A 72089-nucleotide genomic window follows, 5' to 3' on the forward strand; every position below is an offset into this window, starting at 1 on the left:
ACTTCTGAGGCTGGGCAGGCCACTAGCAAGCTCCCAGCATCTGCTGAGAGCCTTCTCCCTGCCTCGTCCCATGACAGAAAGCAAGAGGATCCAAAGGGCACACGTGCACAAGAGAAGGAACCAAACTCACTTTTACAGCAAATCCACCCATGAGATAATTGCATCAATCCCTTTTTCAGCACATAGCCCTCACAACCTAATTACCTCCTCTCAGTCCCGCCACTCCACATGATTACTTGGAAATCAGTTTCCAACACACCAATTTTCAGGACACACCATGGCATTTGGGTAGGTGGCTGTGGAAGTCATTGCGCGCATGTCCCCGAGATTCTAAGGTGTTGCGGGAATGAGAAAGAGATGAGTCTGAAGAAATTCAGACAATGAGAAACAAGCCCTTACTTTCTCCACAGAAACAGCCAATTTCTCTAAGCTCCAGCCCTCACCGCCTCACGCCAGCTGCAACTCCATAGTTTCCTAAGCTTCCCAGTCCGTACCTTATTCTTTAAAAACATCCTAGAAATATTCTCAGCACAGGACATAACACAGCAGTGCTTTTTTTTCCCCCCAGCTGGGGCAAGGTTTGTTATTTTGAGAGCAAGATAAACATCTTATAGTCATTTCTCTCCCGTAGGCAAAAAAGCAAGCAAGGACAAAACTCACCTCTTTTCTTGTCTTGGGTAATTGCTGGTTTTCTTTTTGCCAGACAAATTCAGGGATTATTTGAACGCTGGAATGAATTGGCAGTCAGGATGTCTGTCTCTCCCCCCTGTTTAGGAAACCAGGCTTGTCCTGCTTTATTTTCCCTCTTTGGAACAGTAGGTAATTTTGAAAAGTTTTTTCTTGAATCTGCCTAGAGCCCAGGCGTGGATTCTGCAATACAGAGAAAATAGCATGGTTACAACAAAAGTCAAACTGTGATATGAAAAGGAAGTAAAGTTACAAGTGTAGAGGAGGAACCTGTATTTTACATACAGTAAGCCGAAGGTTACGATTTTCTTTGTCATTGTTGTTTAAAGCAAATGTCTTGTTGGCGTCCAGATCTGTAAAATTCAGTAAGAAATCAGGGAGAAGCTGCTTCCGGCTTTTGGAAGGAGGGGGCTCTGACTCACCCAGCCCCTCCCAGCTGGGTTCCCCGTGTGCTCCCTGGTTGGCTCATTCCTTCAGGAGCAGCAGGTGGAAGTGGCTCTTGTTGGGTAGCAGGAGCACCTGGGGAGAACCCTGGCAAACTGGGGGCAAAATGAGTTCAACATCAGGGCAAACGCGGAAGAGACGTAACCCCCTACTCCCTGATTGGGAGCATGTTCAATCATTAGACATGAAGAGATTTCATTAATTTATGGAACAGGTACTACATATATCTGACAATGAGCTAAAAATGGGACTGGATGGAAGAATAAGACAGCGCCAGCAGATGAAAAATCACCTTCTCATAAGATAAGAGCTGTAGTGGAGAGAGAGTGCAGAGAAGATGGGGGATGTCTGAACCAGGATCATGTGACTGTGTGAGGTGGATAGGGCTGTTACAAGTCCATCAGGCTAGATACAAAACCCATTATCTCCCTCTGTGACCTTGGAAAGTCATTTAAACTCCCTGCACCCCTACTTATTCACTGTATTATAAAAAGGATGCCCACGTCATGAAGATATTGTGATTGTTCGATCAAATCTTCCAGATGCGTCATGTGGAGCAGTGCCTGGCCCGCGGCGAATCCCTGGTGATCGTAGTGTGGGGGTGGTATGTAGGGCCAAGTCGCATTTCACTATTTCAGTAGAGAAATGGAGCTGTGGGCATAGAAGATGACTCAGAGCTCCTGGGTGGACAACTGAGTGGATACTGCGGATAAGCCTGATGAGGATTGGAGAAAGGAGGAGAAAAACGAGAATGGTTTGGAGTCCGTTGGAGCTGCAATACCTGTGGGACGTGGGGTAGGAATGGGGGCACAGGAAGGAGGCCCACATTGCTGACTGCACCAAAGCAACTCTTGAGCCATCAGGACAGCTCAGCATCTCCTCTGCTTCCATCCTGCAAGTCCTATTAGTCAAGCAGGGAACCCAGTTTCTCCGGTGACTCAGACCTTATTCTGCCTCATCCACTATTTCAGGACAGTTCCAGTCCTTACTGGACTCATTAGCTTAACCAATCATTTCTTTTCCATTCAATAGCTACCTGAGGTGTTTATTTTATGCCCAACACTGACTTAGAATCCAGAGGAAAAAAAAACATTGAATAGACTACTTGAGTCTCTTTTTCAATAAGCTTAAGTGTACTTCCATGTACTTAAATGCTGGCATCTCCACACTCCTCCCTACTCCCTGGCAGTTTAATATTCATGGAGAAAGATGTTTTCCCTCCAACATCAACTCTGGATGACATTGTAGCAAAAAGAGAAGAAAAAAAATGATCTCAGAAATCATTTAGTTCAGTCTCCTCAGCTGGATAAGTAGTCATTGAATGTGTATACCACGCAGGCACTCTTGGGCTTTCAGATGGGGACAGAAGTCCTCAGGGACGTGTTAGGGACTGAATGTTTGTGCCCTTCCAAAATTCGTATGTGGAAAACCTGGATCCTCGGTGTGACTGCATTTGAAAACTGTTCCTCTAAGGAAGTAACTAATATTAACTGAGGCCATGGGTTTAAGATTTATTTATATTTATTTGAAAGGCACTGAAACAGAGTAAGGGAGGTAGGGAGAAAGGGAGAGAGAGAGAGAAGGAGAGGGAGGGAGGATGGGGGGAGGGGGAGGGGGAGAGAGGGAGAGAGAGAGAGAGAGAGAGAGAGAGAGAGAGAGAGATTTCCACCATGTGCTGGTTCACTCCCCCAGATGGCCACAATAGCTAGCACTGGGCCGGGCCAAAGCCAGGAGCCAAGAACTTCTTCCAGTTCTCCCATGAGGGTGCAGAGGCCTAAGGACTTAGCCCATCTTCCACTACTTTCCCAGGTGCATTAACAGGGAGCTAGACTGGAAGTGGAGCAGCCAGGACTCAAACCAGCACTCACTAGCATTGCAGATGGTGGCATAGCCCCTTATGGCACAATGCTGACCCCAGGGGTGGGGTTTTGAGATGTTAGGATTATTGTCCTTGTGAGACACTAGGCAGACTGCTCAGTGGCACTCTCCCACTTCTCTGTCTCTCCACTCCCACCCCAAGAGGAAAGATGCTGCGAGCACAGAGGCCAGAGGACAGCCAGCCATCTGAAAACCAGAGAATCCTCACTAGGAACCATACTGGCTGGCCACTTGATCTTGGCCTTCCAGCCTCTACAACTGTGAGAAATCAACCCCAGTCTGTGGTATGTTCATCCACACTAAGATGAAAATACTGGTATACCAGTTGGCTATTGCTATTTTAGAGGTTTTCAAAAAGTTCATTGGAAATGCATTATGAAAAAATTGTGCATAAATTTTCAAATTTTTGCACCAAAATAAACACATTTTTAATTCTATTTTCCCTAGAACTTCTTGTAGAAGTACCACTCCACAGCTTAGCCCCTTAAGCACTAGTTACTTGTGATTTCTAACACATCTGCTGCTGTGTCAGGGATCGGTTTCCAGGCTGGCTTCTGCTGAGGGTAACTTTCTTCTGTGAGTCTTTCATCCTTCATGCTGCAATCAAGAGGAAAATTTCCTTCCATGGCCACTATCCAGGTAAAAGAACAAGTGGAACAGGAACATGGTCTTGGAGCTGGTACCTGGGCATTTCTGTCTCATTCTGTTGGAAATAAGTCTTGGAACTGAAACATGATTACCTGCACCTTGTTCTACTGGCTAACTAAAAGATCAAAGAGACGAGCTCTGGATCAACAAGATAAGTTGCAAAGGTTCATCACAACCAGTGTGAGTACAGGGAAGGGCCTGAAATTAGTCGTTAAGATAAACTAACACATCCGGAATTCAAATCCAGGCCTCTGTAGGCCTTGTTTATGGGCATGGTGACTTTTTAGTTTTAACACTAAAATTAATGCACATGAACCCAGGCATCTTTGCTGTTTGCTGTCTGTAGGACTGAACCTCAGTGAAGTCATAAGTGAGGTGGGAGACTGATTTTGGTCAACGTGTAAAGGGTTCTAATCCCTGTAATCCCACTCATAGCCTCGTGGTGTTCATTCCCTATGCCTCTTTTATACCATGATAAGAACCATCCTTTGTTTTCGAATATGGGGTCCTGGGTTTCTCTTTCCTTTCTTTCTACTAAATCAAAAACTGCTCTCGGGAGGCTTTGCCATAACAACCACAAAATTGATCACTGCATTCTGATGACCTTGGTTCATTGAAAATAATCGTTACTGAGTTTTTAATCTCTATGTGGCTTTGAGCCTGGTGTTAGGTGTTGGTCTCAGTGAAATCACAGAACCCATTCTCAAGGGGCTTACCCTCCTGTAAGGGAAATCATACATGCACACGATTAAGTTTGTTCAATCCCTGGGCAAAAAATATTGACTATAGCACCAGCAATGCCCTAGAAAGCTGTAATCCAATGATGAAGAAAGCAAGCCCACAACCCCTGGATCTGCAGAGCGTGGAGTGCACTCAGACCAGAATACATCAGTGCCTATGCACTATCAGGAACAAGGTAGCTCTTCTGTGAGTTGAGGGGAGCCAGGTGAGAGATCAAGACAGGATAGGGGCTGGCGCCGCGGCTCACTAGGCTAATCCTCCACCTAGCAGCACCAGCACACCGGGTTCTAGTCCCGGTCGGGGCACCGGATTCTGTCCCGGTTGCCCCTCTTCCAGGCCAGCTCTCTGCTGTGGCCAGGGAGTGCAGTGGAGGATGGCCCAAGTACTTGGGCCCTGCACCCCATGGGAGACCAGGTTAAGCACCTGGCTCCTGCCATCAGATCAGCGTGGTGTGCCGGCTGCAGTGGCCATTGAAGGGTGAACCAACAGCAAAGGAAGACCTTTCTCTCTGTCTCTCTCTCTCACTGTCCACTCTGCCTGTCAAAAAATAAAAAAAAAGACAGGATAGGGTGAATGGTAACAAGATGCATAGCGTGGAGTGGGGTGTTTATAAACAATGCTGTTTCCTCTAAGAATGTAGACTAGAATGGTCTCTGGGTTCATGGTCTGCTGTTGATCCTTGGGCTAATTTTCAAGGAGGTGGCCAGGAGTGACTGACTTGAGCAGTAACTCAGCAGTTGTTACAGGTGGTTTCCCTGTTTCTCCAATCCACCAAGTACCAGGTCAAACTACACTCCCTCTATGACAACGTTCCTCAGAACTGCAGCTGGGCAGATCACCCCCACTTTCTGCCTTCCCATAGCAGGAATTTGACTGTCAGGAGGCCAGGAGCCAAGTCTGTACTCACTTGTGTTTTTCCTAACTGTTTTATGTGAAAATGTTTTATCATTGTGACAGGAAAACACATGCCTTGAGAAAAAAAAAAGCAATATGTCTTCTCTTTATTTTGCCCCTAATGATGGTTTATATATCTAGGGAGTGCACAGAAAATAAAGGCTTATCCAGGCAGTATCACCTCGGTTCATGCTGCACTATACAGGTAGAGACAAACAGGACACAATTTCAATCTTAAAAAATCTGAGACTCTCCTGAGAAATACAGATATTCAAAGAAATAGAGTAGATTTCTATGGGAGGATACATTTGTGCTCCTCACTTCATCAAGGAAGGTGTCAGGAAACAGCACACTTTTGCTGAGGTCCGTGAGTTAGAGAGCAGAGACTCTCACATTCAGAAGTAGAGAGGGGTAACAGCAGTGCAATCTGAGGTCACCGCAGGTGCTCTTCCTTACAAGGGATGGGGTCTCTGTCCATCCTCAGGAGGGCATCTGACTCTGTGTACTGAGGTTCTAACATAAAACCCACTAGATCCAGAGATGAGAACTAAGTGGACCTTCATCCTGATGCCCTGACTTGATGTCAACCCAGAACTGACTTTTTCCTTTGAATGTGGTTGCTGCATGGGTAGATTATAGGACATTGTTTCCAAGTCCATGACTGTATCCAGAATGAATAGCACAGTTTCAGACACTGTGTCCCAGTCCTGCCTTCAAGGGCTTCCAGTCAGCTTCTACTTCTCTGTACCAGATGCCACACATAAGCCCCAACCTGCTCCTTAGACACAACCCACCATGGCTGGCTTCTCACTGCCTGCATCTGCCCCAGGGAGCAGAGGAGAAGGAAGGGGCCACCCTGGACTCCCTCTGAGATGCTCTGTCGTTAAATGGGGCATCCTTGTCATCCCTCCAGGGATGAGTGTGCTGAAGGAGGTTACCGGTAGGAACATGTGGGAGATTTGAATCTCCACAGAGTGAGGCTAATATGGGAGGCATGAGTTACATGCCACCACCCACCCCAAACTGTACACGATGTTGGAAAGAACATCAGGGGACTTCAAAAAAGATTGTAGAAAATGGAATTAAAAGATCAGATTACTTTGGTGCAAAAAAAAAAAATTGTAAAAGGCATGTGTATGAGCACCTGGTAACAGAGGATTAGAATTGTCAGCCAAATGTGTTCACATAGAATATAAATAAGGAAGACATCACGTACAAATGAATGCATCCATTTTCAGCAAGCACTCTGAAATATTTTGACATATGTATATGCCCATGTAAACAGTATCCCAATCAAGGCATAGAACATTACCATCATCCCAAAAAGCTTCCTCTGGACTTTCCCCCAATAAGCTCCTCTTCTTCCCAGCCCAGGTAACCACTGATCTGATTCCTATTGCCGCAGTCTAGTTTTGCCTACCCTGGAAGTACACATCAGTGCAATTATACTGCACATGCTCTTTGGTCGTGGCCTCTTCAGCCCACTGAGATTGTTTCCAATGTTGTACTAACAATTTTCAAAAATGCAAAAAAAGTTAAAAGAACTTTATGGTGAATTCCGGCCTACTCACCGCCTAGATTCTACCATTAACATTTGACTTGGCTTGCTCTATATGTCCATCAATCGATCTTATTTCCTGATGCATTTCAAAGCATACTGAAGACATCATTAGACATCCTCCTCAATACTTCAGGACATATTACCAATCCACCTGTAATATTTGCTCACACTTGAGGGGCCTTAAAAAAGCTCATGAAGAATGAGAAGAATCTTTGAATTCTATTTTTCCACAAACTATTTGAAGCCTCCTAGTATTTTCTTTGAGGGTAAAATTAGCATGCAATAAAACAGACAAATGGTTGGCATGCAATTTCTGAGTTTTAACAAACATTTATTTCTTTGTTACCCAAACCCCTTTCAAAATATAAAGCAGTACATCACTCCAGAAATCTCTCATGCCTTTTCCTGGAAACAACCTCTATTCCCACTACCAAGGCATTTTCTATGCTGATTTTTTCCACTATAAGTTAGTTTTGTCTGTTCCAGGACTTCACAAAATGCAATAACACATTATGTACTCTTTCGTGTAAGGCTCCTCTCACTTAGCAGGAGGCCTTCAAACTTCCCCATATCTGTGTTTTCATCAGCATTTCTCTATTTTTATTGTTGAATCATATTCTATAGCATCCACATACCACAGTGTGTTTATCCATTCTCTTTGTTTTTTTTAATTTTAACTTTTATTTAATGAATATAAATTTCCAAAGTACAGCTTATAGATTACAATGGCTTCCCCCCATAACGTCCCTCTCACCCGCAACCCTCCCCTTTCCTGCTCCCTCTCCCCTTCCATTCACATCAAGATTCATTTTCAATTCTCTTTATATACAGAAGATCAGTTTAGCATACATTAAGTAAAGATTTCAACAGTTTGCTCCCACACAGAAACATAAAGTGAAAAATACTGTTTGAGTACTATTATAGCATTAAATCTCAATGTACAGCACACTAAGGACAGAGATCCTACATGAGGAGTAAGTGCACAGTGACTCCTGTTGTTGACTTAACAAATTGACACTCTTGTTTATGGCATCAGTAATCACCCTAGGCTCTTGTCATGAGCTGCCAAGGCTATGGAAGCCCCCTGAGTTCACCGACTCTGATCATATTTAGACAAGGCCATGGTCAAAGTCGAAGTTCTCTTCTCCCTTCAGAGAAAGGCACCTCCTTCTTTGATGACCCGTTCTTTCCACTGGGATCTCACTTGCAGAGATCTTTCATTTAGGTTTTTTTTTTTTTTTCCAGAGTGTCTTGGCTTTCCATGCCTGAAATACTCTCATGGGCTTTTCAGCCAGATCCGCATGCCTTAAGGGCTGATTCTGAGGCCAGAGTGCTGTTTAGGACATCTGCCATTCTATGAGTCTGCTGTGTATCTCGCTTACCATGTTGGATTGTTCTCTCCCTTTTTTATTTTAAGATGTAGGAATGAACATTTTGATTTCTATATTTGGATTTTAAAAAATTGTACACTTCCTATTTCCTCTTCTGTCTATTAATTTGCATATTTCTAAAAGAATGAACATTTCATTGAGGTTATAAATGCATTGGAATACTGTCATTTGTAATGCTTTTATTATCATCAGATGTCTGTATGAGTTGGACCGGTTCTTGAGATAGGACACCAGCATATCCAATCTATCGTGAGATATGCTATGTTAGGAGAAGTGTAGAGTGAATGTGGAAGAAGAAAGGAAATTCTCTCTTAAGGTGGCATTTAAGTTTAGATGTTAAAGATGAGTGGGAGTTATCCAGCAGGAAGAAATAGAGGGGGGAGACAGGGGATTGCATCACAAACAGCAGCGACAAGGGGAAGCCAGGTCTGTCAAAGCACTCTGAGCAGTCATGTAGAGGGTTACGGAGAAGATGATGCAGACAGTGAGAGAAAGAAACAGTGCCTTAAGGACCTGTCACACAAATTTTCTCAGATCCCCATTTATTGAATACTTTATTTATTATAATTACCCTATCACAGGAATATTAGTCCCATATTAGCAAGTTCCTTGTCACTTTTTAACCATTGGATCCTTAGGACCTAAAAGATCCCCTGATGCACTGCAGGAACTCAATAAATATTTATAGACTCAATCAATTGATCAATCAATCAATGTCCACTTTGTCCCCCTTCAATATCTTTTCTATTAAGATCTTAAAAAGAGCAAAGCCGAGTTGAGATGAGAGGGGAAGGAGGTATCCAGGCTCACCACCAGCTGATTGCCTAGCCCGCCAGTACCCACCCAACAGCCTGAGTGACTCACATCAGCAGGACTGTTATGAAGTCGTCTTACTGGGCAGTGGTGTGTCCAGGCTGCTCCATCTGCAGTATAGGGAAAGGCAGTTGAGCACAACCTGCTCCTCTGAGTGAAACACGGTAATGGGCAAGGCACGAGGGAAGAGCTTGGGAGTTAAGGAACAGATTTAGAATTAATATTTTTCTACTTTTTCCCACCATCCAGTGGAATAAAAGAAAGTCCATGGCTGTGGAGCCTGCACTCTCTAATCAGCTGTGACTCACAACATAATAGCGCCTCACCATCATTCAGCTTGGTGGTCAAGGCATTGCTCCTCATCTTACCCACGGGGAAACTGAGCCTCAGAAAGACAAAACCTTGCCCAACCACTAGCTGCCACACACTCGTTGTCTAGTGGTTGTCACACAACCACTAGAATAAGGAAGGGATGGCTTTCAGGGTCCTGGTTCATGCTCCAGTAAGAAACACTGCAAGCAATTCCTTTCTCATGATCTTCTCTTTGCTCCATGCCGGAATTTTTCACTTCCCTCTTTGTGTCTGTTTTCCACTCAGAAGTCAATGAGCATTTACACCACTTTTATTTATAAGCCTGTCTTCTCATGGTCATAGTCAGGAAGAGCATTCCCCAAGCCTCACCTAATGCCTGGCTTACAGAACATGCTTGGTCTGGTCACCATGTATCAGAGGTCAAGGTTGCAGGCATCAGAGAAAGCTGGGGTTGACCCAACCCCCATGTTACTGGGCACTAGGTAACCTCAGTTTTCTCATTTGTCTAGCCACTCCCACTGAAACCCAATACAAAGTAAGTGCTCATTGTTAGCTGTTACTAATATTAATGACAAATATTTGTTAACTCTCATCTTCAGGCAAATTTACTAATTCCCAAAAGACACAGTCATTTGGTGATCCTGACTTGGACCCAGAGTCCTAGATGGACCCTTGCTGCAATGAGTTTGGAGGAAAAAAGAATACTGAACTCTTTGTGCCAGCGTGTGGGGGGCAGAGATAATTCAGCCTTCTGCAAAGGAAAATTAATCATCCTGGCTTTGCTCAGCAGGCAGAGAGCAAGAAAGCCAGTTGTTCCTTCCCTGCCACTCACAGAATTGTTCAGGAAATGAAGAAAGAAGCTGGGATTGTAGGAGGCAGCGGCCCCACGGACTACATCCTCCACATCAGATATGAGCATTATCTGCTTCCTCTCGGTCCCTCTGTCCCCGCTTACTTAGCCCCCTAGAGTGACAGGCTCCCAGCACAACAGCCTCCTGCTTCTCGCATTGTTATGCCTTAGATTAATCTGGTCTCAATACATTCCAACAATACATACTTTATCTCTGACTGCTGAAAAAGACTATCTGCTACAACGATTTGAATTGAGTCTAAAATATTGGGTGCATATGCTAAAATTGCCTACCGCAGAGATAAACACACAATATGTGACTCCTTGGTACCTCAGAAAACATTTTCCAAATGGATGGTGGCCCATGTCCTGAGCCCTCTCAAAATTACCACTGAACCACTGCAATACTGTCTATGTAGACAAATCTGTTTACTTTCTGTCTTGAACACTTTGTGATGTGTCTTCTACAATGATGCTAATGGTAATTGTGTGACTTCAGTGGGATCCATGTTGCTATGCTGAGCTTTTACATAAAGCAAAATTGAGACATGGAGTCTGTTTCTAACATGGCTACTAACAATTAATGTCATGGCTTCCTGTATTTAAGATCCACAATTCTTCCATAGTAATGTGGTAGACATCATTCCCTACCCAAAGTTCATTATCTCTTTCTTCACATTATGAGAACAACAACATGTCCAGTTAATAATACTCTCCTCTTCATATTTTTCTGAAGCTAAGTGTGGCCATGGGGGCCTGCATTGATCATGCGAAGTGTTTGGAAAGTGATTTTAGCAAGTATAGACTCTGCATGGCCCTTTCTCACCACTTTGCCTATAATGCAAACATCAGAGTCTGGAAGTGTCGCAGCCATCTTGGGACTAGGAGACCACAAATAGAACAAAACACTAAGAATGGAAAGAGAGAGGCGATGAAAAAAGCCTGGTATCCTTACAGCCTTGTGGAGCCACCAACACTGACATTGGATTGCTTATCTCTGCCTGCTTCTAAATAATTCATTATTTGTTGAATTTGTTGTTGCTGAAAAACATGAGTCCTAATCAACCAGACACATCATTTCTTTGATTTTCTGGTCAGACAAGAAAACTCCTGTTCTTTTAAATCTCTGCCTAACTGCTCCCACATAAGTAAAATCTTCCCTGAACTTTCCAGGGTAATTTAAGGACTTCTTTCTCTGGACTTCCATGATAGGCTATAGAAAAACTCCTTATTGAACACATGATCTTGGGTAATTGCACACTGGTATGTCTGTTCACCCCCAATAAACACCTGCAAGGAAAAGGATTATAACAGATAGCACCAGACCTGCCGGTTGGTCAGTACTCAGTTACGTTTCATGTCATCAGTTGCTTCCCTTATGTGGTATCACCCACATTAATTGCTGCATTTTTTTTGGAGATCTTGACTCAATTTTGAAGAGTGATGCTTTCCAGAGGACATACTCAGCCCTCTTCTAATCTCCTTCCTTGAATGACTGAATTCAGTCTAATAGTGCGTCATGCTATGAAGAAGATGCTGGTGCTGCCCAGTCCACATTTCTACTTCAGAGACCTCTACTCCAGACCCACCTATACTCATGGTTGTATGGTCCAGTGCTTAGAGGCACTGTTTTGGAGTCCATCTACCAGAAGTCAAATTCTTTTTGTAAGAAAAGATTGATTGATTTGAAAGTCAGAAGTCAGAGTTACAGAAAGAGAGAGAGAGAGAGAGAGAGAGATCTTCCATTCACTGGTTCACTCCCCAGATGGTGGCAATGGCCAGCACTGGGCCAGGCCAAAACCAGAAGCCAGAGCTTCTTCCAGGTCTCCCACGTGGGTAGCAGAGACCCAAGAACTTGCTGCTTTTCCCAGGTGCATTATCAGAGAGCTGGTTCAGAAGTGGGGCTGCTGGGACACAAACCAGCACCCTTATGGGATGCTGGCATCACAGGCAGTGGTTTTACCTGCTACATCACAACACCAGCCCCCAGGGTTCAAGTTATAAGTCTTAATTTATTAAATAAATGACTTTGGGCTGCTTATGCAAACCCTCTGTGCCTGTTTCCCTCTCTGTAAGAAGGAGCAATAATAGTACCTAGAAGTTATTTAAAGAATTTGTATACAAGTTTTCTGTCTGATATCTACATAATGGTTCATTGTCCCAGTTAGTGCCTTACATATTAATTTTTCCTTTTAAAATTGTTATTATATATATTTAAGGTATACATGATGATGTTTTGATATAGATGTTCAAAAAGTTACTACAGTCAAGCAAACTAATATATCCATCATCACATGTAGTTACCCTTTTTTCAAACCAATGAGTTTTGAAGAACCACAGTGTAACTTTTCCATACTTCCCTTTTATGACTCCTGCAGTTTTGAGTGCTTTTCAAAGAAATATTTGTCTTTAAACAGACCATGACAATTTTTCTACTGTTTATTTTTTCTTAGAAAGTTTACAGTTTCAATGTCTACATTTAATTGTAATCCATTTTATTTATTTTATGAGGTAGAGATTAAGATTTTGATTTCTATATTTGGTTTCTAAAACATCGTACAGATTGCTATTCTTTCTTCCTTAAATACTTAATAGAATTTCCCAGGGAAGCCATTGTGGGAGTTAAGGGCTTCACTACAGAGGTAAAACCCTCAGTGGCAGGCTCCTATTAAGTGTTGGCTGTGATTATTGCAGTCACTAGACAGGCGTATGCGGTGACCCTACAGACACTCCCTCTCCACTTACTCATTCTCAGACCATCCCTTTCCTTCTACACATAGGCAGGCACCTGCTCAACTTCCCACACTCTCCATCTCAGTTAATGCCACCATCACCTCTCCAGTGTCTGCAACGGAAACCAAATTAGACATTGCTTTTCTCTTAACCCTTCCTCCAGGTATTGATAAAAGTCTGCCCAAGAGTCAAACATACCTCATGGTTATTCTTTGTTTTATATTTATTACTTATTCAAAAAGCAGAGTGACAGAGACAGAGAGGAAGAGGAAGAGACAGAGTGAAAGAGATCTTACAGTCACTGGTTCACTACTCAAATGCCAGCAATAGCCAGGGCTGGGCCAGGGACTCTATCCTGCTCTCCCTTGCAGGTGGCGGGGGCCCGTGGATTTGGGCTATGCTCTGCTGTTTTCCCAGGCACATCATCAGGGAACTGGATCAAAAGCAGAGCAGCTGGGATGCTAGCCAGCACCAACACAGGATGTTGGCCTCACAGGCAGTGGCTTAATCTGCTGTACCACAACACTGGCCCCACTGTGAATATTCTGGAAGGCCTCTTAAGATCACAGAACCGGTAAGGCACAAAGTTACTGGGAGAGTAACTTGTGTCCACTAATTGCTTCCACCACATTTTGGCTGTCATGAGCTTTCCCTTGCGAGGCCATCTTCCTATGACTTTTGCAGGTCATTAGCAGGGAGCTGGATCCAAAGTGGAGCAGCAGGGACACGAACTGGTGCCCGTAAGTGATGTCGGTGTCTCAGGTAATTACGATCACACCACTTCCCTATTAAAACCCTCCAGGGACTCCCAGGATGATGGCAACCCCATGGAAAGTAGAGTTTCTCCTTCGCTTGTTCCCTGCTCAACTGCACAGATCCCATCCCACCAGTCTCTCCAACATGGCCATACTGCAGCCACCTAGAACTGTCTTTTCTTCCTCAATCCACTATATTGATTCATTCCTCCATATTTTTGATTATTTTATTCTTCGCATCTGTTATACTCTTTGTCTAGCATGTGACCCCTGCATAACCTTTAGGGTTGACATCTCATTGTTTGAGTTTTAATTTGGCTCTCACCACATCTGCAGATAGCGCTCAGGTTTCCCACACAGTTTTGGTCCTTTTTTATATTTCTATGGTATGTTCAGAGCATCTATCAAATTGAAATAAAGCTGATAACAACTAAGTACTTGAGTGACTTTCTTCTCTAGACTAGAAAATTATCAAAGACAAAAAATTCCACTTCTGTTCAGCTTATGGTCCCAGTACCTAACTCAATGCCTCAAACTGCTGATGCTTTATAAACAGCTGTGGATTAAATAATTCTTCATCATAAAAAGTAGCACTTGATTCACAGACACCCAAGTTTTAATGGATTTCAGTGATCTTTCCACCCAACACTTCTACTTCATAGGAAATGGTCAGAGGAGAAAGGGAGTTTGCCTGAGCTCATGGAGTTAAGTTAGTGACAAATGTAGATGAAGCCTAGCTTTTCTGATTCTGGTCACAGGTTCTTTCTGCTGTACTTCTCTTTTGATCAGCTTTATTATTTTAGCTAAAATATCTGAGAGGAGTTTCTTGGGAAGGAAAAGTTTATTTTGGCTAACAGTTTGGAGGTTCACAGTCCAAGATTAGGCAATTCCATTAGTCTGAGTTCTGGTCTCCATCAAATGGAAGAACCATCACATGGTAAGCCAGGAAGCATAGAGACACAGGGAGTACACACTTCCTGTGTAATCTACCCTCGCACAAGGGCTACTTTCAAAAGAGAAGCCCTTGGTGACCCTAAAGACTTTCCACCAAGTCTACCTCTCAGGTGCCAAAATTAGATCAAGCATCTACCCTTAACCCATCAACTTTTTAGTTGTTTTTTTTTTTATTGGTTTGTTTTTGTTTTATACAGAGAGAGGAGAGAGGAGAGAAGAGAGAGGAAAGAGAGAGAGAGAGAAAGAGAGAGAGAGAGAGAGAGAAACATCTTCCATCTGCGGGGTCACACCTCAGATGGCAATGGCCAGAGCTGGGCCAATCTGAAGCCGGGAGCTTCTTCCGTGTCTCCCACATGACACTTGGCCCATCTCCTGCTGCTTTCCAAACACATTAGCAGTGATCTATATCAGAAGTGAAACAACTGGGACCAGAAATGGTGCTCATTTGGGAAGCAGGCACTGCAGGCAGAGGTTTACCCTCTACATCACAGCACCAGCCTCAGTCCATCAACTACATGACTTTGGGACTTAAACATCTACATGAGTTTATAGCATTTATCTTTTTCCCAAAATGAAGAAAAATTTCCAGAAATCCCTGCAGAATTCAGCTAACACTTCATTGGCTAGAACCAATGAACTCCCAAAGCTGATTTGTACCTGCTTTGGAAGAGTATATTTTAAAACATTTTTGGTATGTTATGTTCCAGTTGTTACACCACTGATGAAATGACATCAACCATGGGTAGAGAGTCACATGATGAAAATTAGCTAACCCTATATACTGTATTAGGATTACTATTTTGGTTGTTTGGGGGAACTATGGCATATCCTAAACCTCCTACATGGGAGACTTGAAGTAAGAATTATTCATTGAGCATAGTGCTTTTCTTTACACACGAGGGGTCTGTTTGCAAGGAAAAAGTCAATGGATATTTGAGAGTGATTAAGGCTCACTATCAAAGACTCTGTAAAACATTTTATAGATATATTTTGTTAGGGCCTGCCTAACAGGATCTCCTCAGTGTACACACTTTCATTTCTCCAAGTCATAAAATAGAGAGAAAGAATTGTACCTCAGTGATTTGGTGCAGCACTGGGCTGGGGAGGAGTTTAGATGTGCAGTCGTGATGTATGTTTTCTCTGCTACCCTTTGGAAACATGATTCAATGACATAGTCAAAGCAAAGGAAGGATATAGGATTTCCTAAGTGGTTTAATTCAAGATCATTCTATCAAGCATCCAGGTCTTCAAACAAACTCAAAAAGAAACTGTCAAATAACCACCCTCGTTTTCCAAACGTGCAGACCCACAAAAGTTTCAAAAGACTGACAGGAGGCAAGCCAGATAAATCCCTGATTTGACAAAGCCAATCTAAACAGCATTTCATACTTGGGGAGCCTCCAGGTACAAGTCTTTATCTGGCGATGGTCTCTTTGCAAAAGTGAATTCATCTCACTTGTTCCAATGAATGCCTGAAATGTCTGTGAGATTGAGTATCAATAAGTGTTATCCTTTCTCTCTCTGTCTCTCTCTCTCACTGTCCACTATGCCTGTCAAAAAAAAAACATAAGTGTTATGACTTAACAGATATATATATATATAATCATCTGTATGCATACACATAATAGACAATTTTTTTCTTTTTTTCTTTTTTATTTAGTAAATATAAATTTCCAAAGTACAGTTAATGGATTACAATGGCTTCCCCCCTCATAATTTCCCTCCCACTCACACCCCTCCCATCTCCTGCTCCCTCTCCCATTCCATTCACATCAAGATTCATTTTCAATTATCTTTATATACAAAAGATCGATTTAGTATGTATTAAGTAAAGATTTCATCAGTTTGCATCCACACAGAAACACAAAGTGTAAAATACTGTTTCAGTACTAGTTATAGCATTACTTCACATTGGACAACACACTAAGGACAGATCCCACATGAGAAGTAAGTACACAGTGACTCCTGTTGTTGACTTAACAATTTGACACTCTTGTTTTTGGTGTCAGTAATCTCCCTAGGCTCTAGTCATGAGTTGCCAAGGCTACGGAAGCCTTTTGAGTTCGCCGACTTCAATCTCACATAATAGACAATTAAGATGTGGATAGATAGTTTCATGGAGATGGAACAGAGCTAAAGGGAACCAAAGCCAATTAACCCCTCTCAACCTGGATCACACCGAGTCCCATCTGCATTCCTGAATTTCTTTGAGGAGATTGAGATTGAGATTGCGTACATGTCCATACATTTAAGTGAAGATTTATTGAGGTCTTTTTTTTTTTTCCTATTTTGTCTGCTATGATCAGAATTCCTCTGGAAGAGCCATTTGTTCACATTTGATTTGTTATCAGACCTGAACTGTTGGACACTTTGCACTTGATGGAAACTCAGTAAATGATCACTGCCTGACATTTATATTCCTGTACAATATGCAAGCAGTGGGAAAGTTAGCCATTCTTATCAACCAGCATCTGTGGACTATAAGTGAAAAGTGGAAGAGCTAGACTTTGTATTTAGATTTTCTGAAGCCAACTTAAATAGCCTTTCTCCTACATAATTATGGCTCCCAATTGGCAGTCCCATTTTGTAATCATCTGTAATAAGAGTCATCACCGTATACTCTTGAAGACCAACTCTACACCAAGTTACAGAAAAAATAGAGATCAACCGTCAAAAGTATCCCTGCCATCAGAGAGCCCGACATTTATATATGTATGTGTATATATATATATATATATCACAGAAAAATAAAGAAAATTTAATTCATACCTCACAGTAACACTTCTTAGATATTCCTTCTCTTCTCTAAATTTTCTCACATCCTATTACAGCTCTAGATCAACACTGTCCAAAGAATTTTCTGTGATGATAGAAATGTTCTACTTCTGCATGGTTCCATATAGTAGCTAAACGTTATAAATTGATGTAGATGTTCAACTCCCAATGTCTATGTTAGAATTCAATGGATTGGGGCTGGCACTGTGGCTATTGAGCACTTGAAATGTGGCTCGGATAACTGAGGAAATGAAGTACATGTTTAATTCTACTTACTTTAGGTTTACATTTTTTCCCAGAAACCTTTAATTTAAGGTATACAAACTTCATGCATTTCATAAATACAACTTTAGGAACGTAGTGATTCTTCCCACCATACCCGCCCTCCCATCAGCACTCCTACCCTTCTTCCTCCTCCAGGTTTGCATTTCATAATTGTGTGTATCTGGTGGCCACTGTACTAGATGGCACAGATGTAGAGTCTCCCACCCCTCAGTCCTTCAAATTCTTGCTTAAATCCAATTCACTCAACAAAAGAGACCCTGGGAATTGAACACACCAGTCAACAGCTCCCATATCCACTCCCCATAGTTCTCTCTTTCTATCTATGCAGATTCTTGATTCTGCACACAATGTGCTTAGAGATATCTGAAGACAATATAAAAATCCCCAAACAGGTAGGAAAGGAGAAAAGAGCTGAGTGAGAAAAACACAAAATTCTCCTAAGAGGCTAGAGGAAGAGGAAGAAAGAAACATGGGGGAATCCTTAGCAATTCATAAACTATACCTTATTACACTTAACATTTATTACACAAATTACAAAAACACTTATTATTGCAATTGTGCAACACCTCATGAATCCACATTGTCATATGTGCACTTTTTATCTTCACTGTGGAGGGGATGGTTTCAAAAGACCCAGCAGGCAGAGAGTGTGAGCAGAGTCTAGGAAGTCATGAGGAATCAGCCAACAGGCAGAAGGCCAGTTTTCATCAGAAGTAAAGGGTGGCCAGCGCCGCGGCTCACTAGGCTAATCCTCCACCTGTGGCGCCGGCACACCGGGTTCTAGTCCCGGTCGGGGTGCCGGATTCTGTCCCGGTTGCTCCTCTTCCAGTCCAGCTCTCTGCTGTGGCCCGGGAAGGCAGTGGAGGATGGCCCAAGTGCTTGGGCCCTGCACCCGCATGGGAGACCAGGAGAAGCACCTGGCTCCTGGCTTCGGATCAGCGCGATGTTGCTGGCCGCAGCGCACCAGCCGCGGCAGCCATTGGAGGGTGAACCAACGGCAAAGGAAGACAACAACGTGATGAGTTCAATACAATAGAGCATGGACTTAATTCCACTTGAGGACTTAATGCCATTCCCCGACCATAACTAACTTAAATAGCCACAGCATTCAAGGCTGGCATAACTTCTCTGCTAAGCCTGATACAGAGGATGAATGTTTGCCCAGTGACTGCAGGAGAGCTCTGTAATGCAGACGGCAGCACCTTCAGCTCTGACTCTGACTGAGGTGAGGGAGTTGAAGCAACTTGCTCCAGGTACATGCAGGAGAGAGGGGTATGTCCCAAAGGACAATGTGGACATTAATATTAATAATAGAGCAATAGCTGTTTTCTAGTTTAACCTCAACCATCTTCAAGCCCTCTTGCTTCTGAATGCCTTGTGGCAGGGAAAACTATCCTTCTGGGTGGCAAAGTGAAAAGAATGTGGGGGTCCAGAGGGAGGAGCTGAAGGGCAAAGAAGGAATAGAGAGAGAAGAGAAAGGGACAAGACAGTGTGAGGTGGAGCTTTGCATGAGAGTGGAGCAGGAGGAGTCCAATATGAGCACCAATGGCTCTGTGACACCTGCCCGTACACGCACATGTATTCTTTTAACTTATTTGGGGAAGGATAGAAATGTGGAGACAAGGGGCGATGCCCACAAGCAAACGGGTACTAAGGATGGAAGAAAGAACAAAGGAACCACTGCAAAGTCCCAAACAATCAGAGGGTTTTGGGAGAGCTATGAGAAGAATTAAGAGAAGGCAAGTGGCAGGGATGTCTTGAGTGCCAGCGAATAGCTATCCAGAAGCACAGCCAAGATGCAAACCTAGAGAGGCATGTGCTCCTTCTTCATACTCTTGACATGCAGATACTGGGCATGCTAGACTGAGGAGCAGGGTGAGCAACCACCAGCATGTGTCCAGCCTCACTTGTGCGGGCCACTCACAATTGTCACACTCAGAAGTTCTGGCTGTCACTCTGCTGGGCTTTCCAGTGTATTATTTTTGTGTCTCCAGGCAGCAACATTTCTGTCAAATGGTGACGGGATGTCAGGTCAGATTACGCTCGGTGTGATATGAAGAGACAGGTGCTGATGGAAGATGCCACTTCCTTGGTTTGGATGTACACACTCATCACCAGCAATTAATGCCACTCCATTGGCCTTGGAACAGACCTGAATGTGCCAGGCAGGCAGAGAGGAAGCAGTTTCCAGGGCTTCAGATTTATAGCCCATGGGTCTTTGTGCTGTCTGCAGCAATAGCAATAAACAGTAAGACATACAGGAGCCAGAGGAAGGGGATTTACTGCCCTACTAGGGACCAAGTACTGTGTTGGTGGTTCATATATGTTACCTCCATTCAGGAGGGTGACCAAAGCCTTCATCTTTGGCTTGGGAAAACCTGAGTTCAAATTCTGTGTCTCCCATATATTCATGCCTATGAGCAAGTTACTGAACCTTTATGAGTATCAATGTCTTAATGATAAAAAAAAAAAAACGGGTATAGCCACCTTCATGTTTTCTGTAGGTAACTGAGTACTGAAACCAGAAAATGACACAACAACAAAGAAAACCACAGACCAATGTTCCTGATGACCACAGCTGCAAAAATTCTCAAAAAATGTTAACAAATTGAATCCAACAGCACATGAAAAAGACTATTCAATATGGCCAAGTAGAATAAAAGTTGAAAGTGTTTGCTCCAAGATCTGGAACCAACAAGGATGCCCACCCCCACTTCTCTGTTTTTAAAAAGCTTTTTATTTGAGAGTTAGATGATAGATAGCTGATAGAATGAGAGAGGGAGGGAGGGAGGGAGAGAGAGAAAGAGATGCTCCTGTCTTCTGGCTCACGTACCAAATGTCTGCAATAGCCAGACTACACTAGGAACCAGGAACTCAAATGGGGTATCCCATGGGGGTGGCAGAGACCCAGTCATCACAGCCATCATTGCTGACCCCTAGGTTGTGCATTAGCTGGAAGTAGAATTGAACTGGGGCTCAAAGCCAGGCATTCCTGCATGGTATGCAAGCAGCCCAACTGGCATCTTGACGACTGCCTCCCATGTCTGCCCCTTTCAGCTCCTACTCAATACAGTACCAGAAGTTTTAGCCAGGGAAATTAGGCAAGAGAAAGAAAAAAAGGCACATAAAAGAATGGAGAAAGCCATGTTGTCCCTGTTTGCAGATGCTATGGTCATATATATATATATATATATATATATATATATATATATATTTACAGGCAGAGTGGACAGTGAGAGAGAGAGAGAGACAGAGAAAAAGGTCTTCCTTTGCCATTGGTTCACCCTCCAATGGCTGTCACGGCTGGCGCACTAAGCTGATCCGAAGGCAGGAGCCAGGTGCTTATCCTGGTCTCCCATGGGGTGCAGGGCCCAAGCACTTGGGCCATTCTCCACTGCACTCCCAGGCCACAGCAGAGAGTTGGCCTGGAAGAGGGGCAACCGGGACAGAATCTAGCACCCCAACCAGGACTAGAACCCGGTGTGCCGGCGCCACTAGGCGAAGAATTAGCCTATTGAGCCGTGGTGCCAGCCAGTCCCATATATTTTTAAAAAACCCAAAGACTTCCCCAAGAGATTATTAGAACTGATTTTAAAAATTCAGTAGCTGCAGAATAAGCATATACAAATAAGTAGAATTTTTATACAACAATAAAAACTCATTGAAAAGAAATTTTAACTACAAAAATAAATCTGGAAATAATTTTAACAAAGGATGTGAAAGACTTTTACAATGAAAATTATAAAATATTAATGAAAAATGAAGATAAAAAAGGATAGAAAGATCTCCTATGTTCATGGATTGGAAGAAATAATATTGCTAAAATATCATTCCATCAAAGTAATTTACAACTTTAATCCAATCCCCACCAAAATACCGAAGAGATTCTTCCTAGACCTAGAAAAACTCTCCTAAAATTCACAATGTAAGCACAACGACCTTTAACAGCCAATGCAATCTCGAGCAAGAACAAAGCTGGAGGCATCATAATACCTGGTTTCAAGACATATCATGGAGCTGTTTTAACTAAAACCTGGCATAGCAACAAACACATGGGCCAATGGAATAGAATGGGAGTTCAACAAATGAATTCACACATCCACAGCCAATTGATTTCTGACAAAGGTACCCAAAATACACACTGGGGAGGGACAGTTTCTTCAATAAATGGTGCTAGATTGGATAGTCATATGTCTGGGACTGAAAGTTTAACCCCCTCCATCCTCCACCCTACACAAAAATCAACTCAAAATATATCAAATACATAAATATAAGGCCTAAAATTATGTAGTTACTAGTAAAAATATAGGAGAAATGCTTCAAGACATTGATAATTGATAAAGGAAATGAATTCTGGACAAACATTTTGAGATAAAAACCCCCCAAAGCAAAACCAGACAAATAGGATTATATCAAATCAAGCTTCTACATGACAGAAAATAATAATAATAATAACAGAGTGAAGAGAGAAGCAATAGAATGACAGAAAACATTTGCAAATTATTCATCTGACAAAGGACTACTATCTTAAATATAAAGGAAACATAAATAACTCAACAATAAAAATACAATAAAGAAATGGGAAAAACCTCCAAAAATACTTTTCACAAAAGGTAAAAGCACAGGGCAGGAGTTTGGCCTCGCAGTTAAAACGGCAGTTAAGACTCCTCCACGCCAACACTGGAGTGCTTAGGTTTGATGCCCTGGTCTGGCTCCTGCTAATGGAAATGCTGGGAGGCAGAGGTGGCGGCTGAAGTGGCTGGGTTTCTGCCATCCATCTAGGAGATGAGTTCACCAGCCTCTGTGAACATTTCAGGAATGACCCAGTGACTGGGATTGCACTTGCTCTCTCCCTCCCTCCCTCCCTATCTCTCTTTCTCCTACCTTCCTCCCTCCTTCTATTCTTCCCTTCCCTCCACAATAGAATAAGACCTTAAAAAGTAGAAACGTCAATGGCCAACAAATATATGAAGAAATGTTTAATATAATTAGCCATCAGGGAAATACAGATCAAAACCAGTTACAATAACTATTACCAAAGAGACAAAAATAACAAATGTTGATAAGGATGCGAAGAAAAACTGAACGCTTATATGCTGTAAATGGAAATGCAAATTAGTGCAACCATTATGGAGAACAGTAAGGAGGTTCCTCAGCACAGTAAAAACAGATCTACCATAGGATGCAACAATTCCACTGCTGGGCATTTATCCAGGGGAAATGATCAACATATCAAAGGGATATTTGCACCCCCATGTTTATCGCAGCATTCTCATCATAGCCAAGTTATAAAATTAACCTCACTGTCCATTATTGAATGAATGGAAAAGAACAGTGTGGTGTATGTACATAATGGAATATTCAGCCATAAAGAATGAAATCCTGACACTTGCAGCTAGATGCATAGGACTGAAGTTAATTACATTACATGAAATAAGTCATTCACAGAAAGACTAATGCTAAATTGTCCTCTCTCTTGTGCAAATGTTTAGAAAAATGAGTATTAATTTAGGCTAGTGAGTACTAGAGGCTAGAAAGGGTGGGGGAGGGGCAGGACAACAGGTACTGAAACGCAGTGAGACAGACCTAATAGTAGTGCTTCACAACACAGTGGGGAGGTGACAACTCACCCCAGTGTGTCACAATAGGCTCCAAACATGGAGAAGGGGTAGGGAGGTGGGGGTGCTGACTGCCTGATGGCATTGGTCTATATTGTATACAAGTGCTGAAGTGTTGCACTGTCTCCCATAAACTGTACAAATATTGCATGTTAACCAAATACAAAATTTACAAATAGCCTCCTGCTCTGCCAGTCATATAAAAGATTACATCTAATACATAATATTTGATAATAAACAACTATGTTATTAGTAAAACAAATTCACTCCCAGCTGTTCTGCTTCTGATCCAACTTGCTGCTAGTGCACCTGGGAAATCAGGGGAGGATGGCACAGGAGCTTGGACCCCTACCACCATGGGAGACTTGGATGAAGCTCCAGGCTCCTAGTTTTGGCCTGGTCCAGCCCCAGCTGTTGTGGCTATTTGAGGAGTAAACCAGCAGATGGAAGATCTCTCTCTCTCTCTCTTTCTCTCTCTCTCTCTCTCTCTTTCTCTCTCTCTCTCTCTCCTCTAACTCTGCCTTTCAAATGGATAAATTAACCTTTTTAAAAAGATCATGTAAGATAGAATAAAGCCATTCATGTGTTGAACTTACACATATGCAGGATATAGGTGAATACAAACACACACACACACACACGTTTACTGGTAGTAAATGTTTTCTTCACATTCCTGCCTTATGGACTTTATGTTTTATGGAAGAGAGACAAAAATTATGCAACTAAATAGTGACAACATGTAGACAGGAATTAATAGAACCTCTGACACATAGTAAACATGTGATAGATAGCAGAATGTTTTTATCATCCCTATGAAACCCTCTTAGTCCCACTGAGGCACCTGAGGCTGTTGAAATACAAACAATGCAATGTATAGGAGTGAAACTGATATTTTGAGATTTGATTATTGTTTATAGCCCTTGTCTACACTCTTGAGAAACAGTGGTTTTTCTACTCACTACTTGTTGGAGTCTTTGTTTCATGGAGGGTTAACTTGTGACTGTAAAGTAAATTGAAAGTCTGTCACTGTAAAAATTAAAAGTACAAAGAAGGAGGGAGCATGGGAGCGGGGGTATGGAAGATAACATTATACTCCTTTTTTTTTTTTTTTTTTTGACAGGCAGAGTTAGACAGTGAGAGAAAAAGAGACAGAAATAAAGCTTTCCTTCCATTGGTTCACCCCCCAAATGGCTGCTACGGCCGGTGCTGCGCTGATCCAAAGCCAGGAGCCAGGTGCTTCCTCCTTGTCTCCCATGCGGGTGCAGGGCCCAAGTACTTGAGCCATCCTCCACTGCCTTCCCGGGCCACAGCAGAGAGCTGGACTGGAAGAGGAGCAACCAGGATAGAATCCAGTGCCCCATCCGGGACTAGAACCTGGGGTACCGGCGCTGCAGGTGGAATATTAGCCCAGTGAGCTGCGGCATCAGCTAACATTATACCCTTAAAACTGTATATACGAAATACATTGTGGGGAGCAACTCGGACTAGACTAAGTTACTGGAATTAAGACTTATTCTATGCATCTGCTCTCCCACAATATGGCGCTGGGAGAGGAGTAAAAACAACTTTTACACAGCTGCCTCCAGTTCAACCAGTAACCTGCAGGAGCTGATCCTGCTCCTGATTGGAGGAGAGCAGCGTACTCGGCATACGGGTAGCAGAGTTGGGATTGGTGGAAGAGGACTATAAAGGAGGAGAGAGACAACATGCACCAGGAACATCTATCTGAAGGAACACCTGAGCAGCCCCCGAGAGAGCCGGCTGGTGGTGTGCCGCTCCCCCGCGGAAGCGGGGAAAGTGGCAGGGGGAACCGCCCTTCCACGGAGGTGGAAGGGTTGGTAGCCAACCCGGGAAGAACCAGCAGCAAACCCGGGAAGGGCCGAGCAGACAAAAGAACAGCGCAGGGTCCTGTGTCGTTCCTCCATGAAGAGGGGGAGCGATAATATATGAAATATATCCTTTTTAAAATTTAAGATAAATTTAAATAAATTTTAAGAATCACTATGTTCCTAAAGTTGTATATATGATATACATGAAGTTTGTATTCCTTAAATAAAAGGTTTCTGGGGGGAATAATGTAAACATAAAAATATCAAGAAACTTAAATGAAATTATCTTTCATTGCAAAAATTAAAAATAAAAATAGATAACATGCCCAGGAGCCTGAAGCCAGGTTTTTGTTAAGAGCAGAGGTGATGGAAAGCAAGAGGGGTGGGAATAGCACACAGCACCCCTGCTTCCAAGTCAGCTGAAGCCAAGACGTGAGAAGCCACAAGCTCCCAGAGCGCTACTCACAAGGTGCTGTGTTGTCTGAGAGTGTGGACTGACCCAGCACACCTTCATGAAGGTGCTCAACAATCACCTCCCCATGGATACAAACCGCCGCTCTCCACCTGAGTGTGGGACTTCCAGTACTAAATCCAAGACAGCTCTGGGCTGGGACAAGTTGGTCAAAATCACCAGGACCACAGAATTCAATTTCCAAGCCACATCATGAGACTGGAGTGCAGGGAATGCCGACAAATGGAAAGCAAGTAGGAGAGACTTGATGGAGAGCAAGATGTCCAGGCAGCCCTTACTCCAAGCCACAGCCGCTGCTGCTGGAGTCACCACATTTTACCAATTCCTCTGGCAAAGTCAAGGAAAGCAGTAACTGCTGGCCACCGGGTTGAGCACTGCGTAACTGAATGGACATAGATGGCTAATCAATAACTACCCAGATAAACGCCCCTCTTGGGCTGCGTACTATCTGTGCCAAGCTTCCAGCCTTCACAGAGGTTCAGGCTGCACCTGTTACTTCAGAGTAACTAGCCCTGCAAACTGAGAAAGTGCTGAGTCGGGCTTCCAATGCCCCAGTTCAACTCAGAACTCAGGTGCCCTTAACAAGTCACTTAATCTTGAGTTCCAGATTCCTCATTTGCAAGATGGAGATAAATTATTACCCTCATTTTCCTATGATGATAATAGATTCGCTGGAGAATCAAATGAGATGTGTGTGCTTCTGCTTTGCAGTTTTGAATAGTGTTTTCCAAGCTTGGTGCACCTACCTTCAGATATCAACCAAAATTTGTGGGTTCTTTTTTAAGATTTTATTTATTTATGAGAAATGAAGAGAGCGAGAGAGAGAGAGAATCATGCATTCACTGGTTCACTCCCCAAATGACCAAAATGCCTGGGCCTAGGCCAGACTGAAGCCAGGATGGGTCTCCCATGTGGGTGACAGGGGTCCAAGCACTTGGGCCACCTTCCACTGTCTTTCCAGGTGCCTTAGCAGAGAGCTGGATCAGAAGCAGCCAGGTCTGAAACCCGCACTCTGATATGGGATATGAATGCCAGCATGGTAAGTGATGGCTTAACCCACTGCACCACAGCGTGGGCTCCTAACCAAACTTTGAGTCTTGGTTTACTTCCACAAAAGAGAAATTGCTTGACTATGCCTGCTCCTTTCCCGTTCCCTTTATTTCCTATCAAATGCAGTGAAAATCATCACCCTGCATGACCCATGCGGCCCCTGCCCTCTGCCTGCAGGTGTTGGTTTTTAATGTAATTTTAATTTCATACATGAGCATTATAGGAGAAGTCAAATCACTCTGAAGACTTATGAAAAACAGCAGTTCTTACCACTGTCCTTGCCCCTGCCCCAACCTCATCCAACCCTGTCCCCAGAGGCAATCATTTGCAATTCTTCTAGCTGCGTTTTGAACACTCACTTTCATATCTCAAAATAGGATACCTATATCTTTGCAAGGTCATAATCTCCCAGATATGGTTATCAGATACTGGTGCCTCACTTTCAGAGGATAAGAAGCTACCCCATATTGGCACAGATGCTCCTGAACTTAGCATGGGGTCATGTTCTGGTAAACCCATCAACTTTGGATGCAGCTAACATTTTGGATAGCCTAGTGCAGCAATACAGCATGGTGTCTGGTGTTGGCTGTTTTCCCTCACCTCTGGGGGCTGACTGGGAACTGAGCTCACTGCTGCTGCCCAGAATCAGGAAAGAGACTAGCACTGTGCATTAGTAACCCTGGAAAATAATAAAAGTCAAAATTCAATGCCTGGCTTCTATGACTTTTGCAGCATCAAAAAGAAAAAAAAAAGTTGAACCTGCCTAAGTCTGGCACCATCTGTTTTAATGAAGACTGTGGGACACGTTCACAGCTGAGTCAGGTAAGCTACTCCGATTCCATATCCTTTTTTTTTTTTTTTTTTTTTTTTGACAGGCAGAGTGGACAGTGAGAGAGAGAGAGAGACAGAGAAAAAGGTCTTCCTTTGCCGTTGGTTCACCCTCCAATGGCCGCCGCGGCTGGCGCACTGCGCCGATCCAATGGCAGGAGCCAGGTGCTTTTCCTGGTCTCCCATGGGGTGCAGGGCCCAAGCACTTGGGCCATCCTCCACTGCACTCCCTGGCCACAGCAGAGAGCTGGCCTGGAAGAGGGGCAACTGGGACAGAATCCGGCACCCCGACTGGGACTAGAACCTGGTGTGCCAGCGCCGCAAGGCGGAGGATTAGCCTAGTGAGCCACGGCGCCGGCCATCCATATCCTTTCTTATCTAATGTCCCATCTTCCACAGCAGAGCTACCTTTTGTCATCCTGACACACACTCTCCTATGTTCTATCACAAATTCCCAAATTTTAACACTTGTGTAAACCTCCCCCGGACACACTCGGACACCATCATGTTCTTAAGCATCAGCTCCTCAGGGACATTAGAGCTGGAGAACCCACCTCCTGCTCCTCCCTGGGTTACTGTTTCTTAGCTCTCCTGTCTCTGTCTCCTGGGTCCCAGAGGAAGTTTGTAGAGGAAGTAAAGAGCTAAGCATTTATCAGTGCTCACACGGAATCGACTCCTGTAGACACGGAGCTGTAGATTGGATGACACTGTCCTTCAGATTTCAACAGGGATAGTAATTTTGTCTTTCATCCCCCTTTGCTGTTGTGAATTCTGATGATGTTCCAATGTTTGGTTTTTTTGAGGGTGACTTTTTTTTCTTTATAGGAGATTTAAGGATCTTTTCGCCTCCAGAGTTCAAAAATGCCATGATTTGCCTTTGTGTTCATTTTGCTCATCCATTAGGCTGCATACTTGGTCTGGAAACTCATGCCTTCTCAGTTCTGGAAACTTTCCTCTTTTCTCTCTCTCTCTCTCTCTCCCTCCCTCTCTCCCTATCTCTATCTCTATCTCTCTCTCTATCTCTACCATATATTATAGCTTTCCCTCCTGTGCTATTCTATATTCTCTCTTCCTAGAACTTCTATTCATTTCCATTGATATTTTGCAAGTCTAACTTCAAGTTTATTATTTGTGCTTGCCATTAAGTTTTAATTCTATTGCCATCATTATCATTTCCAAGAGTCCTTTTTTTTTTTTTTTTTGCTTTCTGAATGATCCTTTTTTATAGCTTCCTATTTTTTTTTTCATGTGGACACAGTATCCCCCACCACCACCACCACCTGCATGAGAATTTAGTTTTCTTCTACTCCATATTAAGACAGTAAGCCATTAAACAGTTGGTTGGAAGCTTCCTTTGGATAGGGCAAATGCTAATTGGCCAGGCTCATGTGCTTGCCACTTGGTCAGGAGACCTTGACAGCGGCATATTTACATATTTCTCTCAGGCAGCCCACACTCCCAAGGAGAATTGTTGCATCTCCTGCTTGCAGGAGCAGAACACTTTGCGGTCAGGATCCAGGATCCGAGGTGCCGAGAGAGTCAGAAGTCAGAATAGGACCAGAGCCCATCATGCCCATTCCCCCTGAAGCCCCCGTGTTAACTCCCGGTGCCTGCTGCTCCTGCTCAGCCTCATGACCAAAAGGGCCAAAAGCCCCCACTTCACTCCCTGTTGCCATCACCAGAGTGCAAACACAGCTCTCCTGCCCCATAGGGAGAGGGGTGAGGTGAAATCCTTCTTCCATATATTTTCTTTTTGAAAAAAAAAAATATTTATTTATTTGAAAAGGAGAATGAGAGAGAGAGAGAGAGAGAGAGAGAGAGAGAGAGAGTGTTCTTCTATCTCCTGGTTCACCCCCAGCCGGGCTAGGCCAAAGCCAGGAGCCAGAAACTTCATTTGGGTCTCTGCATAGGTGGCAGGGGCCCAAGTACTTGGGTCGCCTTCTACTGTTTTCCCAGGCACGTTACCAAGGGAGTTGGATTGGAAGTGGAGTAGCCAGGACTCAAATGGGCGCTCATATGGGCTTAACACTGGCTCCTCCTCCGGGTATGTTCAGTCACTCCTGTCTCCAGCCCTGCACTCTCCACCTATTTATGTGGACCGGGGCCCTCCTGCTGGGCCCTCCTGACTGCTGGATCTGTTTGCAGTTCACCTTGGCTTTCTTGGATCCTCCTGACTCTCAGCTGCCCACAGGGCTTTCTTTTTCTATTTCTGTTGGTAGGTTTAAACTTTGAAAAATGTCCCCCTACTACGAGTTGAATCGGGTCACAGGAGGAAACAAATAAAAAGTATGTTCAGTGAACCATCTTCACCCCGATTTCTCATGAAGTCTGGAATCATCAACTGTGCTGGTGCCCAGAGCCCCAGAGCTGCTACAGCCCACGAAGCAGCTGGCAAGGGCAGTGTGGGGCACAGCTGCCGCCTGCAGGAGGAAAAACACGGCCAGAGATCTCAGGCTCCATGATGGGGACCTCCTCAAGGGTCTCCAATGGATTTGATCTGGAGTTACAGGTCTGAATTTCAAATGTACTGTTCAGTAGTCACACGTCTTAGGAGAATAATTTGGTATCTGAATCTTAGTTTTTTCACCTTTAAAATGGGAATCGAAGTGGACATCTACACACTTGTGCTGGCTGATGAGCTATATTTTAGCAATTTCAATAAATGCTCCTTGAATCTGACTGCAGGCTCATTTCTGTGACTCTTTCCCTTCTCAGCCAGTCCTATGGTGGCACAGCTCCTAGGAGGATACTTCTCACTCCTCATGCGCACCTCATTTTTACAACCTATCTTACATGTTAAAATAGTTAGTGAGTGGCTGTTTTGCCTGGAGGTTAAGATGAATGTGTCCCGTATCACAGAACCTGTGTTCAATACCCGGTTCTGGATCCACCTGCGAGGGGTCAGTTAAGTAAGTCCCTGCTACCCACACGGAACAGTTAGATGAGTCCCTGACTTCTGACTTCAGCTCAGTCTTAGCCATTGCTGGCACCTGGGCAGTAAACCAGCACTGGGGAGCTCACTCTTGTCTGTCTGTCTAATAGAAAAATATTTAATTAAATAAAACAGTAAAACAGCTAGTCCATAGAGATTAATTTTCAATATGACTGAAGTAGGATTTTTTTCAGTTTGACATTTTTTTTCCTGGAACTAATTCTCAAAGAAAGTAATACACGTTTCCTTGCCTTTGTAAACAGGTGAGTTGGAACAGTTATACTTTTCCTGGGTATACTTAAGTTCTTTGTTCAATCCTTGTGTATTGTGTTTGATTTTATAATGTTTTCCTTTGCAAAATTAAAAATGTTATTTTCATATTGCAAATTCAATATTATGCCAATGGATAGAAGTAAAAATTGCCAATTAACAACAACAAACATCCCACCAACACAGAGACAATCGGAACCTTCACAGCATACACACATACACCCCCAAAAGGCTGAAAGAAAATGAGTGATGTATTTAGCTACATACAAATTTAAAGACCCTTCATGTCAAAATCTATGTAAACAGAATTAAAAGCAAAGAGTGAACTAACAAAATATTTGCCACAACAGATTAATAGGGTTATTATCTTAAATATGTAATTATTCCTTGCTTTTTAATCTCATCTCTCTGGTCAGACTTTGAGCCTCTTGAAGACAAAGCAGATGTCTGCGGTGTTGTAGTGACTCTTATTTCAGGGCCATCTGACCCATCCTTTCCTAACTGAATGGGTTGCATTGAAGAAACCTGTCTGAGGAGTTCACTCTAGTTCTGTGCACAGTGTCTCATGCAAAATTAATGTTCAATAAATATTTGTCAGATGGATGAGTGTGTAGAGAATAAAAAGTCATTTCTTTCCTATGAAATTCTGCTGTTATATATTAGATTTCTGTAAATAATAGAGCCAGGAGTCCCTCTTGACCTCTTTGCCCCACTATTGGCTGTTTTATCTGCTGCTGTCACTACATCTCCCCTTCTTCCAGTGTGCGGTTCCTAATCTCTAGGACACAGGAAATCAGAACACTCTGGTGTAGCAGGCATTTTGCCTGGTGATAGGGATCCAGAAACCAACACAATCCTCAGGTCCTTAAATAACTCTCTCTCTCGGGAGGGGAGCTGGGACACGGCTCAAGCAATTGTGATCGATTTAATAAGCACCACAGTAGAGGGCTATGCATGGTGATGAGCATGATCAGAAGTCAGGTGGATGAACCTGGCCTGTGACAAACAGCATTACACCTTCCACCAAGCACTAGGACTTCAAACTGAGGCTGAAGGGGGATGGTGGTAATATTTTTATTTTTAAAGATGACCATGTAGGCCCAAAGTGCTGATCTGAATGACTGACAAATGGAAGAAAAAAAAAAAAAGCTTTGCTTGCTGGTCACTTGCAACATCCCCAGCAAGCTGGCAGGCCCTTCGTGCAAGTGTGACAGCTAATGATCTTTCCAATAGTCCCTCGGCAGAAGAGGAAGCCCAAGAAGATAGCGATGTGATCGATTATCCTCCAGCCAATCAAAGGAGGTTTCAGGATTCCAACTCAGCTTTGTCTGTCCCCAAAGCTCATGTGCGCCTTTGTTTATTTTGGTGGAGAGGGGAGTCCTTAGAGGTCTATTCCTACCCAGCTCAGACGTGCATTGAAAGGAAGTGGATCTAAGGACAATTCAAGTTCATTCAAATTTCATCTTTTGCTCCTGCACAGGGGTAGGGCACACAGAGCAGGTAGAATGCTGTTGGGTGGGACGCGTGTAGCCATGACCCTCTTGGCAGCTTCGCACACACACAAATTTGTCTTCCAGTAGAGAGAAGACCTGAGCCTCAGGTTTCCCACTGAGGGCAAGCTGACATTGATGTTGGAAGCTCCTTTCCTGCTAAGGCTCTGGGGAAACCCAATATTTAATGACTCCTCTGATTCCGAGGTGCTGCTAATCTATTATTGTCCTCAACATGACACTGGGACTGTTTGTGTGTTTTTTCAGAAATTGGCTGCATTGATTTCTGCCCAATGTTAAACATTGCCCAGCTGCCTGAGAGGCACTGAGGCGAAAGATGACAAGAGCCATGAAAGACAGAGTGGGGTTTTTCTAGACAGCAGCCTTGGAGGAGCTGCAGAAAGTCTATCCAGATACCCCTTCCCTCCTATGGCCTGACACAATGCCCCTGACTCCACTACTAGCATCAGAGAATTCCCAGGACTGGAGGAGCCTGTGGAACCATACAAACACCTTGGGCAGCGATGGTAAGTCAAGTGAGACCCAGCAGAGGAAGTGCCTTCCTCAGAAGTACTGACAGTGTTTCAGTCCTTTAGACCCAATGCTAGGCACCAATAAGTCCCTCACTAAATGCTTCTGTATTTACTGATTGCACCTTAGAGCCAGATTGTGGAAGGTTAGAATTAGGACACCATGTTGGGAAGGGACCAGTTGCAGGAAGGTCTAGGAGGCAAAGTGAGAGCAAGTTGCAGGAACAGGAAATGTGAAGCTGAGTACAGGGTGCTCATAGGGGGAAGTAATGAGAGACTGGCCACAAAGATAGATCAGGGTGACGTGGTAGGAGTCCTACAAACCAGAGCTGTCCAACGGTACGCAACAGCATAGCACAGCTGCCTCTGTTCTGTCATTTGGAAGCTCCGGGCCATTTCCTCGCAATGGCATGAGGGACTCAATTCCTCTCCTCTCAAAATCTGCCACCTTCCTTGAATACAGCAATGTTCATTTGGCGAATATTCACTGAGTGCCTACAACATGTCAGGTGCTGGGCTAGGTTCTGGAAATTCACCAGGGAATGAGACAAACGAGGTTCCTGCCCTTAATAAAACTTACATTCCCTTGGGATACAGCATGGTAAACACGAGTAACTGAGCAACTGCATAATTACAGACGCTCTGAAGAAAAGACACAGTATGATGCGACTGGAAGCAAGTTGTAAGAAGAGCTTCAAATGTACTTTAAATGGCATCTCTGAGGAAGGGACATTTCTGCTGAGATCTAACAGGAAAATGAGATGCAGCCTGCTCTGCAGAATGATGGGAGCCACTGGGCTCAACTAGACAAAGTGACAAGTGCAAGAGTCCAGAAATAAAAGAATGAGACAAAAATCAGAACTGACCAAGGCACACTCCATCACATCCTAGGTATTGAGAGCAGTCTTCTCAATATCTAGGTTAAACTCAACAGTTCTCAAACTTGAAATAGCACTCGAATCACCCAGGGAGTCTGTTAAAATGTGCATTCTTGGGGCAGGTGTTGTGGGGCAACAGGTTAAGCTGCCACTTGGGATGCTGGCATCCAAAATCGGAGTGCCTGGGATCAAGCCCTGCCCACTTGTTTGACCCGTCTTCCTGCTAATGCCCCTGGGAAGGCAGCAGTCGATAGCTCAAGTATGTGGGTTTCTGCCATCTGAGTGGGAGACCCAGAGGGAGGTCCTGGCTCCTGACTCTGGCCTGGCACAGCTGTTGCAGGCACTTGGGGAGTGAATCAATGGATGGAAGAACTTTGTTTCTCCCTCTCTGTCATTATGCTCTTGAAATACTTTTTTTTTTGAAATGCACATTCTTGGGCTTCATTCTATGAGATTTGGAGCATTTTAGATAAACATGTTAGCTTGTTTTAGTGCAAGTCATCCTCAGAACAATTTCTGGAGAACCATGGAATTAAAAGGAGGGCTGCAGTTGAGCACAGAGGGGCATGAGGGGGTGGGGATTAGGCTGGAGAGTGAATCAGAGGGAAGAGGTTAGCACATACCACCAGTGTGCTATCTCTGCCTTGTCGTGCTTGGACCTGGCATCTCTGTGCTCACAAGGGCAAGCTGAGGCATAACGACAGCAGTGATTGCTAAGGAACTTGATTCTGGGGGATCCTGGAATCCCTGGAGACATCAGGATGGAGAATTGTTATGGGATGAAAGGAAATCTCTGCTAATAGGGGCCTGGTAATAGTCATCCCACCCACAATTCCTTCCAACCCATCCTCTTTGAGGTTCAGTTTGGAAGACAACTCCTGGCTCTCCTAGGAGGGTGAGGAGTTAAACATAACACATTTTCAGCAGGCTGGAGGTCCCACGGGAGCAGCTGGATGTCATTGTTAGAAGAGTGTGGGCTGTGGAGGAGCTCTTCAAAATAGGACAAAGTCAGTGGCAAAACAATTGGCTGCATCATTCCAAACTCATTCCAAACCCATCTGAGCAAATTACACAGAAAGCAAGCAAGAGTCATTATGATTTATATAAATATACGTTGCAGATTTCATTAAGATTAACTCAGCTTTGCAGTTATCACTTGCTGAGTTGTTTGCCTGGCCCTTAATCTTCATTTGCAAATGTTCATTAGCCTCATAAAGAACTCTTGGTGGCCAGAAGCAAACTCAACCTTCACCTTGCTTTCTTCTCACCAGGGCTGCCCAGGACATGTCTACCAGGGGCTTCATCCTGGATGAAACCTCAAAAAAGACCCTTTCAAAGCATCTGATGGCAAAAGAGATCCAGACACATCTGTGTAAAAACTGTCTTCAAGCCAGAGCCACTCATGGGGCCTCACACAGGGTGAAGAACCGTGTCTTTCTGTTGTGCATTTCCCACCTACAAATAGACACCCGGGCAGGGATGCTCAGAGGTGATAAGTCTCTACGTCAGTTGAGCAGTCATTCAATGATTCAATTAAATCCATTTATTAAGCTGTAAGTTGCAAGCAGTGAAAGGCCTTGGGTAGAAAGATGAAGAAATCAGAAGACTAAAATGCTTTGCCATAAAGGAATTTACTAGAGTTTAGAAACTCATATATCAACAGGTTTCTAAGTTGGTGATGGTAATAGGGGTTGTGAAGAAATCATAATAATACCCCATGTGATGGGGGTCTTGTATTTTATTCAGCAAGCTGGAGGTTTTCAAGTGTTCTAGACACTTCATCTTTTATCTTTCCAAATGAGGTCTTAGGTAGAGATTCACACACTTGTTGGAGTGACCTTTCTAAAATGTCAGGTTGGCTATGTCACTCCCCAGCTCAGGAGAAGGGTACAAAAACTTTTTTTTTCTTTTTGACAGGCAGAGTGGACAGTGAGAGAGAGAGAGAGAAAGAAAGGTCTTCCTTTGCCGTTGGTTCACCCTCCAATGGCCACCGCGGCCGGCACACTGCAGCCGGCGCACCGCACTGATCCGATGGCAGGAGCCAGGTACTTATCCTGGTCTCCCATGGGGTGCAGGGCCCAAGCACTTGGGCCATCCTCCACTGCACTCTGTGGCCACAGCAGAGAGCTGGCCTGGAAGAGGGGCAACCGGGACAGAATCTGGCGCCCCGACCGGGACTAGAACCCGGTGTGCCGGTGCCGCAAGGCGGAGGATTAGCCTAGTGAGCCGCGGCGCCGGCCCAAAAACTTTTTTGTAAAAGGCCAGTTGGTATCTGTTTTTGATTTTGTGAGCCAGACAATTTCTGTGGCAACTACACAGCCTTGCCCTTGCAGTGCTCATAAACCAGACACAATAAGTAGATGAATAGCCTTGGCATTGTTGCAATAAAATTGGCATTTACCAAAACAAGCAGTTGGCTAGTTTGGGCCCATGGCATAGCCTGCCGTTGTGTTAGAATCACTCAGACCTTTCTCATTGTTAACCCAGCACCCAGCTCACCTCTCCATCCCACCCCTCTGCACCAGCCACACCTGTAGCCTGAAAATGCCATGTTCCTTCACAGCACCACGTCTTGGCGCATGCCAGTCAGCATACGTGACTTGTCCTTCCTTTCACCTTCAATGAAATTCCTATTTATTCTTTGTATTCTAGCACAATGTTCTCCTAATTTCATGTTGTAAATTTTTCTATAATATTTGTCTATTTAGAAATACTGATTTGCATGTGTATCTAACCCAGCAGAACATGAATTCCTTAAAAGCAGGGGCCATATCATTACTACTCTCTGAATACCTGCTCCCAGCACTAAGGAGTATTTGATGACTATAACACAACCCCCAAGAAATGGTGGAGGAGGCGCTACACTAAAAGGAGACACAGTGCCACCGTGGGTTCTGCTCAGTCAGAAGGGTCATGGCCCATTGAAAGGAGCTATCACTACTTGACCCAGATAAAGCCTACAACCTCTAATTTCTAGCTCTGGAACCGAGACAACTGCTGTCTCTTGGGAGAACCTGCCTCTTTCCAAATTCCTCTTCTGTTCCTGTCTCCCTCCATTTCTTCTTTGATGCTTCCTTCCCTACCACATCCTAACTCCTCAAACAATGGGCACAGAATTATGAGGGGCTATTCCAATGCTTTGATATGCTCAATGAAATTTTTGGATTAAAATCACTTATTCAGCACATAGTTTTGAGCATCTTTTGTGTATTGAGGACATACTTTTAAACGAGGTAGCTATAGCCCAAACTCAAAAAATTTAAAGATTACTGGGGGAGGGGAGACAGGGAAGCAAATGAATGGGTACTTAGACTACAGATTGGTAAATGTTACTGCAGAAGGTGGGAGTGATAGAAGAGCTTCAAACCCAGAGCCAGTGTGGTGGGGAGGCAGAAAGGTAATCTTTCCTCTTTTTAAGATTTATGTATGTATTTGAAAGTCAGAGTAACACAGAGAGAGGAGAGGCAGAGAGAGAGAGAGAGAGAGAGGGGGGTCTTCCATCTGCTGGTTCGCTCCCCAATTGGCCACAATGGCCAGAGCTGTGCTGATCCAAAGCCAGGAGCCAGGAGCTTCTTCTGGGTTTCTCATGTGGGTACAGGGACCCAAGCACTTGGGCCATCTTCTGCTGCTTTCCCAGCTCGTAGCAGAGAGCTGGATGGGAAGTGGAGCAGTCAGGACTCGAACCGGCACCCATATGGATGCCAGCACTGCAGGCAGCAGCTTACCCGCTATGCCACAGCGCCGGCCCCAAAATCCTTCCTTCTTAGACTAAGTGAAATAAGAGGCATGGCATGGACTGGTCTTACTTGACAGGAGTAGGCCAAGTGAATGGGGCAAAAAACATTTCAGGCATACAGGATAGAAAAGGCAAAGACCTTAGTGTGAAAAAGAGCATGAATTCAGGGGGACAGAGAGTCATTTGGTCTTAGATAAAGCTGTATCACACTCGAAGTTTGTAGACAGTTTCATGAGAGCTGACATCACTAATCCTGGGGAAGAATCTGGTGAGCAGGGAGCCCAGCAAAAGTTTCAGGAGGCGGCAACTTGGAGCCACTCATGTAGAAATAATGGAGCTCCTGCCAACCTAGATTAAAGCATGACTGGGCTATCTCCTAAGCAAAGAGCCATCAGTCCGTGCCTTCTGCAAATATAAACAAGCCCCTGTAATGTGGAAGAAGACACACTGAAGACACAGAAATGGACAGGCAGGTTCTCAGAAGCCCATCAGTCAGGCTGAGGGTTGGGGTGGGGGCCTAGGCAGAGGCACTGAAGGAACTTTTGGAAAGCGAGAATCAATAAGAATAGAAAAGAGTACAAGAATACCTTGAGCAATGGAAATCAGGGTAGAGAGCTCAAATCCAGACACCACTGATGGTGCCCTGGAAGCCAGCACTCTTCTGTTTATTCTGCCCGACTTGGATGCCACTGGCTCTGCAAGTCATTGCGGATGTTGCCTGGGTCTATGGGCCAAAAGCCCTGAAGGAGAGGACAGCTTGTTTGGCCGGTTGAGAAGTCCCAAGTCTCCAAACATTCTGAGGTCCTTTTTGCCAGTAATGCATCTTCCCTCTCTTTCAACACAGGGCTTCCATTCCTCTTTAGAAATGAAAACACCACAGCCAAGTCCTTTTCACTGGGCTTCTTTCGAGCTTCCTTCTTTTAAGCTTCAATAGCCTCTCCATGAACAACTCACAGAACCTTGTTCTGAGCATTTTGGGTTCTGGGTTTAGAGACCATGAGCCTCCCATACCAAGAGCAGATAACAAAGACTGCCTTTGGGGCAAGATTTACATATCCAACAGCCCAGCCTCTCACTCCTCTCCTCCATTCAAGACAAGAGGGTCTGCAGAAGCCCTGATCTCCCAATTGTCCCATAGCCAGGAGGTAGGGAGATAAAACTGCTGTGCAGAGGACCCAAGGGAAGACCAAACTAGGGCTGCCTGACTCTTATCAAAAGGAAAAGTGGTTACAGCACTTTTATTGTTTTTAAAAGAAGTAATGCAGGAAAAAAACTCGGAATATGAAATTAAATTTGCCAAAAATGCTGAGACTTGGTCCTTGGAGAAACATTATCTCTACTGCATAGTGAAACACATCAACTCTGGGGTCGTCTGGCAATTACTGCACGGCAGAGGCTCCATTTGTTCTTGCGTAGACAATATTATCTGGCACAAAAATAGGGATGGTCGGTACAAGTTTTTGTAGACACAATTCCATATTGTAAGAAAGTGCTGCTGGGGGCTCTTCGTCCATATATAGTCAACATCCTGTTTTGCATGACAGTCAATAAGGGGACAGGACCAGTCCCCATCGCCTAACGAGTGGGGCTTGTCAAACATCTTGGGAAGGGGTAAAGACATCAGGCATCTTCCAGTGTTAGAAGATGGTTAAAAGTAAAAGAGGCAAGGACCGGCACTATAGCACAGTGGGTGAAGCCGCTCCCTGCAATGCCAGCATCCCATATGGGTGCCAGTTCTAGTACCAGCTACTCCACTTCCAACCCAGCTCTCTGCTATGGCCTGGGAACACAGTAGAAGATGGCCCAAGTCCTCAGGCCCCTCTACCTGTGTAGGAGACCTGGAGGAAACTCCTGGCTCCCGGCTTTGGATCGGTGTAGCTCCAGCCATTATAGCCATTTGGGGAGTGAACCAGTGGATGGAAGACCTCCCTCCCGACCTCCCTCCCTCTGTCTGTCTGTCTGTCTCTCTCTCTCTCTCTCTCCCTCCCTCCCTCCACCTCTGCCTCTGCTTCTCTGTAACTCTGCCTTCAAATAAATAAATAAATAAATATTTTTTAAAAGTAAAAGAGATGATCTCTGGTAGGTTATTCCTTTTCCTTTCACAGATTGGCATTTCTCAAAGTTTGAGCTAGAGAATTTGTGAGAAAAACTGAAATGTATTTATATAACATATCTTTTAAAGACCCATAAATTCAGCTCTATTTCCGCCACCCCCCAGATGAATTTTTCTTATGTTAGTAAATATTTTCACACACACCCCTTTGCCTATATAAACACAGGCTTGGTCACTTATCCAAATCCACAGTAATTCATTCAGAAGAATAGCACATGGAGCCTCCAGCAATGACAAACAAATGTCAAACATTGTTAAGGGGAGAGTATGCAGATCTTGAAAGCTGCTGCTGCCTTGGCAGAAAGCAAAACAGAGAGCAAGGACCTAGCAGCCCTTTCACCAGCTCAGTTCACTGCGCCTCTGTGAAATGGTAGGTACTGACAACTGGAGTGCATTCTACCAGTGAGTACTCTAGGTCACCCATTTTCTCTTGTCTAATAGTACCCAGGACTTCACTGCCTTCAAACCAGCCAGACTGGACAACCTATACCAGAATTCCACCCCAGGAGTTTAATACACGTCACTATTTCTGGGACCACAGATTGTATCCATCAGAGCCTTGTTGCACATGACCGGGCTACTTCTTTAACAATTTTTTTAGAGTTAATCTAGGTGATTATCAGGGGAATTGAGCAGACTATGATATTGGCTCCAAGAATGACTTCTTAATTAACACTGCAAAAGTGGCCACCAAGGGAACTATCCCCTCTACCACAACAAGAAGGCTGGCATCTAGCACCGCAGAGACTCAGTCCCAGGGTCATGGCAAGACTGCAAGGTCATTAACAGAAACAGAATGTCTTCTGTTTCATAGCCTTTCCTGCCTAGCCATGATACAAGTCTTGCCAAGTGTATCTGATTACAAAACCAAACTTATATCCAAAATCTTAGCAATAGGAGAGCCCAGGAAACACCACTTTTAGTATTTCGGTGTCTTCAGCACAAAATAGTTGAAGGAAGTTGCCAGAGAGAAAGCCATTCTACAGTATTCACTTTCCCACCACCATTCTCTCCATCCAAGTTCTTAAATTATGAGTCAATGAGCCAAGTCGTTGTTGAGATGTTATTGTGCACAAAGCACCTTAGAGGGTACAGAGATGTATGAGGTGTGTCTAAAGTATGATGTTTGTGGATTCAAAAGCTATCTGAGTTAATGAACTGGGATTAATAGCCACCTTCAAAGGGAACCCTCTGCAGATCACACATGGAAACATGGTACAATCTTGCCTTTTCTCAACACCCTATTAGGAACAGTCATGAGTGTACTCTACATCAGTGTACACTCACTCACGTGTACACTGGGAGATCAGGCTTGTGACACTACAGCCGTACCTGTCAGGGTGTTAGCCCATGTTCTTGTGTGTCAGGCACTGTGCTGTAGTCTTCACATACATTAGCTTGCCTCAGCTGTACACCAAATCACACTACCAAGTAGATGCTATTCTCATTTCTGTTTTATTGTATGAAACAGAAGTAACTTCCCCCGTAACATGCTTTCTAAGTATCAGCTAAGAAATAAAAACTGTGGCTTAAAAGATCATTCCCTTCCCACAATGTTACATTCTTTTCATGAGGTAAGGGAATAGAGTTTTCTTCTTGCCTGCTAGTCTACTGTGTCTCTCAGGCTTGGTTTCCACTGACTTTCAACTGACTCAAGATGGGGGTCCTCTCCTGGTACACAAAGATACTTTTTTTTTTTTTGGACAGGCAGAGTGGACAGTGAGAGAGAGAGACACAGAGAGAAAGGTCTTCCTTTTGCTGTTGGTTCACCCTCCAATGGCCGCCACGGTTGGCGCGCTGCGGCTGGCGCACCACGCTGATCCGATGGCAGGAGCCAGGCACTTATCCTGGTCTCCCATGTGGGTGCAGGGCCCAAGGACTTGGGCCATCCTCCACTGCACTCCCTGGCCACAGCAGAGAGCTGGCCTGGAAGAGGGGCAACCGGGACAGGATCCGGCACCCTGACGGGGACTAGAACCCAGTGTGCTGGCGCCGCAAGGCGGAGGATTAGCCTAGTGAGCCGTGGCACCAGCCACAAAGATACATTTGAGATGGCTGTTCTTGGGGCCGGCACTGTGGTACAGCAGGTTAAGCTGCCAACTGCAGCACTGGCATCCCATAGGAGCACCAGTTTGAGTCCACTTCTGATCCAACTCCCCGTTAATGCACCTGGGCGAACAGCGGAGGATGGCCCAAGTGCTTGGGCCCCTGATACCCATGTGAGAGACCCAGATGACACTCCTGGCTCCTGGCTTTGGTCTGGCCCAGTCCTGGTCACTGTGGTCATTTGGGGAGTGAACCAGCTGTTGGAAGATCTCTCTTCTTTCTATCTCTCTCTGCATCTCCCTCTCTTGCTATAACTCTTTCAAATAAAATAAATAAATCTTCAAAAAAAAAAAAAAAGAGAGAGAGAGATGGCTGCTTTTACTGAAGAAATGCAAGAGAACATGCCAGTCTTAGAGGCAGCAGCAGTGTTCTGAATCATGGATTATTATTTGAGTATACCCACAGCTTCCCTGGGTGACTGCCTGAGAAAGGGACTCTAATCAACCATGTGTAACCCTTCATGGTAAATATAATCAGTAGCATCTGGATATATAAGGTGAAGTGTTTATATGAAATGTAGGCATGATATTTAATTATTACATATTGATAATATTTTGGGCCTCGTCTCATTTATATGTAATTTGTTCCTTTCTTCATGTTCTTCCTTTTATGCACTATAACCCTGGGGTCTAATACATGAGCCCATTTTAGTTTTGATTCCTGTTCAGCCACTTATTAATCACAGGGGTTTGAACTACACACTTAATTCCTTCTTAAACCTCATTTTTCTCATAAGTAAACTGATGATGGTAATAATACTTACCTTACAAGGTTATTCATAGAATGGTTAAACAAATTAAACCTGATAATCCTATGAAAGCATTGATATACTCTCTGGTACACAGCAAAGACTGAATAAATGCAAGATAATATTTATTATTTAGCATGTGCAAAAATCTGTACTAGAAGCCCTGAACACTCTTATCTTTTCTAGTTCTGCGTTTACCGAGTACTGAAATCATACAATATTTCTAATGTAATTTCAGCCTTCGAGGAGCTCACTGTGTGATGGAAAAGACTGACCTATTAAAAAAAAAATCAGTGGAATTCAGACCAGGGCACCAGCCACGATACATCTCTATCCTGCAGATATGGAATTGAGTGGTTGGCTCTGCTTGACTACGCTATCCAAGAAGCCTTCAGGAAGTGATATTTGTGGTAACTGTAAAAAGATGATTTCCAGAAAGTGGAAACAAAGGGAATTCCATGCAAAAAAAATAAAGCAAATTGTCACAAAGGGCACCACAGGTAACGGGGCAAGTCTCAAATTCACGGTGGGAGGTAGATGGCTTTCAAGCATATCAGGAATCACCATAATCAAGCACATACAACGTCAGCCAACACTGATGCGTACCACGTGAACCACAGCATTCCACGCGGCCCCCTCACTACCCAGGGTCACATCCCAGGAAGGGTCTCACTGCAAGAGGTAGTCAATGGCAAGTTTTCCCAGACTTCCTACTGAAACCTGTGAAGGAACAGGAATGCAACTGACTCCAAGGATTCCTAAGATTCTTTAAAGCTGGCATCCCTCTCCCCAGCATCTCACAGTATAGAAACCACCAGTCATCCGTCCCCTGTATTCCCCAGGTGCCCACATGAGAGTCCTTCACTCCATTCCTGCCCCCGGCCTCACCTCCATGAGCATGCTTTGTTCATACCTGCTGGCATGTTCAGGTGGGGGGAAACGGAGTTCTCAGTAGTGCACAAGACAATGTAGACAGGGCACTCCTTCATGGCAAAGTTCACATGGGTTTCTTCTCTTTGCGATCCTAGAAGCATTATATTTAAAAAAAAATAACAAATTTGAGATTGAACAATTTTTAGCATTTTGCCATATTCACTTCATATGTAGATGTTACACATATATATACTATTTTTCTAAAAACAGGGATATTAATATCACATAAAGTGGGATTCATGACAATGATCATAGAGTGAGGAAAGATGGGTATATTTTCATGTATATGCTATAATTCAGTGAAGACTAGTTATAACTCCCTATATACCAAATACTATGAAATCCACATAATTTGTATACACTATCTATATATATTTGCTGCCACATATAGGAGAAAGCATAGAATATTTATCTTTCTGTATCTGGCTTATTTCACTTAGCACAGTGATCTCTAGTCCCATTCATTTTGTTGCAAATGCAAGGATTTCATCCTTTTTTGTGGATGGCTAATATTCTATTACATATATATATATATATACATTTTATAAATACAATGTATATGTAATCTTTTTTAACCCAGTTATCAGCTGATGGACATCTAGGTTGACTCCAAACCTTTGTTATTGTGAATTAGGCTGCTGTAAATATGGGAATGCAGGTATCTCTTCCATATGCTGACTTCACTTCCTTTGGCTGTATTCCCAGTAGTGGGATAGCTGGGTCATATGGCAGATGAATTTTTTAGTTTTTGAGGAATATCCATATTGCTTTCCATAATAGTTGTACTAATTTGCAATTTCACCACAAGTGTATTTGGGTATGCTTTCCTCCACAACCTGACCAGCATTTTCTGTTTATTTGTGGATAATAGCCATTCTAACTATGGTGTGAGATGAGGCCTCATTATGGTTTTTATTTACATTTTCCTGAACTTTAGTGAACCTGAGCATTTTTAATATGTCTATTGGATGTATGTATTTCTTACTTTGAAAAATGTCTATTCATACCCTTTGCTCATTTCTTAACTGGATTGCTTATTTTGTTGTTGCTAGGTTTCTTGATCTCCATATATACTCTGAGTATTAATCCTTTAGATGCATAGCTTGCAAATATTTTCTGTAAGTTGTCTTTTCACATTGTAAATTGTTTTCTTTGCTGAGCAGGAACGTCTTAGCTTGATATAATCTCATTTGTCTATTTTTTCTTTTGAGTTTTTCCCAAAACTCTTTGCCTAGCCAATGCAGCATTTCCTCTGTTTTCCTTTAGTAATATGAGAGTTTCCAGTCTTAGGTTTAGATTTTCAATCCAGTTTGAGTTTACTTTTATATAGGCTGTGAGGTAGGGGTCTTGGCTCAAACTTCTGAATGTGGAAATTCAATTTTCCCAGAACAGTTTGTGGAAGAGACTGTCCTTTCTCCATGGAACATTTTTAGCACATTTGTCAAAAATTAGTTGATTTTAGATGTGCTAATTTATTTCTGGGGTTTCTATTGTCCTACATGTCTGTTTCTATGCCAGTATCATACTATTTTGGATATGATAGCCCTGCACTCTGTCTTACATCTGGTACTAGAATATCTCTAGCTTTTTTCTGTTATTGTTGCTGTTGTTGTTCTTTAAGAATTCTATGGCTATTTGAGGTGTTTTATTTTTCCATATGAATTTTAGGACTGTTTTTTCTAGTTTTGTGAAGGATGTCATTAGAATTTGTTAGAGATTGCATTGAATCAATAAATTTCTTTGGGTAGTATGAACATTTTATTAATAATATTTTATTATTAATATTAATGCTTCCAATCCATGAACAAGGAATATTTTTCCATATTTTGTATCTTCTATTTCTTTCATTAATGTTTTATAATTTTCATTGATGAGCTCTTTCATATCCATGGTAAAGTTTATCCCAAGATATTTACTTATTTGAAAGTCAGAGTTACAGGAGGGTGAGATAAGGAGAGACACAGAGAGAGAGAGACAGAGACAGAAACAGAGGGAGAGACTCACATCTGCTGGGTCACTCCCCAGTGGATGCAATGGCCAGAACTGAGCTGGTCCCAGGCCAGGAGCTAGGAGCTTCTTCCAAATCTCCCACATACATGCAGGGGCCTAAGCACCTCTGTTGCTTTCTCCAGGCGCATTAGCAGGGAGCTGGATCAGAAGTGCTGTCGCCAGAACTCTCACTGGTGCTCACACGGGATGCTGCCCCACAGGCAGAAGCTTTGCCCACTCTGCCATAGTGCAGGCCCTGGCATTTACATTTTTTTGCATCTATGGTCAATGGAATTGTTCTTTTTCTAAAGACCTTTATTTATTTGAGAGGTAGAGTTACGGATAGAGAGATGGAGACAGAGAAAGGTGTTCCATCCACTGGTTCACTCCCCAAATGGCTGCAATGGCTAGTGCTGGGCCTATCTGAAACCAGCAACCATGAGCTTCTTCCAGGTCCCCCATGTGGGGGCAGCAGCCCAAGCCCTTGGGCCATCCTCCACTGTCTTCCTAGGCCATAGCAGAGAGCTGGATCAGAAGGGGAGCAGCTGGGACTCGAACTGGTACCCATATGGGATGACCACACCAGAGGCAGAGACTTAGTCCACTACCCCACAGCACCAACCTTGATGGAACTGTTCTTATAAGTTCTTTCTCAGCCAAATGATTGTCAGTGTATAAGAATGCTATTGATTTTTGTGGGTCGATTTTGTATTCTGAAACCTTGTTGAATTCTCTTATCAGCTCTAATAGCCTCTTTGTGGAGTCTTGGTTCACCTATAAAAAGAATCATGTCATCAGCAAATGGGGATAATTTGACTTCTTCCTTTCCAATTTGTATCCCCTTTCTTTTTCTTGCCTGATGGCTCTGGCTAAAACTTCCAGAACAATATTGAATCATGTGTTGATGGGCTCCTGCGGTTTCAAGGGAAAAGAAGCGCCTTTCTAGTTCAGTGCTTCTCGAAGGCCTCAGGCAGCAGATGATACACGAGACGGGACTGTGCTCTCGAGAATATCTGGACAGACAGGACAGGAGGAAAAGGCCACGTGGAGGAAGCAGCAGGGAGTTAAGGTCCAGAGAGGAAAAGAACACACATTCTTTTTTTAAAAATTCCAAAATTTAGTTTACTCAAGAATTACATCTTTCACCAGAGTTACAATCTAGTCTTCACTTCTTTTTTTTTAAGATTTATTTATTTATTTGAAAGACGGAGTTACAGAGAGACAGAAAGAAGAGGTCTTCCATCTGCTGGTTCACTCCCCAGATGGACACAATGGCTGGAGTTGCACCAATCTGAAGCCAGGAGCCAGGAGCTTCTTCCAGGTCTCCCACACGGGTACAGGGGCCCAAGCACTTGGGCCATCTTCTACTGCTTTTCCAAGCCACAGCAAAGAGCTAGACTGGAAGTGGAGCATCTGGGATTCAAACCATTGCCCTTATGGGATGCCAGCACCGCAGGCAGCGGCTTTATCCACTGCGCCACAGTGCCGGCCCCATCTAGTCATCATTTCTAAGAGACTAAGATGTTAGCTCATCGCGAGTGTGCATATATAAAGCCATAAAATCCTATGACATAGATGGATTTGAGTTTGTGTCTTCTTATTAAAAGGGCAGGACTCCCAGGGATATGTGTTTCAGGCTTCATTTTACCAAGGATAGAATTGCAGGTTGGGCCGGCGCCATGGCTCAACAGGCTAATCCTCCACCTTATGGCGTCAGCACACAGGATTCTAGTCCCGGTCGGGGCACCGGATTCTGTCCGGTTGCCCCTCTTCCAGGCCAGCTCTCTGCTGTGGCCAGGGAGTACAGGGGAGGATGGCCCAAGTGCTTGGGCCCTGCACCCGCATGGGAGACCAGGAGAGGCACCTGGCTCCTGCCATCGGATCAGCACAGTGCGCCGGCCACAGCGTGCCAGCCGCAGCGGCCATTGGAGGGTGAACCAATGGCAAAGGAAGACCTTTCTCTCTGTCTCTCTCTCTCACTGTCCACTCTGCATGTCAAAAATTTAAAAAAAAAAAGAAAAAAAAAGAATTGCAGGTTGGGGGGAGCAGTGTGGGTGAAGAATTTTTAAAGTTGACCCTAATTACAATTCTACCCAGCCTTGTCACTTAAAATGTCACTGGCCAAGGACTTAGGCTCTTTGAGCCTAGGTCTCCCCATCCATAAAGTGAAAGGTGTAATTATGCCTTGCTCTCCCTATGGTTGTAAGGATCGGCTGGGATAATGGCACCAAATTTAACAAAGCCCTTAGAAGAGACAGTGCATGGAGTTCCTGCTCAGTGAGAGGGAGCTAATATTATTAGTTTTGTTGAACAAACAAATTCTGCAGGCACCCTGCAGCAAAGACATTCGAATATGTCTGGTGTCCACTTCAATCATATTTATCGTGCTTACCCCGTCCTCTGGGCCACGGGCAGTATGTACAGGCCAGGAGCTCTGTTGGCTGCATCAGTGTTGATTGTGGAACCACCTGGAGGACTAGAGGCTGTCCCTTCCTCAAGATAGCCACGCAGGCCCCATGGAACGCGGGGCCCTGCCAACTGTGCTTGGCACGGAGCAGGTAGGCAGCAGTCTTGGCACAGCGTCCGTCCTGGCTGGGCAAGGTAAGCCGACAGATGTTGGCTCCGACACAGACCTTGCCCAGGAGAGCAGGAGCCCTGGTGTCAGGATTTGCTAATTGCGTCGCCTCCTGGCACAGGGGCCTCACACAGCCTTGGAGTAATTCCTGCCTTAGGAAGGAGCCTTCCTGCCTCTCATTTAGTGGCAATTTCTTTCCTGGGGACAAAGCCTGGCTCCGTGATGAGATTGGGTTGCCTGAAAAAGGCTTCCCTTTCCAGGTGGGCTGATCTCTAGACTGGAAGGAAAATTGACTTGGCCACGTTCACCTGGTGAACTCATAAGCTCAGTAGGGCTATGCTTCACATTTGAACACCAGCCTTTTCCACTGAACTTTACCACTTCAGGGCAAGTTACACTGAAGGCTTAGGTCATCCCCAGCCAGAGAACCCACTGAAAGAATACACGTTTCCTGCAGCCTCCTGCCCACCGTGTTTCTAACGCAGCACAGTTGCACTTCACAGGCAGAAGGATCTGGCCCGTCATAGCATGAACCTGAACTCTGAATTCAGCCTCTGCCACACTACAGCCTTGTAACCTTGCACAAGCGATTCCCTTTCCCGGGGCTCGGCTACCTTGTGTTTAAATGTGTATCTCTGGGCTCTCTTGTAAATGTGTATAATAGAGCCTCCTCTCTTGTGCTGTGAGGATCCAGAGAGATGAGTTATATAAATGACTTAATATTGTGCCTGGAGCATCTAAGTGCTCGTTAAAGGCCCCTACTATTATTTCATGTAGCTAGCTGCAGAACAAATAAAGTCACATCTCTTTTAATAGTGCAATTAATTTCTCAACCTTCCTTATGTGCCCAGATTGCTAAGAAGCACAAAATCTCCTACCGGGACTCTCCCCATGGCCCCCTGAATGGTGCAAGGACGCTTAAGCAGCACCAAAGAGCCTGCACTGCTCCAGATGCTTCCCAGGGAGCAGGTGGGCCCCACTGCCCACTGCTGTTCAGCGCAGGCCGACGGGAGAACCTGGCCCTGCCTCACATACTGTCCTCTATTGCTGCAGGGGTGCAATGCTCATCCAGCAACACTTAGCCAAGACACAGAGTGGAGCGCAAAGGCAGTCTCTGTCCTCAGTGGAATGCACATCTATAGTTCAGGATGCCACCAAGGGCCCAGCCCCAGGCACAGCCACACTTGAACAGCAGGTGCTGGTCTTGATGCTTGTGTGGGATGTGGTTGGTATCGACTTCCCAAAGGCATCCCATGCTCTTTAATTATATATGTGTGTTTATATGTGTACCTACAAACACACACATATCACATTGAAGCACACAGACACACGCCAAGCATAGGGTGATACCTGTTAGTGCACAGATGATATCTGTACATAACCACTAGCTTTTTTACATGTATACATATATGTGTGTGTATGTGTGTGTGTGTATTTGAGAAGCAGAATTATAGAAAATATGTAAATATATTACAGAATAGATATAGATATATTTGAAAGGCAAAATTATAGAAAAAGAGAAAGAAAGATCTTCCATTCACTGGCTCACACCCCAAATGACCACAGTGGCCAGGGCTGGGCTGGGCTGAAGCCAGGAGCCAGGAGCTCCATCCAGGTCTCCCACATGGGTAGCAGGGGCCCTAGCACTCAGACCATCTTCTGCTGCCATCCCAAGCACATTATCAGGGAGTTGGGTCAGAAGCGAAACAGCCAGTACTTGAACCGGTGGCCACATGGGATGCTGGCATCATAGGCAGTAGCTTAACCAGCTGCACCACAACACCAGCTCCATAACCACTATCTTAATCTACTTTGGCTGCCATAATAAACCACCATAGATTGGGGGCCCTAAATCATGAGAGTCCAAGCTCAAGGTGCCAGAGGATTTGGTTCCTGGTGAGGGCTCTCTTCCTGACCTGGAGACCGCCACCTTCCCTTTGCGCCCACACCTGGCCTTGCCGAAGTGTGCATGCTGAGAGGGAAGGAGGGAGCTCACCTGCTAAGGCCACCGCTCCCATTATGAGGACCCCGCCCCCATGACCCCATCTAACTTCCCAAGGGCCCCATCTCCAGTAGCCTCACACTGGGGATCAGGCGTGTATCTGAGACAGGACACACGCATTCAGTCCATAGGTCACCTGCTAGTATTAATCCCATCTCACATGTGAGGAAACGGAGGCAGAAGGAGGTGGAGTAATTTGCAGTCTTTAAGCGGTAAAATTTGTGGGCTGTTTGGTTAATAGACTAACACAGTATAACAGGCTTCTGAGTTCTTCCTATCATTACTTTTTAATGAATCTTGGGTTTTTAAGTTTTAGCTCTTTGCTCAGCATTCTCACACTGAGCCTGTCCCCAGACCCACACATGGCTGAGTGTGGAAGAGGGAAAGTCTCTGGCTGGTGCAGTCCCAGGAATCCACCTTCTCCCTCCCCATCATCATCCAGCCCTGGACATTCTGGTCTTCCCTCTTCAGGGTGAGCCCTGGAGGCAGTTTTGCCTTCAATGACTGGACCCCAGCCCAGTCAGGTTGGTTTCGGTTCATTAGAAAGGGTCTAATAACACTGGAACTTGCAAGCAACAGGCTCAAGGGGAACATTAGCCTCCTCCCTACCCTCCACCTCTTCCTCTGGGCAGACACAGTATAATCTTCTCGTCACCCATGACCTGTGTGGCTACTGACGTTGCTTCTTGTCATCCCACCTTATCTCCCCTGCTGAAGTGCGAACTCATCAGTTTGAGCAGAACAAAAATAAAGAGATGAGTTTGAAAACTTGGAACATGCAGAGCAGTGAAGTATGCTATTCTAGCGCCAGATGGTCTGAGTTTTAATCCTGACGCCTCCTGCACATCCTTGGGCAATTTATTGGACCTCTCTGTAGCTCCATCTCTGTATCTGTAATATGGAGGCCCTAATACTAACTCATTAGACTGTTGGAGGGTCTGGTGCTGTGGCATAGCAGTTAAAGCCGCCGCCTGCAGTGCCAGCATCCTATGGGGGCACCAGTTTGAGTCCTGGTTGATGCACTTCTGATTCAGCTCTTTGGTATAGCCTGGAAAGGCAGTAGAAGATGGCCCAGGTGCTTAGGCCCCTGCACCGGCATGAGAGACCTGGAGGAAGTTCCAAGCTCCTGGCTTTGGATTAGCCCAACTCCAGCTGTTATGGCCATTTGGGGGGTGAACCAGCAGATGGAAGACCTCTCTCTCTCTCTCTCTCTCTGCTTGGCCTCTGTAACCTTTCAAGCAAATAAATAAATCTTTGGGGGAAAAAAAAAGACTTGGATAGGATGTGAGGACACTTCACAAAGTTGATGGAAAAATGAATTGAAAGATAAGCTGCTTTTGGTGCCAAAAAAGAAAAAAAAGTGAAATCCATGCACACAAGAAGTTTTCAAAATTTCATGGAAAATGTATGCATGAGAAAGCTATGAATGGATTTCAAAGAAGTTTTTTAGTATTTATTTATTTATTTTAAAGAAAGAGTGACGGAGGGAGAGGAAGAAACAGAGATATGTCTTTCATCCATTAGTTCACTCCTCAAAAGTCAGCAACAGCCAGAGTTAGGCAAGGCCAAAGCCAGGAGCCAGAAACTCCATCCAGCAACCCATGCACTCACACCATCATCTACAGCTTTCCCAGGTACATGAGCAGGAAGCCAGATTGGAAGTAGAGGAGCGGTGGCTCTAACTGGCACTCTCATATAGGATTGGGCATCCCATGTGGAGGCTTAACCATCTGTGCCACAATGCCTGCCTCGAATTTTCTGCACCAAAATAAGCTTATCTTTTAATTCCATTTCCATGAACTTTTTAGAGTATGCTTGTACATGCCAGCTGTGGTTGACGTATACAAAGCATGCCATAAAGGTGAGCTATTACAAATAAGAATGCTAGTTCCAGCACTCCTTACCTTTATGACTGTGGGCAACTCGTTCTTTCTCTCCAGCTCTGACTTCCTCGTTTGTACAATGCAACAGACAGAAATAAAACCATATTATGGCTGATGAAATCTGGTTTCGAGTTTCAATCTGTCCCTAAGTAGCTCTGGATATTGGCAAGTAATTCTGTCTCACTGTGCCACAGTGTTTGCACCTATAAAGCAAGAGAACAGAATGAGAAAATCTCAGAAATCCTATTACTCCAAAGATATGTGTGTCTATTATCTTACTATATTGCTGGGCGCAGAGAAGGTACTCAACGCCAATGATCCTTTAAATCCATAATATAGTTTTACTGTTCATATATAATTACGATTACTTCATGAGGTTGTATCAAATGGGAATATGCTTACAGTCTCATTTGCTGTTTACAACAGTCTACTAAGAGAATAGTACAGATGAGAACAACTCACATTGTTCTGCTTATCGCGTTCTGCCTTAAATACTTAACTTGCTCTACCTCATTCAGTCTCCACGGTGCTGCTCTGAATTTAGTACACTTGTACCTTGGGGTCCACAGGGAATTGGCCCAGGACTTCTAAAGATACCAAAATGCTTGAATGCTCCAGTCCTCTATTTAAAAAAAAAATTGTATAGGATTTGCATATAACCTATACACACTCTCCCATATACTTCAACTTGTCTCCAGATGACTTATAATACCGAATACAATGTCAACCCTACATAAGTAGTTGTTATACTGTATTTTTTAGGGAATAATGACAAGAAAAGTCATCAGTAAATGTTTGGCACAGATGCAGTTTCTTCTCAAGTAATTTCAATTGATGGTTGGAGGAATAGAGAGAGCCAACCGTGTTTACTCTTACACCCACTGTTCAGATGAGGATGGGAAGTCTCAGAGGGCTGAGTAACATGTTTAGTGGTTCTCAACTAGCAGGTGGTGGAGCCGGGCTGCACAGGAGACCTTAAGACAACAGCTATTTCACGGGCAGGCAGTTATTAACGAGCCTGCCTTACAGATAGAGATTCCGAGGCTCAGTCAGCAAGCAACATGCCCAAGTTCACTTATAAATTAGTGACACGGTCAAGACCAGAAACCAGGCTTTTCTCCCCTCATCTGGAGTGTGCTGCACTGTGCAGCTCTCAGACCCGCTTGCTTTTGGAATAAATGAATACAAATGAGGGCTGATTTGTATTCATTTTCAGCTATCTGACAGATTTACACTCTCTCTGCTGCACACCTCCAACAAACACAACCCTGTGCATACTCTTTCGGGTCTTCAGGGATTTGTCCTCTCTCTCCAACTCACTCCTGGCCCTGGGAAACTCAGATAATAGCCCCATCTGTGACCATGTCAGTCCCAGACTCCAACAGGAGTCAGCAAAACCTTGGCAGGTGCCATTGCTTTGTCTTGTACAGAAATCAAAGATGGAGGTCCCTAAGCACAGATGACAGAACCACCCAAGAAAAAAACAAGGAATGATCATTCCCAGGACCGGCAGCAGTTGGAAGGAATTACCCAGACTAATTAAATGTGAAATAATACATAAAGTGAGTGGGTACAGCATGGAGGGAGGGAGGAATTACCACGCCCCCCCTTTGTTTGACATGTCTGTATTCACACCACATCGGTCATTTTGGTACCAAGTCTCAGGAAGTTTCCTTGAAGATGACATCCAGATAAGACATACCATTCTCCTTCAAATAAAGATTGTCTTTATTGGAATGATTGATGAATACATTAATGAAAGATAACTAATAGCTCAGAAAGATCAAACACAGAGCTTAGGACATGGTACGAGTTCAATAGATGTTTGTTGATTTAATTCATCCAGGCTTCTAGTCATTGAGAGCCTAGACAGCTGCAGTAATACCCAGTGAAGTGATAGAATTTCCAATTAAACATGTCTGAATTCAAGCCTTCCGATAAACTGCTCACTAGCTCCCCCAGCCTGGAGGGGCTGCTATCTACAGCAATCCTGATTCCTTCCAGATACATTTACTTACAACATTTCCTTGAAAATGAAGCGAACCCTGTAAAAGGAATTCAGTAGTTGCCACATTCATTTTGGCAGATTTAAGAATTTTGTTGACACAAATGCAACTCAGAGAGTTGCTTTGAATCGTGGGTGTCATTTATTCATACTTTTATTCAACATGCGTGTGTTTTAGAGGGGCAGGTCTGGTCTTCCCCTGAGACCTCAAGGAGCATGAACGTCAGCTTAGAAAAGCAAAGTTCAGCCTGAGAATTGAATAACCCTATTCCAGGGAACCGGACTAACAGTCAAAGTCTGCATGTTGACAGAGCTGTCCTGTTGACACCAGAGAGTCACACTGCTCTGATTTTTCCTGCAAGAAGGAGACCATTTAACTGCTGGTTTGTGGAGACAAAGCAAATCCAGGGGTGAAGCTGGGGGTGCAAAAGGTGGCCTTGATTTGAGAAGGCAGAAAGCATCTTCCCCCTGAGCCACTAGGCACTTAGTCTCAGGGCTGGGAATGTTGACATGACCAAGGACCCTGTCATGGAGGAAAGGGTTTGCATGGTCCCTTGACCTGTGGAGGCAGCATGGGAGAAAGCATGATCAAGGATGACACGGACCTGGAAGCTGGACAAGGACATGCCCCAGGAGAAGCCTCACAGGCTCTGTCTGGGCCTGCAGAACAGCGTCTCAGAGGTTCAAAGTCCTTAATTGCAAAGGAGACTTCTGTAGACGTGACTTCTGAGATATTAATGAATGTGATGATAATGTGTCTCTTCAGCTGGGAAATCCAGAAAAGCCACCCCAGAGAGCTCACATTTATTTTTATTTCATGGGAATTGAAAACTGCATAACAGACACAATTTCTATAATCACACTGGCTTCTAGAAAGCTCAGAGGAAATTTTTCGATCAACTCAAATATTCATTGAGAAATGTTTACTGAGTACCTACCCTGGGCCAGCTTCTCTCGATGCCTGGCTGCAGCGTTCATTTCCATTTTTAAGAAGAAATTCCACTTCTAATTTATGCTATCTTGCCTTTTTTATATTCTCTTGTACGATGCCTGAAATTCCTTCTGAAACAAGGCCGGGTATAATTAAACTGTGTAATACAACTGCTGAAGGAAGCTGACATCACTTTCAGACGCATCCATCATCATTTCTCATGTTGGTTAGTTTTACAATTTACGAAGAACTTTTACATGCATTATCTCTTCTGGTTTGCATAGCAATGCCTGGAGGTAAACCAGGGATTACTATCCCCATTTCATCCAGAAGAAACCTGAGGCTCAGTGTGGCTAAAAGATCTACTTAACAAGGACGGATCCTGGACTGCAATTCATTACAGGCATTTTTACTCCAGTTTTATTTGTGTTACACCCAGGTGAATCATATATTTTGGAACACGATATGAGAGCAGCTCACAAAGTTCATGGAAAAGGAAATTAAAAGATAAATTTATTTTCCTATCAAAAATTTTGAAACCCATATATATGCAAAGTTCATAGAAAATGCACATTACAAAAAAAAACTTATCAATGGATTTCCAAAGTTAACTTTTAATTCCCTTTTCCATGAACTTTTTGAAGTACCCTTGTGTTTCATGGCATCCAGAGAAAGACAGGCCACATTTGGAACAGAGTGTTCAAATCTGTACGCCTTATTTTATTTTCAGAGAATGCCCAAAGAGAGAAGGCATCTAGATGCTGTGTTGTAGGGGGAATTATCCAGGGCCCGGGGATAGTAGTCTAAAGGTTAGAGTTCTATGGGCAGCATGTCAGCCATCCTAAAGTACTGTTACCCACCTGTGATTTTTGAGTGGCATAAATTGAGCAAACGGGTGGATAGCAGAGGAGTCATACGAAGCTGTGCCTGCCTGTTGGCTGTCTCTCCAACCTCCATTCTACTTGTGTGAATAAGGATACCTTCCCTTCAACAAGCACAAACTCAACTCAAATGGGATTAAGCAATAACAATATTATCATCTCACATCCCTCGATGTCAAGTGCCCTGGGGGCGAAGGGGAGCAAGCATGGGGTGCGTAGGAACTCACAGCATCTCTGACAACTCCTCCTGTCTTCTCTGTTCTGATGACAGCAGCGATAGCTTTGTTCAAAGGTGGACACCATTATATGCAGACACAAAGTGACTGCTGGTAGCAAACAGGACTGCACACTTTGCTGTCTATCTATCAGGGAGAGAAAGAAGCCTCTTTCCTAGGCCTAGGAGGCGACCCCTTCTGTCTTATTGGTTCAGCTTAGGTTTGGTCTATCTCCAGAGCAATCGCAGTCACCAGCAGAGTTTCTCGCAGTGCTTGGATGAAGCGAATCAGAAGTTACCCATGGAAGTTACTCAGGGCTGGCGTGTCCACTGAGTTGCATGAGCCACATGGCAAATGAGTCGACACACACACACACCCTGGCTTCTGTTGGAGGGCTGGGAAGGCTGTGGGGCCTTCACAGTGTCTACTTCTCTACTACACAGAACACACTTCTACTTCATTATGTTAGGTAGGAAGTCAGACATTGAGCCCATGTGTGCGTGAGACAGGCCTGGAGACCAGCACCTACTGTGGAAGCTCCAGAAGCCCAGAATCTGCACTTCAAAGTCCTGCCCAGACCCTGATAACCTCCCAGGTGGTCCCAGCCCTTCCCCCAAGGAAAGCTCCCAGGAGAACTCTCTCCTCAGGACCAAATGGGCTACCTGAGCTGATAACATGGGTCAATAAAACCTTCACAGACACCCTAATGGAAGCCCCTCTGCTCTGCCCAGTGCCAGCAAATCTGGGGGGGAATTTGCTAATATTCACCCAACAAACCCTTTTGCTAGGACTCTCCATCCTTTGTCCTGGAGGAGAGGGGGAGGTGGGTAGACAGACTCCATAAAAAACCCAGGGAGTCCAAACAGACTGCACGCTCTGCACTCTGCCTCTCTGCTGAGCTGCCCCCCTGGCCTGCCAGGCGTATTCTCTCCATTTAACCATGTAACCTCGCTCTCCCCCAGTCCCAGCAACTGGGTGCTCTCTCTCTGTCCCTTCAGTTCTGATGGATGCCCTGTTCCCAATAAAGCCCTATCACTCTGCTCTCTGTCTCACTCCTGAATTCTTTCTTGCATGAAGACAAGAACTCCAGGGCTTCCACAACACCACCGCCTTGCAGCCTTCCACTAAGGTGAATCACCTATACTGCTTCCCCCGGGCCCCATGAATTAATAGTTCTTAATTTTGCCTCATCAGAGTAAGCTTGATTAACTGAAATAAAAGCTCCTTCTCTCTTCCTCTAAGAATAGTGTGTGGCTAGAAGGCTCTAAAGTTGCTCTTGTCATTTTTTTTCTTATTACAGAGAAAAAGTATCCCAAACAGAATGCTGACACACAGCGAATGTCAGGGCATAAAGAATTACCGAGCAGTGGGGTCAGAGCCCTGAGGACATTGCGAACCTCTGACTCAAAATGTACCTGAAACTCACCCTAACACTGAACCTCTCAATTACTGAGTTGATCAATTCTCATTATATTTAAAGCCATCTTCAGCTGTGCTTTCTGTTTCTTGCAACATGAACAATTCTTACTGATATAGCAGAATCCAGTCCAATCAGATGAAAATGTTTCTAGCCATCAGAAGCGCCCCTAAAATGAAACAGGCCATCTCCTAGTCTCTTTTGTCTTCTGTTACTAGAAGCATTTAGAAAGAGAATGGCTGGGGGCCAGTGCTGTGGCACAGCAGGTAAAGCCATCGCCTGCAGTACCAGCATCTCATATGGACGCCGGTTTGAGTCCTGGCTGCTCCACTTCCATTCCAGCTCTCTGCTATGGCCTGGGAAAGCAGTAGAAGATGGCCCAAGTGCTTGGGCCCCTGCACCCACAGGGGAGACCCAGAAGAAGCTCCTGGTTCCTGCCTTCAGATCAGCATGGCACCAGTGTTTCAGCTATCTGGGGCATGAACCAGGGGATGGAAGACTTCCCTCTCTCTCTCTCTGCCCTTCTGTAAATCTGCCTTTCAAAGAATAAATAAAATCTTTAAAAGGAAAGAAAGAAAAGAAAAGAAAAGAAGAGAGAGAGAGAGAGAGAGAGAGAGAGAGACTGGCTGAGCATCTGTCTGGGGTGCTACAAAAAGGGATTTCCGGAGTGAGGGGGCTGAATAGAATCTTAAAATCTTTCTGATTCTGCCATGTTAATACTTCTATTAAACCAAGAAGAAAGTGGAAAGTGAGATAAAACGTGTATAGGAAAATTCAGATCAATGTGACTTGAGTGAAAAATGGTAATTGTTCTTTCTGAAACAGAACTAGAGAGGGGGTATGCTTCATTCATTCATTTGTTCTTGCAGTAATTCACTGATTCAACAGGTATGCATTGGTCTTCAATGCTAGGCTCTACAGATACAGGAATAAATGAAATCAAGACCATGAACTCGGGGAGCTGACCGTCTAGTGACCATATATATATGGAAAGTTATGGGAAGAAATATCTGAATGCCAGTAAGACCTCCACTAACCATGTCGCCTTGCATTGGATTCTCTGACCCTCAATTTCTTCCTTGATTGAATGGGAGCTCTAATATCTACCTCATGTGGTAGTGTGGAGATTAAGTAAGACAATATACATACACAAAATATCTAAGAAAGGCCAGGAACAAAGTAGTTAACAGACAAATTGGTGCCCCCCCCCCCCGGCTCACTAGGCTAATCCTCCGCCTGCGGCGCCGGTACCCCGGGTTCTAGTCCCAGTTGGGGCACCAGTTCTGTCCTGGTTGCTCCTCTTCCAGTCCAGCTCTCTGCTGTGGCCCGGGAAGGCAGTGGAGGATGGCCCAAGTGCTTGGGCCCTGCACCCACATGGGAGACAAGGAGGAAGCACCTGGCTCCTGGCTTTGGATTGGTGCAGCACGCCAGCCATAGCGGCCATCTGGGGGTGAACCAACGGAAGGAAGACCTTTCTCTCTCTCTCTCTCTCTCTCTCTCTCTCACTAACTCTGCTTGTCAAAGAGAGAGAGAGAGAGAGAGAGAGAGAGAGAGAGAAATGGTATTTCCTATCCATAGCTGCAGCACTAACAGGGATTAAAGGAGAGGTTCCAAAGTTTCATGTTCTGCATGATTACCCCAAAGTTTAGATTTAGGAGAAGATAAATGGTCATGCATAACTCCACAAGAACTCGATTTGGATAGTGTCAACACAATGAGAAAGACGGACATGAAATGCATCTAAGCTTGTATGTTTTTCATGCATTTGAAAAAAAATGTATTGGGTATCTCCAATGAGTTTAAAACTACTCTAGGTGCCTGGGAGCTAGCAATGATCAAACCAGAAAAGAACCTCATGTGGATTATATTCAACTAGGGATAGAAATTTTAGTGTACTTCAAAAAGTTCATGAAAATCTCTACTTTTTTGTTTTTTTTTTTTTACATTTTTATTAACCTGTGATACTTTAACCTTTTTTGGGGAAAGATAAGGTTATTTTGGTGCAAAAGCCTTTCTAAATCCATGTATTTTTTCATGATACATGTCCTCCATTAATTTTTTGAAGTATGCTCACGCAAATCATACACTGTAGGGGAACCATCACAATGCAGCAAGGCACCAAATGATAAATCAATGATGTTAATATCTGTGTGCTAAGGAAATGGGAAGGAGGTGGAGAATCTCGAGGCTTTGCATAGCCAGAGGATCCTTGAGGGAAACAGGAAAGCTGGAGATAAAGGAGGACATGCCCAGAGCCTTGTGGTGCTTAGTAAAAGGGAGACCGTGGTGATGAGCTATGTCTGGGGTGTTGTTTTAACAAATATGTAACCAACTGGGAGCAGCTTTGGGAACCTGGTAGTGGGTAAGGTCAGAAGTTTGGAGTGAGTACTAGAAAAAGCCTAGGTTGCTAGAAAAAGCTAGGTTGCTTTAAGGGCAATTCTGTTGTAGATCCAGGAGAGGAGAACTTCTGAGACAAAACATTGTTGGAGATGAACTAAGTGCTCACTATCGGAATGAATGATGGTAGAACAATGGACTATGAATGCCATTCTGAAGGCTCTGAGACAGAAATGTAGGGCATCTTCCTGGAAACTGGAGGAAAGGTCATCCTTACTACAAAGCCGCAAAGAACTTGGCTGAATTGTGTCCACATCCTTGTGTTTTGTGGAAGGTAGAACTTACAAGCAATGGACTAAGTGGATATTTGGCAGGAAACAAATCTCTAAGCAAAGTGTTCAGGGAGCTGAATGACTTCCCCTGGCTGCTTAAAGTGCATGATGGAAGGAAGAAATTAAAGATGAAATTTAAAATCCAAATGGAAACAGAACTTAAAGATTTGGAAAATGCTAAGACTATTGAAATAAAGAATGAAAATGTGTTCTTGAGACAGAGCACCAAAGATATTACCAAGCCCCCATCTGATTAGGAGGAAGTCAGCTGCTATTTGACATTCCAGAGACCTTTGAGATGGCCACTATCACCTCAAGCACAGAGGGCCAGGACCTTGAAGCCAGAACCATTTCAAGGAAGAAGCCTAGGACACCCATGAGAACCTGAAGCTCACTATCCATGGCCACCTCAAGTTCTTGATCCTTGAATTCCACCGCTAGATGGTGGCTCCCAGTGGGCCCAGCTGTGATATGGGCTGACCATTCAAAGGATGCAAGTAGTAAAGATTCATGGTGCCAACTCTACACACAGTGTCCAAGCTATGGGGCCTGGCCACCTCCACCTGGATTTCAAAAGTTGCCTCTGAGAGCTTTGAGACCAGCAGTAAACTATCACATGATCAGAGCCATCACAGAGAGCTCCCACTAGAGCAATGCTTAGTGGAGCCATGGAGGCAGGCTCCTGAATACCCAGAATTATAGAGCCTTCAGCATGCCATGTCAGCCTGGGAGAGCCACAGACCCAAGACTCCAACCTGTGAGAGCAATAGTATGGGCTATACCCAGGAAAGCCTTGGAGGTGGGGCCTCTGGAGTCTTGGGGACCCAACCCCTGCCCCTGAGTGTCTGGAAGGCAAGATGTGGAGTCAAAAACTATTCTCATGGCTGATGATTGAATGTTGTTTGCTGTGCTGGATTTTGGATTCAGCTGAGTTCTGAAACTCCATTCTCCTTGCCTATTTCTCCCTTTGGGAATGAGAAAGTCTACTTGTGTCCCATTTAGAAAGCACATGGCTATGATGTAAGAGGCTCACAGCTGGAAAGAGAAATAATGTAATTCAGAATGCACTGTACCCTAACTCTCACCCAAGTCTGACTCTGATGAGTCTTTGGATTTGGGCTTTAAATCTGACTCTACAGTGATGTAAGACTAAGGCTATCGTAATGGAATGAATGCACTTTGTATGTGAAAAAGACATGCATTTTGAGAATATAGGAGAAAAATACTATGGTTTCAATGTTTGTGTCCTTCCAAAATTCATGTTGAAACCAAATCCCCAAAGCAGCAGCATTGAGGTGGTACCTTTAGGAGGTAGTCAGGCCATGGGAACACTACTCCGGTGGACAGGATAAATACTCTACAAAAGTGAGTTCAGTCCTTCCATCTCTTTTGCCCAATGAGGGCACAGCATCTGTCCCTTTTGCTCTTCCACCTTCCTTCAAATGGGGATGCAGCAACAAGGGATCATTTTGGAAGAGGGGAGCACTAGATGCTAGACCTACCAGTGACTTGATCTTGAACCTCCATCCTCCAGAACTGTGAGAAATGATTTTATGTTCTTTATAAATTAACCAGTCCCAAGTATTTCGTTACAGCAACAGGAACAAACCGAGATAATCCCCAGCATCATTTCCCCAACTCTGGATCAGTTCCCATCCCCTGTGGCATCAGCAGCCGTAAGCTGGATATTGGCGAGTTTCAACAGTATTTAGTGGTGTCTTGGTAAAGCATTCTCTCTGATTTCTGGAGCAGGAGAAGTCAATTGCAAGATGCTGTAGGAGGATGATGGAGCACACCTTACCGTGGGTTTTATGCATATATTTGTAAAATTGTAAAGAGTATTATGACTCCTACATTGCATTAGGGGATGGAGCCAGAGAAACACTACTTTCTGTTCTGGCTCTTGCAGTTCTATTTTGAATGCAGTTGGTTCTGGAGAGGCCAGAAATATTTTGGAGATATGACAGATAGGGATTATATATTCTCACAAATTTATTTAAGATTCAGATGCAATTCCTGGACCACAGAGAATACCACTTTTTTTTTTTTTTTTTTGACAGGCAGAGTTAGACAGTGAGAGAGACAGAGAGAAGGGCCTTCCTTTTCCCTTGGTTCACCCTCCTAAATGGCCACTACAGCTGGTGCTGCGCCGATCCAAAGCCTGGAGCCAGGTGCTTTGTCCTGGTCTCCCATGTGGGTGCAGGCCCCAAGCCCTTGGGCCATCCTCCACTGCACTCCCGGGCCACAGCAGAGAGCTGGACTGGAAGAGGAGCAACTAGGACAGAATCCGGTGCCCTGACCAGGACTAGAACCCAGGGTGCCGGTGCTGCAGGCGGAGGATTAGCCTAGTGAGCTGTGGTGCCGGCCAGTTTCTTTTTTTTTTTAAGATTTATTTATTTTTTATTTGAAAGTCAGAGTTACACAGAGAGAGGAGAGGCAGAGAGACAGACAGAGAAGTCTTGCATCCAATGGTTCACTCCCCAATTGGCCGCAATGATTGGAGCTGCACCGATCTGAAGCCAGGAGCCAAGAGCCTCTTCTGGGTCTCCCACATAGGTGCAGGAGCCTAAGGAGTTGGGCCATCTTCTACAGCTTTCCCAGGCCAAAGCAGAGAGCTGGATCGGAAGCGGAGTAGCTTGGCCTAGAACCGGCGCCCATATGGGATGTTGGCGCTTCAGGCCAGGGCGTTAACCCACTGCGCCACAGCGCCTGCCCCATCCACTTAGTTTCAATAAGTAAATGAAATTATTTATTTTCTTTTGTAAAACTTTTCACCCATTGTTAGCTTCTAACATTCTGTTGAATTATATTGGTACTGCCTTTTTAAAAATTGAGATATTTCTTTGAAAGCCAAAGGGAAAGATGAAAAAATAAACAGCATAGTTTGCTCTTAGTTATATCAAAAATTTACATGGGCCTCAAATGGTCGGTCTATCTCTTTCCTGTGTGTATTCTTATGACAAATAAGAAGTCCTTTTTGACAGTGTAATGCTGGCACAGGAGTGGACAGGCAGATCAATGGAACAAAATAGATGGCCCAAAAATAGATCCCAGTATGTATGAGAATTTAATATATGATAAAGGAGACATCACACATCAATGAGAAAGGGAAGGATTATTTAACAAATGGTGCTGGGACCTCTGGATAGCAATTTAGGGGGAAAAATCAATTTTAGGCCCTCACTTCACATCATGCAGAGAAATCAATTCTAGATGGGCCACAGAATTAAATATAAAAAATATCAAGCCCTAGAAAAACTCAACAAAAAAAGGATAGTGAATAAGAATTGTGATTTAATGCTATAACGAGTACTCAAACAATATTGTTCACTTTGTGTTTCTATGTGGGTGCAAACTGTTGAAATCTTTACTTAATATATGCTAAACTGATCTGTATATAAAGAGAATTGAAAATGATTCTTGATGTGAATGGAAGGGGAGAGGGAGCGGGGAAGGGGAGAGGGAGCGGGAAAGGGGAGGGTTGCAGGTGGGAGGGAAGTTATGGGGGGGGAAGCCATTGTAATCCATAAGCTATACTTTGGAAATTTATATTCATTAAATAAAAGTTAAAAAAAAAAGAATTCAATCTCTAGAGGAGCAAGAACTTTCCAAGCTTAGAGCAATAGAATAAAACACAAAGATCAACGGATCCAACTACTTAGAGCTTAATTTTTAAAATCCTAACACAGAAACGTACAAAAGCTAAAGTCAGACTGAAATAATAACAGTTGTAGCAAATATTAACAAAGTGTTAACCTGTCCTATAAATGGCTCCTATGAATCAATATAAAAGAATGCTAAGAACTAGAACAATAAATGGCAAAGATACCCACAGGAGATTCACATAAGAAAATATATCTGAAAAGCAAGCACATGGGGGAAGATCTAAGCTCACTACTAATTAAGAGAATGTAGGGGCCGACACTATGGCATAGCAGGTTGAAGTCCTGGCCTGAAGCACCAGCATCCCATACAGGCACTGGTTTGAGTCCTGGCTGCTCCACTTCCAATCCAGCTCTCTGCTAGTGCACCTAGAAAGGCAACAGAGGATGGCCCAAGTCCTTGGCCCCCTGCACCCACATGGGAGACCTGAAAGAAACTCCTGATCCCTGATTTCAAATCAGTTCAGCTCTAGCCATTGCAGCCATCTGGGGAGTGAAACAGTGGATGGAAGATTATCTGTCTCTACCTCTCTCTGTAACTGTCTTTCAAATAATAAAATAAATCCTTTAAAAAAGAGAATATAAATTTTAAAATTTAGAATAAATTTTTAAAACTATAGAATGGGAAAAATTATTTTAAAATAAGAACATCCAATGCATATAAAACTACAGAGAAACTATCACATTTATATAATGCATGGAGTAGTATGCATTTGTACTAAGATACTTGAAAAGATTTCAGATAATTTGGAGCTGTATTTCCAATTTGCAGAATCTAAGCTAAAATGTATTTTTACATTTTTGTTTACTTTCATTTTTATTTGAAAGGCAGAAGCCCAGAGAAGTAGATACAGAAAGAAGGATCTTCCACCTGCTGGTTCACTCCAGCCTGCGATAGCCAGGGCTGGGCTAGGTCGAAGCCAGAAGCCCAGAACCTAATCCAGGTCTCCCACGTGGTAGCAGGGACCAACATACTTGAGCCATCATCCACTGCTCTTTGTGCATTCACATGGCACTGGATCAGAAGCAGAGGACCTGGAACTAAAACCAGGCACTCCAATGGGAGATATAGGCATTCCAAACAGCATTTTAACCACTGCTGTACCACATCTGTGCCAGCCACCTGAGGTGTGGGCCAGAGGAAGAACAGCACAGCCAGACAGAGACAGAGTGAAGGCCTCTGCTCCCATGAGAAAAGCAGTGCATGACGTGTCCTTAGGGTATCGTTACCTAGACAATTTCACATGAGAGTTGTAAGATTATTGGCAAATCCTCCTTTTCTTCAAATCTTCCAAAGGTGGGAAAGATCTCCTTTCACCTCTGTATCTCATCACAGGATGCAGCGTCTGGCCCACTGCAGGCATTCAAGGAAGTGTGAAATATCAGTCCTCTGTCTTTGAAGCTCAGTGGTCACTGTTGTCTGTCATGTTATTGGAAAGTTGTTATCCCAGCCCAGGATCCACACAAAGTCCATCCTCAATCCTATCATTGCACAGTGCCCTGAACTCACTTTCAGTTACTATTTCAGCACTCAGCATAACAAGAACCCTTCACATTAAGGTATCTGGGCTTTGGGTGGAATAAGATGAAAACACATTAACTTAAAACCCTGATTATTATGCACCTATGCACCAACCACCGGTCTACACCAGTGATCAAATCAACCTTCCACTTTTCCCATTTCTCTTCCATTCTGCTAGGATTTCAGGACGATGGTGATCCTGACCAACTTCCTATTCTGTGAGACCGGAATCTCAAAAGATAAGATCTGGGGCTTGCTTTATCTTCACAGCTTGGTTTTTCCTCTCAGCGGCTTGCTAGCCTATTAGCCACTGCTCATCAGTCATTGTTGATCTGTGACTGGACTATCTTCCCCTTCTCCTGATTGGATAACCAGATACGGTGCCTGAGGTCTTGTCCATTGAGATGTTTTCTTTCATCGCTCTCTTTCGGAGATGTCTCCAAGGGGGGCTGACGCACAGCAGCCACCACAGCCAGCTAATGCTGGCTAATGCTAGCTAATGTGAGCTAATGCTCACACTTAGCAGAAGTGTCATCAAACGGGGCACACAATTTTTCTTCCTCCATCAGCTGATCATAGGGAATTCCCCATGAAACCAAAGATACTGAGGAAGAGGCAGCAAAGTAGAGGAGGAAATTCTATAAGAATCTGTACCATCCAAAGTGCAGTACACATGCATGAAATTATTTCAGAAAGTTCATGGAAAATGGAATTGTAAGACAAGTTTATTTTGATGTAAAAATGTTTTGTCTCCAGTCGTAGGTTTTTATAACATGCATTTTCCATGACATTTTTCAAGATCTCTGTATGCACGGATTTAATAAAAAATATTTTCACCAAAATAAACTTCTCTTTCCATTTCCCACAAACTTTTAAAAGTACCCTCGCATCCAGAACAATTCAGACCCAGTCCTATATCTTCCATTTATTCTTTGTCGTGAAATACTGCTGTTTGAGCCAGTTTTATGTTTCGGGGCCACAAATAACATCAAGCTCGTGAGGAAGAGCTCAGGTCTCAGAGTCATGGCTGGGGGGATGTTCAGTCTCCACAAGGGTTCAGCAGCTGCTCTTCAATTAGAGAAGAGCTGGGCCGGCTCTGTGGCTCAGTGGGTTAACACCCTGGCCTGAAGCGCCGGCATCCCATATGGGTGCCGGTTCGAGTCCCAGCTACTCCTCTTCCCATCCAGCTTTCTGCTATGGCCTGAGATAGCAGTAGCAGATGGCCCAAGTCCTTGGGTCCCTACATCCACATGGGAGTCCTGGAAGAAGCTCCTGGCTTCAGATTGGCGCAGCTCCGGCCGTTGCAGCTATAGCGGGAGTGAACCAGCAGATGGAAGACTTTTCTCTCTGTCTCTACCTCTCTCTGTAACTCTGTCTTTCAAATAAATAAGTCTTTTAAAAAAATAGAGAAAAGCTGTCACAGAAGCCCTCATTACAAACCGCAGGAACCAAGCACCTTTTGTGACTCGCTGGAGGTTCCACACAGCATCACCGTTTGCTGGAGGTGTTTCCAGTACCAATGGGGCTACAACATCTAAGAGCTCTATCACATTTTGCAGTGCAGATTGGACTTGTTACAGAGCATGGTTTTGCTCTGAACCTCATTCAAAACCATTGCCATCGTAAGTTACTTGTTAAGTAGGTCAGAGGAGCAGGCCCCCCTTTGATGTATGTTGCCTGCAAACCTCAAAAGGCTGCAAGTGTTGTGCCTCATTGTTCATGGTGGATGATGTAAAGTGAGAAAACTTCTCTTGTCAATGCCATATGCTCAGAAGCATAGGGCCGTTGGGCCATGGAAACTTTATTAATGTGATAAGCATCTGAAATTTAATAGGATTTATCTTCTACCATCTGACATAAATGTGTCTCATTAAGGTACTTGGGTTGATTGCTGTTTCCTTCTTTTTAAAATTTATTTATTTATTTACTTGAAAGTCAGAGTTACACAGAGAGAGGAAAAGACACACACACACACACACACACACACACACACAGAAAGAGAGAGAGAGAGAGGATCTTTCATCTGCTGGTTCACTCCCCAAATGGCTGCAACAGCCTGGGCTGGGCCAGGCTGAAGACAGGAATCAGGAGCTTCTTCTGGGTCTCCCAAGCAGGTGCAGTACTTGGGCCATCCTCCACTGCTTTCCCAAGCACATTAGAAGATGCAAAAATGTGATGTAAAAAAAATGTAAAAAAAAAAAAAAGATGTAAAAAAAGCTGGATCAGAAGTGGAGCAGCCAGGTCTTGAACCAGTGCCTGGATGAGATGCTGATGCTGCAGGTGCAGCTTTACTCACCAGGCTTCAGTGCTGGCCCCTGCTATTTCCTTCTAACCATACAATGACTGTACTATCATGAGTGTAACAGATCAGGGTGATGAGAACAATCACGGCCCCTCTGGACTACAATGAGAAAGATGGAGAGACCTGACTTCGCTCTCAATCTGGAGAGAAGAGAAAAGGAAAGTTACCGGAAAATGTCCTGTGGAGAAGACATCTTTGATAGAAGCCTCCACCTTCACCAGAGGAACAAAGCCAGCCTGTGTTGTACCTGCAGGAAGGGACTAAGGAGAGAAAAATAACCCACCATCATTTTAATTCTTCTTTCTGATCTCCTACTGGGCCTCCTCATTGGCGAATGCCAAGTGGAAGCCAAAGTAAGGGCAACTGTTGATGTATCCGTACCTGCCAGACTCTCAGGACACAGAGCAGGGCTAAGGAGTGTGGGCGTGCACAGACATTGTGAAGGTATCCAAAGTGTGGGAAGAGCAACATGAGAGATTGCCCTAGTGCTACAGGTAACATTAGTAGCGGATATTCAGAGGTGGGGGAGTGGGACAAATTAAATAGAATACCAATATTTTTGTTACATACAGTTGATTTTGTTATCTATAATGATAACAAGGATATAAAGAACTTATGTTGCAAACTGTCATGTGAACTGGATTGTAAGCTCTTTACAATAGAAGGCAATTGAATAAAGGACAGCAAAATACAGCATGGTGGAAGTGAGTTCTAATGTTGCACAGGGCTGCGGGGCGACTATAGACCACAGTAAGGTACTACATATACATATATATACATAATGTATTATGCATTAAGGATGGAGAGGGGGAGGCTGACTGCGGGACTGATCAGTTAACACTATACACATGTGCTGAAATGCAGCACTATGCCTCACAAAAATAACTATTACATATTAATAAGAAAAAGTTAAACTTTAAAATAGGTGAGACACTATGACTTTTAAATGAAGCTCTTTCCCCCCACTATCCAGCATTATAATTTGAAATTAACAGGTGCTTACTTAATTTTAGAAATAAAAAAGATTTTAAAATTGTAATTATATTTTTTTTCAAGGGCATAGAGAGAAGTTGACCAAATTGACACTACAATGGATCATAAAGCAAGTCTCTGCGAAGCTGGGTGGACTCAAAGTACAGAATAGGTTCTCTGGCCAGTGTGGAAATGAGCCAGCTACCAGTAATAATCAGACTGACCTAACCCTGAAATCAAAGGGAAACTCACAATGGGACTTAGGAAGTATTTTTCACTAAATTTATATTTAGAAGTAATTTGGGGCTGGCACTATGGCATGGCAGGTAAAGCTACTGCTTGCAGTGCCGGCATCCCATATGGGCACTGGTTTGAGTCCTGGCTACTCCACTTCCAATCCAGCTCTCTGCTGTGGCCTGGGAAGGCAGTGGAAGATGGCCCAAGTCCTTGAGCTCCTGCACCCACATGGGAGACCTAGAGGAAGCTCCTGGCTCCTAGCTTCAGATTGGCACAGCCCCAGCCATTGTGGTCATCTAGGGAGTGAACCAGCGGATGGAAGACCTCTCTCTCTCTGCCTCTGCTTCTCTGTAAATCTGCCTTTCAAATAAATAAATCTTTAAAAAAAAAAAAAAGGAAGTAAATTTATAGCCTTGAATCTGCCTGTTGGGGTGAAATTTTCTAAGTTTAATATAATCCAATTTGTCTAGTTTTCATTTTGTTGCTTGAGCTCTGGAGCCTTATCCAAAAACTCACTGCTTACACCAATTTCTTGAAGTGTTTTCTTCAGACAATTTCCTAGTTTTGGGTCTTACATTTTATGCTTTAATCCTTCTTGATTTGATTTTAATGTATGTAAGAATAAGGGATCTAATTTCACTCTTGTACATATGTATATCCAGTTCTGCCTACATTAGTTATTGAAAGTACTATTGTTTGTCCAATGTATGTTCATAACACCTTCAACAGAAATAAATTGGTTGGATATACAGGGATCAATTTCTGGGTTCTCTCTCTGTTCTGTTCACCAGTATGTACATTTTTATGTCAGTACCATACTGTTTTAATTACTATAGCTTTGTTGTATTCTTTAAAATTAGGTATTGATTTCAGCTTCTTTCTTTCTTCCTCTCCTTTCCTTCCTTCCTTTCTCCCTCCCTTCCTTCCTCCCTTCCTGCCATTTTTCTCTAATTTTATTTCTTTCTTTTTCTTCCTTTATTTTTTACTCAAGATGGCTTTGGCTAGTCCGGGTCTTCAATTACTTATGAATGTTAGATTGTCTTTTCTAATTCTGTAAAGAATGCAATTGGTGTTTTATTGAGATTTTGTTAAATTTGTACTTGCTCTAGGCAGTATAGACATTTTAATATCAATTTTTCCAATACATGAATAATGAATATCTTTCCCTTTTTCTATGTGTCTTTAATAATTTATTTTATTGGTGTTTTATAATTTTATTGTAGAGAAACTTTGCTTCTTTGACCATATTTATTGCTAAATATTTAATTTTTAGTACACAGTATTTTTTAAAAGCCAAAGGTTAATCTATTTAAAAATATAATCAAATTGAAAACTTATATCTGGAGATGTCAATCAAGAAAAAAAAATAGGAAGTCCAAAAGACCAATATCCAGAGTGGAAAAAGATATAAAAGATTTAGATGGACAGCCAAGAAAGGTACTTGTTGAAATATCATACATACAAAAAAAAAAAAAGAAAGAAAGAAAGCATGGAAAAGTGAGAGACTCAAGATGGTCACTCCAATACAAAAAAAAGATAAAAAAATCACAAAATCCAGATATGTCCTGGTTTTCAAATCCATTCACTGAGGAGTTAGTTGATGTCCAGGGGACATACCACATCAGGTATATATTTTAACCATTGTGCTAGTCCTACCACAAAGGGATCTGTTGCACTTACCCTGGTGACAGGACACTGGAGACAGAGTGCTATAGCTTGAACATGCTTTGTCCCCTCTAAAACTCATGTGAGATTTGCTTGCTTTTCAGGGATAGGGACTTTAAGAAGTGATTAGGTTGCTAAGAGAAACTAGTGCCTTGCTGGTGGAAGTGAGTTCTCATTCTGTGGTACTGGATTAGTTACCATGGAAGGAGGCTATGATAAAGTGAGGCTGCCCCTCGCATTGTACTGTGCTAAAATGACCGCTTATCTTCCTGCTTTCCAAAATGAGTTGAAGCATTAGAAGACCCTCACCAGAAGCCATACCATTGGACTTTCCAGTCTCCAGAATTATGAGTAAAAATAAATTGTAAATTACACAGCCTCAGGTATTCGGCTACATCAACAGAAAATGTACTAAGAGCAAAGGAACTATCAAACATTTTAAGGATTACTGGACACACTTTCTGAACGGACATTCATTCCTGAAGTGCTAACTCTCCTCATGGCTCCCCTGTTAGAATGGGAGTACCCGACTCTCACGTTATAAATATAGTCCTGGCCAAAATCCAACTTTTGTTTCCACAGAGTCAGCAGACCCACAAAAGGTGCTCTTTTCCCCTGAGTGCGAAATTGGGATTGACAATTGTCAGGTATAATAACCCTCACGTTGGGTTCTTTGCCTGAATAGTAAGAGATAAGAGTACCTCAAAAACCTAGTGGAAAATAGAATTCAAAGGTAAGTATATTTTAGTGCAAGAATCTTTTGGAAGTCATGTACAGTTTTTCTATAATACACATCCCAAAAATGTAATGTAAAGGAGTGAAATTGGCATTTTGAGATCTTACAACTGTTTACAGCCCTTGTGTCTACTGTTTAGGAACAGTGTTTTTCTTCTTCTTCCATCTGTTGAACTCTTTACTTAGCATTGGGTTAATCTGATAAGTATAAAGTAAACTTTAGAGTTTAAACCTTCATCTACTATGAAAGTAGATCACTGTAAAAGAGGGAATAAGAGAAGAATGAGGAGGAAGGGTAGGGGCATGGGAGGGAGGGAGGGTAGGGTAGGAAACATCACTATGTTCCATGAACTTTTTGAAGACCTTTTGTACTACAGTGAGGAGGGAGAAGTATGAACCTCTGAATCTGCCACTGCAGGGTAAGACTATAGATGAAAAGCAGCACTGAGTCCCAGGGAACACCCCAGAGACTGTGACTCTCTCAAAGCCCTAGCAGATGTAGAAGCAATGGTCCCTATACAACTCCATTTAATTGGCCAGTCTGGCAGAAGGCAGATGGATCCCGGGAAACGCCTGCAGCCCTCCATAGCCGCAGGCAAGCGTTATTAAGCCTGCTTACAGTTCTAAGATATGGTCCTTTAGCAGATAACTTAACACAGCCTCAGACACATGCCAGGCAGCCATTGACTCAGCAAATGACTTCTTTTCTAACCCAATCAGCAAAGACTATCAGAAACAGTTCACATTCTCATGAAACAGAAATGGTATTTACTCACAGTTTTGCTTTAGGACCATGTTAACTTTCCTAGCCTTTCGTAATATAGTCTGAAGAGATCTGGACCATTTAGAAATCCTGCGATTTTCACATTAAACCATCACATCAAAAATATTATGCTGCTCAGGCAGGATGAGCTAAGACCCTGTACTCCTGTGAGTGAGATAAAAACCTACAAGAAGCAAGAAACTGCTGTTTCATAAATGTATTAAGAGGTCCAGTGCTTAGGGGCATGTAGTGATGTCCCCAAGACAAATGTCTGCATTTGCTTCCTGTGTTACATAAGGAGGTACAGTTTCTGCCAGGCTTATTCATGTTACGGAGATAACATTTTATTCCTAGAAACACTGCTCCAGCTCAGGTATCAGTCCCCGAGTGGAAGCCATGTGATCTAGAAG

At 43.8% G+C, this 72089-nt stretch overlaps 1 long non-coding RNA gene across 1 annotated transcript; it reads right to left on the minus strand.

The window, feature by feature from the left end:
- Window positions 1–536: 536 nt before the first annotated feature.
- LOC138844427 (uncharacterized) lies at window positions 537–51867 on the minus strand. The gene is made up of 3 exons (XR_011380266.1): window positions 51725–51867; window positions 43235–43345; window positions 537–870 (listed from the first exon to the last, which is right to left on the minus strand). It is a non-coding gene; the product is annotated as an uncharacterized lncRNA (long non-coding RNA).
- Between the last annotated feature and the right edge of the window lie 20222 nt (window positions 51868–72089).

This window comes from Oryctolagus cuniculus, chromosome 11 (genome assembly GCF_964237555.1).
Source record: "Oryctolagus cuniculus chromosome 11, mOryCun1.1, whole genome shotgun sequence".
NCBI classification, from domain to species: Eukaryota; Metazoa; Chordata; class Mammalia; order Lagomorpha; family Leporidae; genus Oryctolagus; species Oryctolagus cuniculus.